The sequence below is a fragment of the Juglans regia genome, chromosome 6 (genome assembly GCF_001411555.2).
Source record: "Juglans regia cultivar Chandler chromosome 6, Walnut 2.0, whole genome shotgun sequence".
Lineage (NCBI taxonomy): Eukaryota > Viridiplantae > Streptophyta > Magnoliopsida > Fagales > Juglandaceae > Juglans > Juglans regia.
This window is the reverse complement of record NC_049906.1, coordinates 35,066,941-35,137,547: the sequence shown is the minus strand read 5'-3', so window position 1 is coordinate 35,137,547 and position 70,607 is coordinate 35,066,941. Positions and strand designations below refer to the sequence as shown.

Below are 70,607 nucleotides of genomic sequence, written 5' to 3'. Positions count from 1 at the left end.
TATATGTATATTGAAATTTTACCTAATCTTAGATAACATATGGAAATAAGGAAATTATAAATTTTTTTAAGGGGGCCAATTTCTATATACATGAAATTATGAATAAGATTTAGTAGCTATTTTGAATTTTGAAAAAATTTTGGGGGGGCCATGACAAAATTCTTCCCAATTTGCTCCTCAAGTCCAAGAGTCAAGACCATGAAAATCCATTCCAACCAAAACTTCCGCATACGTTTCCCCATCTATTGACACAACCAACCACTTCATTATCATTCTCCACAAATGAATTATACAAATTAAGGTAATCGTACAAATTGATGTAACATAATGTGGTTTATCAAATTATAAAATTATTTTTATTGTAAAGTAAATCTAATGAACTATATGAAATTATGTCAGTTTGTAAAATTACTTTTATGCAATCTTTTTGTAGCTATAACAGTATTCAATGAAAAATGTTTGTAAAATGTCTGAGACACGGGCTATACAGTGCAGTGAATGTTATAAAATTGGCATTGATTCGTGTCCACTCCAAAAAAAACAGTCCCTCGTTCTAGCTAATTGTATCGCTTGTCTTTATTATTTTCCCTCTAAACTAATTCTAAGAAATGATCATGCATGCTTGTTCTTAATTAAGATTCAACAACACAAAACAATTATGTCATGCCACATCTATATTTTTATTTACTTCTTTTACTAAATTTTTTTAGCATTTTTTCTAATTAATTCTTAAATTTCTTTCCAATTTTTTTATTGTTTATACTGAATTTCAAATTTTACACAATCATCCTCTATTTAAAAAAAAAGTGTTATAAAATATATTTAGCAAGAAATGATATATCCACAATTAAGAGATCTAAAAAAAACCTATAAATTGGCGTAACTTCATATGATACATCAAATATACTTTATATAAAAAGTAACTTTACAATTATTTGATATATCATATCAAGTTATGTTAAGTTTGTGAGTTTATTTTTATGAAATCTTTTGTACATGGATGAAGCATTTCTCTTTTCAATTGTGATTAGAATTATTTTATTGATCATGGCCCTAGCTCGTAGATATTGTTAATAACCACCCAAAATGCTTGAGAAATATCTTAGGATCATATTAAATTGTTCATGTGCTTTGTGTTGGAATCAAGTCGTACAGTTTTCTTAAATTCTCATATAAAATAAAATAAACAATTCAACATTTTCAAATTCTTAAATAAAAATAATATTAAAAAATATATATTCTAACAATATTTTATTCAACTTTCATCTCATCTCATCTGTAAAAATAAACAAGGCATTATTTTTCACAAGCTAGGGCATTCCATCTCACTAATTGATATGAAAATCTCACAGCTTAGGAAGGAGAACCCATGTGGGCCAATTCCACCACCAGTCCAAGTGAAAGGAACTGAGGTGATTACAGAGGAAGCAGTCATCACAACATTGAGAAGATCCCTAACCTTCTATTCATCCATTCAGGCCCACGATGGCCACTGGCCTGCTGAATCTGCCGGCCCCCTGTTTTTCCTCCAACCCTTTGTATGTAGTTTTTGCACCATTCTTTTATATATATATATATATATATATATATATATATATCAATCTTTTAACTTCTCTCTCCCTAAAATATAATTTCATATTTTTACAATATGCAGGTAATGGCATTATACATCACTGGAGCTCTGAATGCCATTTTTTCACCAGCACACCAGAAAGAAATTATTCGATACTTGTATAATCATCAGGTACAATTTTTTTGGTTTTTTAATAGAAATTAACACAAGTTTTTTTCAAATAACCAGTATTTAAACAGCCAAAAATGCCCCCAAGAACTAAAAATTTGGCTAAATTTAACCTTATGTACAAACAAATATACTTATCTATATGTAAATATGTATATTGACTATTTATTTGTTGGACAGAATGAAGATGGAGGTTGGGGCTTCCACATAGAGGGTCACAGCACAATGTTTGGTTCAGCTTTGAGCTATATTGCCTTGAGGATACTTGGAGAGGGTCCTGAAGATGGTGAGGACAAGGCTATGGCCAGAGGACGGAAATGGATCCTTGACCATGGTGGTTTAGTGGCAATTCCATCTTGGGGAAAGTTTTGGGTCACGGTATGTATAACCGATTGAAATATGAAATATATTCATTTTCGTTGCCAGGAATTGTTGGTAATATTACATGTATATGCCAAAATATATATATATATATATATATATATATATATAAAGTAGCATATTCTAGTGTCTAACTAGAAGTATCACCATATTGAAGTGTCTATACCTGAGTTTGAGAGGTTAGATTGTAGCCCAAAAGTCCATTTGCCTTAAAAAATGATGAATGCATTTTAATTTCTCATTCAACCCTATAAATCTTTACTATATTCTAAAAACTCAGAGGCTTCCTAACATGGATAGGTACTGGGATTATATGAGTGGTCTGGCTGCAATCCATTGCCCCCAGAGTTCTGGCTTCTTCCACAAATCTCTCCAATTCATCCAGGTTCTTTCCTTTCACACTTTTTTGTTGAAAAGCACAGTTTGTAATTTATATGAGATGTGGGCAAAATGCAATGATATTGTCTCATACTTGAGGTTGTTATTTATATGAGATGCAGGCAAAATGTTGTGCTATTGTCGCTTGGTTTATATGCCAATGTCATATTTATATGGGAAAAGGTTTGTTGGTCCAATCACTGAGTTGATTCAATCACTAAGGCAAGAGTTGTACAACGAGCCTTACCATCAAATTAACTGGAACAAAGCCCGGAATACAGTTGCAAAGGTTGGTTAAATACTTGGTCTCTATATCTTGCATTTGCTTTTCATGTCATAAACCTCCATCTTAGATCCCACTTAAGCAAATATAAAGATTTCTGACGAAATAATGTATACATGAAACTTACACAATGTGCTAATTTAGGAGGATCTCTACTATCCACATCCTCTTATACAAGATATGCTATGGGGATTTCTTCACCATGCAGTAGAACCTCTTCTGACCCGCTGGCCCTTTTCATTGTTGAGAGAGAAGGCACTTAAAGTTGCAATTGGTCATGTTCATTATGAGGACGAGAACACCAGATACCTTTGCATTGGAAGCGTGGAAAAGGTTGTCACTAATTAGTGTTACAACTATAATCAAAACGCAATCATATAGATCATACTAGTTGATGTGTGCTCTATGAACTAATTTTTCAAGGTCATCTGTATTACAGGTGCTATGTTTGATTGCTTGTTGGGCCGAAGATCCGAATGGGGAAGCATACAAGCTTCATCTATCTAGGATTCCTGACAACTATTGGGTTGCTGAAGATGGGTTAAAAATTCAGGTGATATGAGCATGTCAGTGCAAATCACATATACCTAAAGCATGTACTCGAGCCTAAAGAATTGCACAGTTTCAATCCATTTGAAATCTTATCTTTTGTCTAGAAATGTACCAATGATTCCAACCTTATGTCATGCAGAGTTTTGGCTGTCAGATGTGGGATGCGGGTTTCGCAATCCAAGCGATTCTCTCATGTAATTTGAATGAAGAGTATGGACTAACACTGCGTAAATCACACGACTTTGTGAAAGCTTCACAGGTCAGAATATATGTCAAAAATGCCCCTTACAAGGTTTGATGGTAGATAATGCTTGAACATAATCATGATATTTGGCTTTAACAAAATTGTGTCATTTTCTAGGTTCGAGAAAACCCTTCAGGTGACTTCAAAGCTATGTACCGACACATAAGTAAAGGAGCATGGACATTCTCAATGCAGGATCATGGTTGGCAAGTCTCTGACTGCACAGCAGAAGGGTTGAAGGTAATGCCTCGCCTCTAAAGAAATATGTGCATTCCAAAATCATAAATTCTTAAGGTTCGTTTAAAGGAAAAAAGTTAGCAAAACATTTGCTTTTGTAGGTTGCTCTGTTGTTCTCACAAATGTCACCGGACTTAGTTGGGGAAAAGATAGAGACAGGGAGATTTTATGATGCTGTTAATGTCATTCTCTCTCTACAAGTATGGATTCAACAATACATATTCTATTTTTGAATTAGTTAACAAAGAACATAACTTGTTTCAAGTCAGATTGTCCAATTCACTTCTTTTAATTTATTATGCAGCTTGACTTGATTAATTGACCTTCTTCTATTTTCCAATGCAGAGTATAAATGGTGGTTTCCCAGCTTGGGAGCCTCAAAGAGCATTTGGTTGGTTGGAGGTAACTTATCCAACAAGCCAATTGATTTGGTCTACTCGTGGTCATCACGAGAAAACATTAATGTTTCAACCCAATACTCACTACTATAAATTTGTATACATTTGCAGAAGTTCAACCCCACGGAGTTTTTTGAAGATACTCTTATTGAGCGAGAGTAAGATATCTTCATAATGAAAAAAATTGCCACTGAATTGGTCATACTTTGCTTCCTAACAGCAAAATTGTGTCACCTTGTAATAGGTATGTAGAGTGCACTTCATCAGCTGTTCAAGGGTTGGCGCTCTTTCGGAAATTCTATCCCAAACACCGTAGAATAGAGATAGACAGCACCATTTGCAGGGCAATTCAATACATTGAAGATGTACAAGAACCTGATGGATCATGGTAGTATGTCTTTCCACATGACATTCCTGAAAACAGAGAAAACAAAAAACAAAAAAAACAAAAACAAAAAAAAAAAACAAAAAAAAAATTTAAAAAAAAAAAACAAAACTGCTCTACATATTCCTACAGATTGTACTTTTTTTTTTTACTTTTCTTTTGGCTGATGCTCTTGTTATTGAAGGAGATAACATAAAAAGATCTAAGCAAGTTTAGCACTAATGCAGGTATGGGCATTGGGGGATTTGCTACACCTATGGTACATGGTTTGCTGTAGGGGGACTGGCAGCCTGTGGCAGAAACTACAAAAATTGTCCAGCATTGCGCAAAGCTTGTGAATTTCTGCTATCAAAGCAGCTACCCAATGGTGGATGGGGAGAGAGTTACCTTTCAAGCCAAAACAAGGTACATAGGCAATTGGTTTTCCAATTTGAATCTGAATTACTAAGCAAACAAGAGAAAAGATAAAGAAAATGAGGGTGGAGTGAAAAGGGTTAACTAAAGTAACTTGCTCTTTGAAACAGGTGTGGACAAATATTGAGGGAAACCGTGCAAATTTGGTTCAAACTGCATGGGCTGTGTTATCCCTCATTGAAGCTGGGCAGGTTGTCCATCCATCATTGTCTCTTAAGTTATTCTGTATATTAGCATGAGTGCATTACATCATGAAAATTATTCATGTCACCATGGGTGTAGAAATGGTTAAAAAAACTCAAGAATCCAGCAAACAGTGGATGCAATGGAATATATTAAAAAAATATAAAGCAGAAAATATACACATTGATGTCATTTTGGAGCTTAAAAAAATGAATAGAACCCAAGTTGAGTTGGAGTAATATATGCATATGAATAGAAAAAATAGGACTTAAAACAAATTTTACAGAGATGAAAGTTGGCAACTACTTTATTAGGAAGTATCAATATGCTGATTCTGAATGTTTCTATAAATTATTAGGCCAGGATAGACCCAACACCAATCCATCGTGGGGTAAGGGTGCTAATCAATTCGCAAATGGAAGATGGTGACTTCCCTCAGCAGGTAATTCACGTTTATTCATAATGCAACGCTTTCAGTTATTTTTTGTGTGATCTTAATTGTGTGCTTTTCTTCTTCTTTCTCTCTTTCATTGCTTCGATTCTTTTCTAATATCATCTTTCTGCATACCAAATTATAATTTCAAAGATAACATAATCAATGGTTATTGGCAACAGGAAATCACTGGAGTATTTATGAGGAATTGTTCATTAAACTACTCATCGTACAGAAACATATTCCCCATATGGGCTATTGGAGAATATCGGAAGCAAGTTCTGTTTGCATAATATCCGAATGCTTAAGCAAGCACTTTGCAAGATGTAATATATATGTGTGTAATGGTGTACGTACGGAGTTTCTTAGTGTAAGCATCTCCTTGAAAAAAAAGATTCCTACAACTCAATAATGTACTATAATATATATATGAGAAAATTAAATTTTACGTACTGAATGGAATATTGGATTTCAATCTATAATTCCTTTGTGAGAACCAGAACTATATATCTATAATTAATGGATAATAGTTATATAAGCCTTCCAGTTTTTTCTTTTAATTCCTTTTGAGGGAGTACTGTTTGTAATTTTTCCGCATTGAATACGCTTTGCCAAATCTCCGTGAGTTTTCAGGCTCATCTCGAGAAACTTCCCAACGTATCAAGATGTTATTGTGATACATAGAGAGAGTATCTACCTCCGATCTCTTCCTCATGTTAATCTATAAGTTCTTTTCCCTCTCAAAATGGTCTTCTTGTTAATCTATACTCTATTAATCCAACACAAGAATCTCCTTTAAGTTTTTTCCCTTTGCCATATATTAGATTCTGAACCTATTCATTTTGCCAAATTAGAATTGTGTTCATTGGTCCTTTGCCAAATTAGTCATTCCATCTACTTTCTTTTTTTCTTTTTTTTAAGAAGAGGACGGTTTGGGTATCTACTTAACCATGCTGAATTTAATGGCATGGGTATCTAAGAGTCTACTTTTTCACGTCAAGTCAAGCCACTACAAGAAAAATGATCATTTGTGACGGATTATTTTATGACGAGAATGACTATTTGTGACGAAGACAAACTCATTTTAGCAGGAAATAATTAGGGGTGTAACCGGTCCAGTCCGGTACGGTTTTGGATAAAATCTAGGACCGAACCGGTATGTATCGGTTTTGTATTTTTCAAAACCGATTACGCACCGGTTACCCTCCTAAACCGGTACTTCCGGTTTTACCAGTTTTCAGTACGGTCCGGTCCGGTTTTTCAATTTTTTTAAAATGTAAATTTCACAATTTGTCATTAAAAATTTGTTTAAAAAAAAAATTGATTTAAAAAAAACTATTTTATACTTTTATTAATATATTAGACTATATAATAGTATTAATATTAGACTATTAGTATAGTTATAAGTTATATATTAGTATTAGTTATAAACTTTTAGTGATTTAGTATTAACATTTTATGTAATAATTTATAAATTATAATAAGAAATTATTTCATATATGAATATATATGTTATATATAAAATTTCACATAAAAATTTATAATTATACATTATATATAAAACTTATATATATTAATATTTAATATATATAAAATATTTTGTATAAAACTTATATATAAAAATATTATTTTTTATTTTTTTTAATCAACCGGTCTGGTCCGGTTCGGTCCGGTCCAAAAAATCCCGGAACCGGCCGGTTTTTACATTTTAAAAACCGGTTCCGGACCGAACCGGTTCAAAATCGGTAAAATCGGTCCGGTCCGGTCAGGTTTTCCGGTTTTCCGGTTTGAGTTTACACCCTTAGAAATAATCATTTTTGCAGGAAGTAGTTGGTCACAAATAAATAGTTTTCTTATAGTGAGCATAAATTAAAAGCCAGTGTCCAAAAACAGCAAGAAAACCCTACAAATTGAAATTAAAAAATCAACCAAAAGAAGTAAAAAAATCTAAAAGTAAACTAAGCAAAGAGAAGGAAAAAAAAAAAAAAACCTTTGTACAAATTTAAGTGGACCATTTGAAGGGATCCATTGCCCCCACATTGGAGGTGAGGTCGCTACTTAGCTTTAAAACAACCCAAAATCAAATTAAAACATATGAATAGATGGGAAATGCATGGCATCTCAAGGGATTTCAAGTCATCAGTGTTAGGTTTATATAATGATCTGATCATAGCAAGAAAATGTTTAGATTGCAAACTATAGTAATTATAGTAATCATAATTAATATTGTAGTTATCACAATAAATGTCAATTTGTAACACCCTGGTCCCAGATGGAGTCGGAGAGTTACTAGCTTTCACTTAAAATCATATATCACAGTACATATATAGACTTCAATCTCTCAATTACACATAGACGGCCTCAATGTTGTAAACGAACTATTTAAAATATTTAACTAATTAACACCACAAAGTCTTAATATAAATGTAACCCTCTCAACATACCACGTCATCAGAACACAACGAATTTACTGAATAACATTATGCAATAACCATGACATCCTTTTTTTCTTTTTTTTTTTGCTTAATCCACTAATACTTAAACAATATCATCCATGCTCCATAATCTTGATCCTCAACTGAACATTTAAGTCATCTGAAAAATATTGTAGAAATAATAAGTGAGTTATCAACAATTCAGTAAGTAGAGAATATATACTAGTATGTAAACATGAGCATTTACAGAATTTAGAATGCAGAACAAAATATTTTTATTTTCAAAATGCAGAATCATAACATATTATCAAAATATTTGAGCGAAAGTTCAGAAATATTCTTATTCAAAAATATCATTTGGCATAGCATAATTGAGCATCATCATCTTATTGTATCATATCATATCAGAACATCCTATCAGAACAGTGACCATGTTTAACCCCTTGGTAGGGTTGTGCATTCTGCGAAAAGTCAAGTAGAATATAAATCACCATGATATCAAAGCAATTGCACTTAGAACAGAGACCACTATTATATCCCGTGGCGGGGCCAAATGCCACTATTATCTCCTGTAGTAGGGCCAGAGGTCACTATTATATCCCGTGACAAGCCAGAGGTTGCTATTATATCTCGTGACAGGGTCAGAAGTCATTATTATATCCCATGACAGGTCCAGACGCCACTATTATCTCTAGTGGCAAAGCTATATATCAGAGCAAAACAGAATCAAAATCATCGGATCATGACCAGAAACAAAATCAGAATATCATGCCAAAGGCTTTTCAGATGCCACATCTTATCAAAATAGAGTACTGAGCAGATTTATATCATTTTCACATAATCAAAGTAGATTCAAAGCATTTTCACGTAATCAAAACAAATTCAAAGCATCTTCTTATAATATGCACAAATTTTCAAATTTCATATTCGCTCTTTTTGTGTAGTTCGATAACAAAATGCCAAAATATTACTCATGTTTATACCAATCATGTCAGAAAATGATTTCCTCTTTTATACAGATTTCATGAGTAATGCAAAACAAATAATTGAGATGGTTTACGGTTAGATGTGTGAGTGGTGGCGGATTTTGCATCTCACGGTGTTGATGTATGGCATTAGTGAGGCTAGCTAGGGTGGTTCACGGTGGAGGAGAGGTTGTTGCTCTAGTGGCTTGGACGTGTGGTGGTGAGGCTCACGGTGGCGTTGCCGTGAGGAGTCTAACGAGATTGGGCATGGGCTTTGGTGGAGAAACCGAAGGGTTAAGGCGGTGGGGTAATCGATTTGGTGGTGCAGGTCACTATACTTGGGTCTTCAGCATGAGAGAGAGAGAGAGAGAGAGAGAGAGATATAGAAGTGAAAATAAATGTGGCGTGAATGAGTGGGGAAAGAAAATATCGGAAAGGAGAGGTGACAGGGTGGAGATGGAATGTGAATGAGTGGGTAGAAAAAGTATCGGAAAAGAGAGGTGACGGGGTGGAGATGGAATCGCGAGGGAGAAACTATGAGGGAGTGGGGAAGAAGAGGGAAAACAGAGGGGTACTGACCTCTAAGAAACGACGTTGTTTCTTTCTCCAACGGGTTGAGCTTCGCATAGCTTGGGCCTGGGCTTAGGTATTGGCCTGGGTGTTAAACAATTAGCTTGAGTCATGGGATTCCCACTAGTATTTAAATGTCGATCGTAAATTTGCTACCATTTCCTATTATGCAGTAGTCAATACCTTTCCACATGAATCATGCAAATACTGTGTATAATTAGTTGTATGATCTTGTCATTTTTAATTTTTGAAACTCTCTTTGAAGCATTTATATATATATATATATATATATATAAATGTATCCAGACATATTTTTCTTTTACGCGTAAACAAAAGCACTTCGTACAGTGTGTTTTTATATAGAATCTGTTTCAGTCAAAGAAAATTACATAAACGATGTTTATGCTCATTTTTTTTTTTAATAACATCAAATGCTTCGTTCACAATGGAAAAGTATACATACATATAAATAACACATTTACATAGTAACATCTAACAAGATTCTAGAAAGGAGAAAATCTAGACATTGATGCCGCTTAGTGTCATCTACGAATCTAGCATATGGAGACAACAAATGAGCTGCCTCATTTTCTTGTCGTCCAACATAAGTCGTCACTTCATAAGCCGTGAACTTATAAAGGAGAAGCTGAATTTGCACAATCAACGAATTCTGACTTGATAAAGTAGAACCCCTTGCATCAATAACCACTAATAAATCCCCTTCTAAAATCAAATTAGAAAAATCAATATTCAAAACCATCTGTAAACCTCATAAGGTAGCCATAGCTTCTATATCATCAAGTTCAAGCACACCAACTTCCTTACGACACATAGCCAATAAAACCTCACATTTATCATCACGGACAATTACCTCAAGTCCCACATTACCAAAAGATTAAAACAACAAACCATTAAAATTAAGTTTAACCTTATAACCTTGTGGTGGTGGAATCCATGAGAGTGCACGTTCTTTATTTGCTAGCAAAGGAGGAGACTTAACAGTTACATAACTATCAACATAAGCAACACAGTTACCCACCATGTCCATAACCCACAAACATGTTGTTGAAATAAACAAGAATTCATATATTTCCAAAGACCCCAAGCGATGGTAAAAAAAAATTGGAGCACTACATACCCAAATTAGCTAACATCAATTCTCATACCAAATTTTGAAAATCAGAAAGAGTATCCAACATAGCCATAACCTTAGGGAATCAAGTAAACCAAACTATATGCCTTATTAGGTGATGTTAACTTCCAAAATTTCCTCCAAAAAGTAGACCTTCTTAGGGAATTTGAAGTATCAGCATCAAGACTTGCATATGATAAGTTTAACAATAAATGATAGCCAAACCTCACAAAATAAATACCATGTTTGATATCTTTCCAAAGGAATTGATCTTCACAAATCCGGGGGAGTAGAGAAACATTTAAAATCTTATCAGCTTCGAAGGGTGAAAAAACTGCATGCACTAAGGTTTGGTTCCAAGTCCTAGATTGCTGATTCAACAAGCAACTAGCATTAGCTTTAGATGGTAAAAGCTTATGGCAAGGCAAAAACTGATGCAACGAAGAAATTGGGAGCCAATTATCTTGTCAAACTCGGATTTTATCCCCCAGTCCAATGCGCCACCAACACCCATATTACAAATGGTGTTTCGCTGCAAAGATTATTTTTCATACATAAGAAGGGCAATGTTCTAAACTAGAACTCAAAAAATATGATTTGGGGAAGTATTTATTAGCATTAAACACTTCATAGAACAAAGAATGAGTAGCATGCAATAACCTCCAGTCTTATTTTGCAAGTAAGGAAATATTGAACGACCCTAAATCCTTGAAACTCACCCCACCATGAAATTTTGAAGTACACAGCTTATTGCAACTCACACAATGAACTTTGCGTTCATTACCACATTGACCCCACTATAACCTCGCAAACATCCCTTAGAGTTCCTTGCAAAATGATTTATGTAATTTTAAAAAGCTCGTAGTGTATGTTAGCAATGCATGAGTAACTGCTTTAATCAAAATCTCTCTACCAACCTGGGATAACAATTTTTCCTTCCAACCTTGCAACTTCTTCCAAACTCGTTCTTTGAGCTTCTTAAAAGTACTATTATGAGATTTGCCAATAAAAGACGGAAGGCCCAGATAGCGATCATGAAGTTGCAATGAATTAACATTCCAAAGTTCCTTAATATCATTAACCACCAGATATTCAACATTTATACTCATTAACAACTCAGTTTTGTCCAAATTAATTTTCTGCCTAGATGCTGACTCATAAAGCTGAAGTAAACACTCATTTGCAGCATATGTTGTTTGACAAAAAAATTAAATTATCATTTGCAAAGAATAAATGAGTGACAGGAGGAGCAGGAGCACATGAACACATCTTGACACCCATAAGAAACCCACAACGTTCAGCATGCCGAAGAATGGTAGATAATCCTTCCACACATAACACAAATAGATAAGGAGATAAAGGTCACCTTGTCACAGACCTCTAGATGCACCAAAAGATGAAGTAGGAATCTCATTAAGAAGAACTTTGTAAGTAGCAGAAGTTAAACAAGACATAACCAACGCCACCCATTTTTAGTTGAAACCCAATTTAAACAAAACTTGCTGAAGAAAAACTCATTTCACTCTATCATAGGGTTTGCCCGTATATATCAAGTTATACCAACATAACACCCCTTTTTCCTCTCATTTTCTTCCAAACAGTTTAATAGTCTCAAAAGCAATGAAGATACTATCAGTAATGAGTCACCTCGACATGAAAGTACATTGATTATCATAAATCACAAATGGCGAAATAGATTTAAGTCTATTAGCAATGACCTTGGAAATAATCTTATAAATTACATTGCATAAACCGATGGGTCGGTATTCAATTATTCTCTCAAGATGATTCTTTTTGGAATAAGAACCAAAAAAGTATCATTTAATTCAGGAAAAACAACCCAATGATGCAGAGAATGTAGAGCAACACTTGTAACTTCATCCCTCACAATGTGCTAATATTTCTGAAATAAACTTGGAGGCATACCATATGGACCAGGGGCTTTCAAGTGTTGCATTTGAAACGAGGCTTCCCTAACTTCCTACCAAGTATATGGGTTTAAAAGATCAACATTCATAGTTGTGGTAACCTTTGATTGCATAAGATCAAGAATGTAATCCATAGAAGTCATATTAGAGGTAGTAAACAGGTCTGAAAAATAGGAACAAACCACTAATTCCAACTCCCTACCCTCCCTCTAAAGTCCCAAGTTATCCTTCAATCTAGAAATAAAATTTCTAATATTTTGGTGTGAAGCTTTCTGATAAAAAAACTTAGGCTTCGTTTGGATAGTCATATGAGATGAGATGAAAAATTTGTGAATAGTAGTAAGATGATTTGTAAATAGTAGTGAAATAGTTTGAGTTAAGATTTTATTAGATTTTGAGAAATGAAAGAGAAAAAGTTGAATAAAAATATTATAAAATTAAGATATTTTTATAATATTATTTTTATTTTAAGATTTGAAAAAGTTGAATTATTTTTTATATTTTATATAGAAGTTTGGAAAAATTATAATAATTAGTAATTATTAGATGAAAAAGTATGAATGAGAAATTGAAAAATATTTGTGTTTGAGTAATATTTAGATGTTAAGATGAGATGAGACCATCTGCTTATCCAAACATGGCCTTAGAGTTTTGATCCCCGAGTTTAACCACAATACTGTAGAATTTTGTTTCCACATCAACTCATCTCTTTCCAATAATAAATTAATTCCATGCCTAAGAGATTGGATGACATGAGTACTCATAGAAGTAGAATTAGGATTAGTCATCAAACTGCACAAAGCGTGTCTTTTTGCTTCCAGCTGTACTCGAATATTTTCAAATTGGTCAAACTTAATTCCACCTTTCCAAGTCACGGCTACCTTGAAAAATCGCATGTGACAAATTTTCATCATTTAAATAATTCTTCCAACCTGCATGGCTTCAAATCTGAAAGGTTTTTCCTTCTCCATTATACACCCACAACACCAATATATGGTATCAATAGTTAAACAGCTACGATCAGAATAAGACACAGGTAAATTGATAAGTACTTTATAGTACTGCTGATCATACAAACTCAACCACCCAAGATTAGCTAAGAATCTCTCCAACTTCTCTTAAATAGAAGCCTCTCTGACGCATATTAGACCATGTGGAAAGAGAGCCGATCCCTTAAATTGACAAAAAAGTTCAACATTCCAAGAAAGTTAGACATCTACCATTCAAGAAAATTGATTTTTCTATCACTCATATTTTTAGAAAAGAAAATAAAGTGGCTGATGAATTGGCTAGAGCTGAGGCTTTGGTGGAGGAGTTACTCATGTTAGAGGCAGTGGATTTACCACATGAGGTGCGAGGCTTGTACAGGTTAGATTTAATAGGTACGGCTAATATTCGACGTCGATTTTAATCTCTGGCGTGTCTTTTGGTTGTAAGGTTTTGTTTGTCAATGTTGATAGTTGTTGAGTGGATTGGGACTTTTTGTTACAGTATTCATCCGTCATACGTGATGGTTTTTCAATAAATATGGGGAGGGATCACTCGTGAACTTGTGGCCCTGACTCTTAAAAAAAAAAAAAAAAGGTCGTGCACGACCACCACATGTCTCAGAACTTGAATCCACCTCATTGAAGTCTCCATATCCGTAACAGTCAATGATTTCAATAAATTTCAAATATCTCTCATCCTCTGATCATCTGGATGTCCATACACAACCATAATCCTCCATTGACAACTCCAATCAACATCCGTAACCTGAGCATAAAAGTGATGCTTAGAGTAGGAGAGAAGATGTAAATCAATATATATTAATCCTATGCCAAAATAAAGCATGAATTCCCCCACTTCTACCCTCAAGTTCAATCATCATTAAACAGTCACCAAGAAACTAAAACGATTTAATCCTGTTTTTGTAATAATTGTACTAGGTATATCCTATTTTCTAATTTTTTATTTATAAAATTATTGAAAGAATATTATATATAAAATAGATTAATTATAAATAATATTTTTCCTTTGTACACAATATATATATGGTCATCGTGCCCTGGACCACAGTAGTTAATTTGCATCGGCATCCAAGTTGGCCGAATGAGACCATGCATGATGTCAAAGGACCATTTATGGCAAAAACAATAATGCACAGAATTCCATCCTGGATAGCTATAGTTCAAACCCGTGCTGAGATATTTCTCGACCTTTGAAACCATGCAATATATTTAGTACTTTATAGTTTTTAGCACTAACCCAAAATTAATATGATTATCCTGAAAAGGAGTTAATTTTAACTCTCTTGTTCCTCTCTCTAGCTTCAAACCATTAATCTGGGGCTTACTCTTGAATAGTACCCTTCAAACAAGGAATGCTCTTGCAAGCAAGCATGAGTAATTTGCAGAATGTGCACAGCAAAGACTTCCCTTTAAATATATATATATATATATATATATATATATTTCAATCCAGTTAGAGCACTCAAAAACTGTACTTTGCAAGAAGTTAGGCGCCACTTTGAGAGAGTATGATGCCAGATAGAATAGAGATTAATTCTAACGACTAGTTCCAATAGATAATCAACATAGAGAAGACAAGAGATTCTCTCAAAATACAGAAAAAAACAACTCTGAATAATATTGATAAATAACAAAATTTAAAATTATTTTATGAAGTCCACAAGCCGAACTTAAATAGCTGCAAAATTCAAAATTATGATAATTCAATCTAAATTATTATATGAGAAATAAACACATATGACAGGTGAAAGCTGCATTAATTAAGGAACTAATTAAAATGGATCCTTGCAATAACGGATACACAAAATCATCTCATCTAATCTCATAATTATAATTTTTTCAAACTCTTACACAAAATATAAAAAATAATTCAATTTTTTCAAATTATAAAATAAAAATAATATGAAAAATTATATTTTAACAATATATATTTTATTTAATTTTTAACAAAACATCTCATCTCATCTCATCTGAATTGCTAATCAATCGAGACCCCAAAGTACTGATATTATAGCTAGGCTATTACTTGAGTAAAATGAGTGATAGGTGGGTCATAATTTTCATCCTCAAAAGTTAAGAAAATAACGTAAGGTAAAGTACTACTGACGATAATCTATCTTGTAAATCATAAAAATGCTGCTCTTTTTATCAAATCTTGCATGCACATCAGAATTTGCACTGCGAGAATGAGATAATAATTAGTATTTCAGTCGGTACATTTTGTGATGATGTGTGCATGCAATCTGTTAGTAGTACTACTCATGAGTCCGACTTGTGTGGCTAAGGGCTTAATTTGTAGATGATTTCGGGGTCTTTTTTTTAGTTTTTAATACATGCATGGTGGTGGTACTGCAAAGTCGCAATAGAACTACTCTGCATGATGCATCCGTCGATCGAGATAGGCAGGGATGCAGCACACCAGGCCGAGGATCGCTCGTCAAAACAATTATAATTTGGCTGCGAAAATCATTTAGCTTTGGTCTCTAGTGACAACTTACAAGAAAGCAAATAGGGTCTCCACCTTTGTTCATCAACATATATACAAAACCATATCTCTAGTTTATGTTTCTCACTCTCATCAGCACTCTCTGATCTGTTACAAAATTTTTCTTTCAAATTCTCTCTCTGATAATTAGAAAATAGTACTGTTTGCTTCAAGATAATTATTAATTACTTTGTGTTTGGGAAGAAAAAGAAAAGAAAAAACTTGAGAGGGATTCCAAAAGCTGGTCGAGCTCTCGACTTCACCAAGTCCGTCCTCAACCAAAAGGGTACGTACGTATGCGCCCATTTCCAGTAGTACTTTTCGAATAAATCTGAATGATTAGAGTCTGATGATCATCATGATCAATATTCAACCTTTCTTCACTCAAAAACTTCAATTCCATGACAGAATTGCATCACTTAGTACTCACTCTCAATGTGCGTGTGTGTGTGTGTGTGTATATATATATAGATTAAGTTCAATTAGCTGATGATCATAAAGAGTATTTGATTCATATAATTGGTTGGTCCAATTCAGTTTGAATTGATGAGAACCTGAACTGATTTTATTACATATAAGTTTTTTAATTTCATAATTATATTTCTTATTTTTAGAGATTTTTTTATATTTTATTCTTATTGAAGAATTGAGTATTGATGAAATTTTAAGGCGGATAAGAAAATCGTATTTTTTTTTTAAATGTGATAACCTAGTACCCGACATGATTTGCTCGATCGATATATAGATGAATAGTATTTCTCATCTTATAAAGATATGTATTACATATTAATACATAGATCAATATATATCGTCAAGTTGATCATATCATATAAATTTACATATTAAGTACTACTTTATATATAGATGAACCCAACAAGTAGGCCTAAAACGGCTGAACAACACTAAATATTCCTAGTATTTTCTTCTTCACATGAGTGCTTTTGCATGTGTTTTTCTTCACTTTATTTTGCATTTTATCATAATTTGTATGTACGTAATTGTTTTATGATATGCTTCAATATCGATGATTGGAGTAGTGATCATGATTTTTGGCCGGAAATAGGTTATTTTTTTGCATAGAGGATGTGGAAACTGAAGATAGCAGAAGGAGGGAAAGGATTGGTGAGTGTAAACAATTTCATCGGACGGGAACACTGGGAATTCGATCCTGATGCCGGTACTCTTGAAGAACGTGCTGAAGTTGAAAGAGCCCGTGAAGAGTATAAGAAAAACCGATTTACGAAGAAACAAAGTTCTGATCTTTTGATGAGAATGCAGGTTTCTCTTTCTTCTCACCTCAGTGTATTTTTTATAATTTAAAGAAGAGAAAATATCTATCTATAAGTAAAAATAAATATTTATGACATATTATTTGCAATGAAAATGGCTAGTTATTTACGATAAAAACAGACTTATCTTAAAAAAAAATAAAACAATTTTCTTGTAATACCTTATTTTTCACACTCCCAACACAGTACTACTGATGATGTGGAAGTTTTACAAATTAAGTGTGCTAGAAATTAATTAGTAAGTGTTTTGATTTTTTTTTTTTTTAAATTATAATGGATCTCATTATAAGTCGTGTTAACACACCGATTTATGTATAGAAAAACTCGTAAAGAAATTAAGATCTAACAGGTAAATGATACACCGACAAGGCTTTAACAAATATTTTTTATATATCTAACCTACAATCAACAAATGCAAGCATACCCCTTCATTAAAAATGAATCTCAACTTTACAAAATAAAGTTGTTATAATTTTATCATTTTCCATTAGGTATATAATTATTATTCTAAAATGGTCACTCACATCAGATATTAATTAGTATATCACTTCATTAAAAATGAATCTCAATTTTGCAAAACAAAGTTGTAACTTGATCATTTTCCATTAGTTACATAATTATTCTAAATTGGTCACGGACACCCCGATTATTTTAATTAGATTTTTCTTTTTTATATTTGCAAATGCAATCATTTTAGACAAAGTTAAAAGATTATTTTCACGTTCTTGGTTTATAGATAATAAGTAAAACAACTCAATTAGTTTAATAAGAATAAAATAAAATAAAAAATAATTTTAAAATATGTAAAGTGTGTGGTGTGGGATGATGAGTAGCATTCCTCAATTTTTTGAGAGGAGAGACAAATATATATTCTTTTTTTCCTTTTTTTGTTGCTTGGAGCTAAGGAGTTCTATTATTTTCTTTTCTTTTTGGGGGTTCTTGAGTGTAGCAAAGACAATTAGGAACAATAAAGGAAATTATCATAATATTAATTAATCTTGAAGGTGGCTTACATTTTCACTTTTTTTTTTTTTTTTTTTTTTGGTATCCTTTCCCTATGATAATTTCCACAACCAACATATTTAAATGCATTACAAATTATTATGAGAGTGGTCTTGAGAAATGACAGATCAGCGCCAGGAGAGACATCCATGACATAAATTCATTTTCATAATTAAGACATTAAATTCTTCCCATCCCTTATCATCAAGTCATGACAAAAATTTATCAACAAATTTATTGATGGTAGTGCTTCTGCTTGTCACTTTCAAAATTATTTATTATCCATTACATCATGTAGACTTTGTTTCACATATACAACTTATTAAATTGGGATAAAGGTTTTTTTTTGTTTTTAAGTTATTACCAGAACTTGAGTGTATCAAGTGAGCCTTATATTATTTATTTTTCATTTAATATTGTTCAATATATATATATATATATATATAGATTATATATGTGTGTCTGGCAGTAATAAATGTTGTAGGGTCTACTTGATATGTCTTTTCTCTCTTACTTGAATTGATAATTATTCATGAAATTGAGATTTGAGACTACAGCAGCATAGGGACCTTACATTCAAACTTAAAAATGAATTGAATATATGATGGTTGTAATCATTGAGTTTTTATTTGTTTCATGATAACTTTCTCAACTCATCTCATCTAATTATTATAATTTTTCTAAACATCCACATAAAATATAATAAATAATTCAAATTTTTTAAATTTTAAAACAAAAATAATATTCTAATAATATTTTTTTCAATTTTTATCTCATCTCAATTCACCATCCAAACCTCTCCGTTCCTAAGTTATTGTTGAACTTAAAGATTTCAAATAAAAGAAAAATAGACACATTTAAGTGAGTCATACATCATTCATTGATATCTGTATAAATATTTTAAGCAGTATTAAATGGTAACAAATATCGTAAAACTCACTTTATGTGTCTACCACTTGAAACCCCCTAAGTTTAGACAACAACTTAGAAAATCTTCTTTCATAGGAATACTCTTATATGTATACCATTTCATTAATGCTATTGAACAGTCCAAAATTAAGGGTTTGTTTGGAAAGTGAAATGATCTCATAATTTCTTATAATTTCCTTTTCAAATAATACTCAAACACAAATATTTTTTAATTTCAAATATTTAACTTTTTATCTAATAATTGTTTAATCATTACAACTTTTTCAAACTTCCAAACAAAACTTAAAAAATAATACTAATATATTTTAACTTTAGAATATTTTTATTCAACTTTTTCTGATTTTTCTTTTCTCAAAACTCAATAAAACAGCTTAATTCAAACTATTTCACTAATACTCACAAATCATTTCACTTGTATTCACAGAATTCTCATTCCATCTCACTTCCGAGCCTTAATCTTCTTTATGTTGATATTCTTACATAATTTCATCTAATTTAAAAGCCTTTCATTTCTTTCATTTTAATTTGGAGTTATCTACGTTTGGTGCGTCTAATACATCATTATTTGAGATCCATTATAATTACAAAAAAAAAAATTAAAATTAAAACACCAACAATTCTTCGTCAGTGGTACATTGGGTGTGCCAAAATATAAAGAAAAAAATACCATGAAGGAACAGGGGAGATTTAAATAGTTAGTGAGACGACTGTGATCAAATTTCTGCCAAAAACATATTGGGATCAAATGACTCATGTGCTTTGTGTTGGAATCTTACAAAATGAAATTGTTTTTTTACTTTATTTTTTGCATGAACTCTCTCAGCTTAGAAAGGAGAATCCATGCGGGGCAATTCCACCAGCAGTGAAAGTGCAAGAAACAGAGGAGATAACAGAGGAAGCAGTGACAATTACACTGAGAAGAGCACTAAGCTCCCTTTCCTCCCTTCAGGCCCATGATGGCCACTGGCCTGCTGAATTTGGTGGACCCTTGTTTTATCTTCCACCCTTGGTACTTTTTTTTCCCGCCATTACTTCAATACAATGTTTGTTTATTCCTTGTTTTCTTCCCTCATTTCGGTTAGGATAAGTATATGAATGCATAAACTCGATCTTAAACTATTTAAATACAAGACATATGCTTTCTTTATATAATTATTACATACTTTCGAAATAGAAGTTAACTGATACTCACATAGGAATGTTATGCATCAGTCACTATTCATTCCTATAACCCACACCTATAGTTTTTATCATAGAGTGTGAGGGTGTTTTTTATAGGGTATAGGGTGGTAAATAGTAACTGATGTATAGAATTTTTCGATCCTCGCATCTTATCATAAAATGTTATGTTATATAAAGACCATTTTTTTAAGGCTATGACATCGTGATTGGACGAGAGTAACATGTTCTATATCCCCTTTACCTATGTTAAAACATCTTGCATGGTAAACCGAAAAAGAAAAGAAAAAAGGGGACAAAAAAGTTTTTATTATTTGTTAAGAAATAAGCTTATACACAGATGCAAATACACCTGTATATTTTTAGAGTTATTTTTCTTATATGTTGCTTGACATACAAATCAACCCGCTGAATTATTTGTAATGCCTAACTTTAGATTCAACTTATTACAATATGTAGGTATTTGCTCTGTACATTACTGGAGATCTCAGCCATATTTGGTCTTCAGAACACCGGAAGGAAATTATTCGATACTTTTATAATACTCAGGTGTTGTTTCATTTTTATTTTTATTTTTTTAATATTGAAAAATGCTTTGTGTTGAAATATTCAGCCAACCAAGATGGCCTAGGAAACTGAAATTGTGGCTGGAAAATCAATATACATGATTTTTGCTTGTTTGTTTGTTGGACAGAATGAAGATGGAGGATGGAGTTTCCATATAGTAAGTAGAAGCACAATGTTTGGCTCAGCTTTGTGCTATATTGCCTTGAGAATACTTGGAGAGGGACCTGAAGATGGTGAAGATATGGCCATGGCTAGAGCCCGAAAATGGATCCTTGACCATGGTGGTTTAGTGGCTATGCCATCATGGGGAAAGTTTTGGGTCTCGGTATGTACAATTTCTGGGTGTTCCCATAAATTCTTAGGAGCTAAATCTGATACATCAGTATTAAATAAGAATTATTTTCAATGATTTTAGCAAATTAAATCAGATTCTAACTTATTTGTAAATCAAAATAAGTTTCCATCATTTTAGCACATTGAAATCTTGATTCTTGAGATCTCATGATAACATGCATATGTGGCTAGCAATACAAAAGTATGACAGCTTTGGGTTGTGAAAGTATACATTGAAAGGAATTATTTTACTGTCTGATCTTTAATGGAAATAAACTGATGACATTTAATAAGATTTTTACATTGATATATCTACATCAGTCTTTATTGTTCTTTCTGTGTAGTGAGAACTCAAATGTCTCTCATGTATAGGTACTAGGAGCATATGAGTGGTCAGGCTGCCATCCATTACCCCCAGAGTTCTGGCTTATTCCTAAATCCGTCCCTCTTAATCCAGGTTTTTGTCCTTACAACATCATTTTGGTTTAAGAAAGTGTGTCATAATGAACATTACTCAAACATTTATGCAGCAGTTGGTCTTGTGAATCTGTTGTATATACTCATGGCCTTTCATTATATGAAATGCAGGTATAATGTTATGCTACTCTCGCTTGGTTTACATGCCAATGTCTTATATATATGGAAAGAGGTTTGTCGGTCCGATCACTGAGTTGGTTCTATCAATAAGAGAAGAGCTTTACAACGAGCCTTACTCTCTGGTTAATTGGAATAAAGCCAGGGATATAATTGCAAAGGTGGGCTCAGAATCTTCATCTTTTTCCCTTTCTTTTCCATTATGTTCAGCTCAGATAATTTCACAGTGCTAACTTAATGAATAGGAGGATCTATACTATCCGCATCCTCTCATACAAGATCTGCTGTGGGGATTTCTTTACCGTGTAGCAGAGCCTTTCCTGGCACGTTGGCCCTTTTCAATGTTGAGAGAGAGAGCACTAAAAGCTGCTATTGGTCATGTACGTTATGAGGACGAGACCAGCAGATATCTATGCCTTGGATGCGTAGAAAAGGTTAGTAACTATTCCTGCATTTAAATCATAATGAAAGAAAAATATATAATTCAATAATGTCCTCAAAGAAATAAATTTGTAGGTGTTATGCATGATGGCTCGTTGGGTTGAAGATCCAAATTCGGAGGCGTACAAGCTTCATTTAGCCAGACTTCCAGACTACTACTGGGTTGCTGAAGATGGCTTAAAATTTCAGGTTGTATGATCATCCCTATCCTCTTTTAGGTACTGATCCTTTGTGAAACAAGAACTGCAAAAGCATAAATCAGCACCACTTCCATAAATAAGGGTCTATGTTCATGCAATCATGAATACTCAATTGTCAAGCCTAAAGAACTGCAAAATCTTGGTACATTTGAAAATTTCATCTTTTTTTGAAAATTCACTTAACAATGCCTGATATATTTGATATAGAGTTTGGGCTGTCAGACATGGATTGCAGTCTTTGCTATTCAAGCGATTCTAGCTTGTAATCTAAATGAAGATTACGGGCCAACTCTACGTAAAGCGCATGATTTTATGAAGACTTCACAGGTAAGAATATATGTCAAATATCCCTCGCATGGAATGTGGAAGATATGCTTCTAACCTGATCATGTTATTTTCTAGGTCAAAGAAAACCCTTCTGGGGACTTCAGAGCTATGTTTCGGCACATATCTAAAGGATCATGGACATTCTCAATGGAGGACTACGGCTGGCAAGTCTCTGATGTCACAGGAGAGGGGTTGAAGGTAATGCTTCAATTCTGTCATGATACATGTACATACTAAAATCCCACATTCTCAAGGTTTGTTCCGAAGGAAGAATCAACTTTTGCCTAAACCTTCTCTTCTGCAGGTTACACTCTTGCTCTCACAAATATCAGCGGACCTAGTTGGGGAAAAACTTGAGACTGAGAGGTTTTATGATGCTGTCAATATCATTCTTTCTCTACAGGTAAGAATTCATCTTACCAATACCCATGCTTCTCTTTTGATGCAGTTAGAATGTTATATATAGTCGTGAAGTGCGTATGCGCCGTGCAGTCGCTTTGAAAAAGAGTGGAGTCCACTATTAAAAAATTAATTTTTTTTATGTGGGTCCTGTATATATTCACTTTTTTCAAAGTGATTGTACGGCACTTGCGCATTCACGACTGTAACTATCATTTCTCAAAACTAAAAGATCAATTATACTCCACATCTTTGATTTTATCATCTTTAATCGCACTTGCTAATAATATGACACATATTAAGTGGCTTCATAGGAAATGAAAAGGCACTAAAAACATGATACACTAGCTGATGTGATTGAGGGTAACAAAATTGAGAATGAAGAACAATATTTCTCAAACTAAAAACCTGTTTCTAGTTAGATAATTCATCTCACTTCTGTAACTTCATTGTGTTGCATTTCTAAAATGGTTCACCAAAATAATTGAATTTCTTTCAATTGCCAATGTAGAGTAGCAATGGTGGTTTCCCAGCATGGGAGCCTCGGAGAGCATCCCCATGGATGCAGGTAACTTCTGCAACAATTATAATTAACTGCTCTCCATAACTCATTTCAACATCTCAAATTTTGCATAAGGAGAGAGGTTAGTTCATACTTATTTTTAGCAGTACTCGTTAACATAAATTTTATACATATTTTACTTGCAGAAGTTCAACCCCACGGAGGTCTTTGAGGATCCTCTGTTTGAGAGAGAGTAAGATAACTTCAGCACAACAGCAATCGCCATGTTAGTGTTCTGTTTGCTTCCTAACAGGAAAAAATGTGTCACCTTATAGGTACATAGAGTGCACTTCGTCAGCAGTACAAGGCCTTGCACTCTTTAGGAAATTCTACCCTGAACACCGAAGGAAGGAGATAGACAGTGGCATTTCCAAGGCAATTCAATTCATTGAGAACATACAACAACTTGATGGATCATGGTAATATGTTATTTTCACACATTGCATTCTTGAAATCAATATTGCTCTATAAATTACTGTGAACTTTTCTCTCTAATCTCACTCTATCTAGACACTGAAATAAAAGAAGCCTATTATGGTTATAACAGTAGAAGGCTGCATAAGATGTTACTGTCTTTCTTTTGGTTAGAGTTAGGATTATAGGATTATTAAAGGTGGAAACATGAGTATTTACAGAGACTGTCATTTATACAGGTATGGTGATTGGGGTATTTGCTACACCTATGGTACATGGTTTGGTGTAGGGGCATTGGCAGCCTGTGGAAGAAACTACCAAAATTGTCCTGCTTTGCGCAAAGCTTGCGAGTTTTTGCTATCAAAGCAGCTACCCAATGGTGGATGGGGAGAGAGTTACCTTTCAAGCCACAACAAGGTATTTGTTATTTTTTTCAATTTGAACATGAAAAGAGATAGAGGAATGTGAAAAGAGAGAAATGAAGTGAGTTTCTTTGGGAAGCAGGTGTGGACAAATCTAGAAGGTAACCGAGCAAATGTAGTCCAAACTGCATGGGCTGTGTTATCCCTCATTGAGGCAGGACAGGTGATTCTATCATTTTCTTCTCGATTATTCGAGTGGTTGCATGTTAAATTTGCTGCATTTACAACATTGTTAAGATTGAGGATACCAATGTGTCATCAATAGTGTAGAGTTGGCTATATATAAGTTGGGGAAGTATCATGACAAGGTCAGGTATCCAGCAACAATATTGGATGACAGTGGAATTAATACATTCTAGAATAATGCATGTCAATGGAGAAAATAAAAACTTAGTTTCCATTTTAGAGCTTGAAAAACGAGTGATTCAAAAGTTTTATTCATGAATTACTTTATACTTACAAGTCATTGCGACTTAAACAGTAAGAATCAAGTTAAACAGAAGCCAAAAGCCATTGGCATGCCAACCTTCTTGTTCTGCATAATTCTGCATGTACTCTAATTGTGGATGAACTTTTGCGACTTTGTGTAGATAGATCATATAAACAAAAAAAATATATATGATTTAAAACCATCAAACTAAGTCAAGGAAGTCAGAATTTAATTGCATTGTCTCAAATTTTTAAGTTCTGAATGTTTTTCCTAATTTAGGCTAAGATAGATCCAACACCAATTCATCGCGGAGTAAGGGTATTGATCAATTCACAAATGAAAGATGGTGACTTCCCTCAAGAGGTAATTCATGTTTATTCAAAACCCAGCACACTTCAGTTAACTTTAAGTGTTCATCTTAGTTATTTTCTTCCATTTCTCCATATAAAAAATAGTTTTCTACACACAAAGGTATCATTTTCAAGCATAAAATGACGAGTGGTTACTGTCAACAGGAAATCACAGGGATGTTTTTTAGGTACTGTGGACTAAACTACGCAGCATATAGAGACATTTTTCCCTTGTGGGCTCTTGGTGAATATCGAAATCGAGTTCTGCTTCCTTAATACGTACCTCAGTCTGCACTTGCAGAGGCTTGCATATTGAAGTTCGCCAACCCAAATATATATTTACAGCTTGAAAGAACATGCTATTGCTACCTCTCTTCAATACACATATATATAAAATCAAACACCAGCAAGAAACATAGATAATACTTGCCAAAAATAATATTTAATGCTTGAAAGATGTAAAATGTTTTGTTTCAGCAAGACGTAAAATCATGTCATGATGCCGTTTCTTGTGTAAGCAACTCTTATAAACTTCCTCTACTCAATAACGTAAAAGTAATCGAGTTAAATGGAATAAAGATAAATAATACTATTTTATTTTCTAATTTTGTGAATTATTTTTTGTTTCTAGTTTTATGTCAATATATAAATGTTTTAGTTAATTTAGTGTGTTTTAGTTTATTTTCTAAATTTAGTTTTTACATTTCTTGTTTTTTAAATTTATTTTTTGTTTTTTAGTTTCCAAATTTAGGTCTTGATGATTTAGGTGTTCTTCTGATGCTAATTTACTTTTCATTTTTAAGTATTTTTTTTTTTTAATTTGAGTTGATTCTTAATGTTGTAAATAGTGGCTCGGTTCAAATCAAGCGAAAGCAAAGGCATTTGTTATCTTTTAATCTTAATTTTCTATTTTTAGATTTTGTGTTGCATGACAACTGATTTTTTTAAGAGAAATACTTTAGCCATTGTAGAAACCCTAGAATAAGAAAAGTATTTTGGGAAAGTCTTCCTCTCTTGTTCACAAACTCTTATTTTACGATGATAATGAACAGTAGCAATTACAATGAGAAATTGACTTTATATACATGTCCAAAATAGTTATAAGCTAACTAACTTAACGTAACTAAGGGACAAAAGAGTAACTTTTGCCAACTAAACTTATTAGCTCTAATACTCCCCCTCAAGATGGAGCATGAAGATTATGAATGCCCATCTTGGATAAGAGAAAATGAAACTGAACTTTGCCAAGAGCCTTGGTGAAGATGTCGGCCAATTGATGAGCTGAAATGACATAGAAAGTTTTGATAACACCTTTTACTTGTTCTTCCTGTATGAAGTAGCAATCGATTTCAACATGCTTTGTGTGAACATGATGAATTGTATTGGCTGCTAGAGATAAAGCAGATTTACTGTCACAATATAAGGCTGCAGGTGAGTGATGAGAAATATGTAAGTCATGAAAAATTTGTAATATCCAAATCACTTCACAACTAGCTGATGCTAAGGCACAATACTCTGCTTCAGCTAAACTTCTAGACATTGTGGTTTGTTTCTTAGATCCCCAAAAAACCAATAAGTCACCAGGAAAAAGACAAAACCCGGTAATAGATCTCCTGCTATCAACACATGCAGCCCAATCAGAGTTAGAAAAACCTCTAATTTGTGTAGAAGATGAAGCAGGAAAATATAACCCTTGAGCAGGAGTCCCTTTGACATACCTAAGGACTCAATAGGTAGCATCTAAATGCGATTTGCAAGGCTTGTCAATGAATTATGCTAGGGAATGAACTGAATATGACAAGTCTGGCCAGGTTATTGTGAGATACAATAATCGAACAATGAGCCTCCGATACTGAGATGGATCTTCTAAAAGATTGACATCTGATTTTGTCAATTTAAGTTTTGAATCCATAGGAAGGAGAGCAGGTTTACAACCAAGATAACCACTGTCTTCCAAAACTTCAAGAGCATATTTATGTTGAGAAACATAAATTCCAGCAGTATTGCGAGCTATTTCTAAACCCAAGAAATACTTAAACTAACCCAAGTCTTTGATCTTGAATTTATCATGAAGATAAGACTTCACTTGAGTTACACATGACATGTCATTGGAAGCAATTATGATATCATCAACGCAAATCAGAAGTGCTATAAAAGAGGAACATTGTACCTTAGTGAACAAACTATAATCAGCTTTAGATTGTTCATAGCCCAAAGATAATAGCGCAATAGTCAATTTCTAAAACCATTGGCGATTGGCCTGCTTCAATCCATATAAAGATTTCATTAATCGACATACTTTGTGCTGCCTTTCTTGTGCAAAACCTGGTGGTATCACCATATAGACTTCCTCATTTAAATCCCCATGCAAAAAAGCATTATTCACGTCAAGTTGTTCTAAAAACCAGTTTTGACTTGCAGCCAAGGCCAAAAACTAATGAATTGTTGTCATTTTGGCAACAGGAGAGAATGTTTCAGCATAGTCAATTCCTTCCTTTTGTGTGAAACCTTTCACCACAAGGCGTGCTTTATATCAACACTACCATCAGCCTTATATTTCACTCTATATACCCACTTGCAACCAATCGCTTTCTTACCAAGAGACAAGTCAGTAACTATCCAGGTTTTGTTATTTTCAAGAGCTAAGATTTCGGCATTCATAGCTTCCCGCCAATTAGGATCTTTGGCAACTTGTTTGTAAGTTTTGGGTTTAGGATGAGTTGAAATAGAAAGGCTGAAAGCTTTATGAGCAGGAGAAAAACAAGTATAGGAAAGATACCTTGAAATGTCAAAAGCTTTATTAGAAGCCTGCTGTGTAGAACTCGAAGGGAGTGAAGACAAATCAAAAGTTTGAGCCATTTTGCCATGATACTCCTGCAAATAAGATGGTGATTGTCTGACCCAAGAAGATCTCCTAGGAATAACATCAACCAGATCATGATGGTCTGGACTAATGTCATTAGAAGGAGGAATATCAACTAATAGAGAGGAATTAAAGTCATTGACACAGACAGGAAGGACAATATCAGATTAAGAATCACAATTATGATTTTGATTTTTGAAAGGAAATGAATTCTCATGAAAAATGACATCACGAGAAACAAAAATGGATTTAGTATCAAGATCTAAGAGTTTATAACCCTTGGTACCATATGGATAACCAAGAAATACACATTTCTTAGCTTGAGTATCAAATTTGGCTTTATGAGGAGAGACATGAGTAGCAAAATATAAGTAGCCGAATACCTTCAAATGAGAATAAGAAGGTTTATTTGAAAACAAAAGCTCATAAGGAGACTTGTTGTTTAACAAAGGAGTAGGAGATCTATTTATTAAGTATGTGGATGTGATGATACAATCACCCCAATAGGATAGAGGAATATTGGATTAAAGTTTGAGGGCCCTTGCAACACTTAATAGGTGCTAGTGTTTCCTTTCAGGGACCCCATTCTGTTGTGGAGTATATGGACAGCTATGTTGATGTATAATGCCTTTGGACGACAAGAGAGTGGACAAATTGAATTCTACTCCATTATTAGAACGAAGAGTCTTGACTTTAGATGCAAATTGTGTTTCAACCATTATCAAGAAAGACTCAATTGTGCTGCCAGTTTGAGACGTGAATTTTAACAAATATATCCAAGTACAATGAGTGAAATCATCAACTATTGTTAAAAAATAATGATGACCATTATTAGTAGAAACAACAAATGGACCCCAAAGATCACAATGGATAAGCTCAGAAGGAATAGTGGATTTAATTGAGCTAATAGGAAAAGAGGTCTATGTTGTTTGGCTAATGGACAGATTTCGCATTGATCATTATTATGATGAAATTTTACATCAAGAATTACATCATGTAATAAATGCATTTAGGACAAAGACATATGTCCTAATCTATTATGCCACAAGGCCAGTTTATTTGCAGAAATTGAAGATGAAATTGAATTGAAAGACAGAGAAGGTAAAGATTGAGAAGCAGAACATGAAAAAGAACTGGAATTCAACAAATATAGTCCATTCTTTTGATCAGCCACTCCAATCATTTTCCAGGTAAGCAGGTCCTGAATTAAGCATTGGTCAATCAAAATATCATGACAAGATTTGAAGTTGAGGTAAGTTTGTACACATAAATCAAATTGAAAGTGAATTAAGGAACATATAGAACATGATGTAAGGTTAATTTTGTCGAAAGCATAACTAAGTCTATATGAGACACAGATACAGAATGATCATTTGGTAGGCTAACAGTGGCATTAACAGCCTAACAGGTGTAGCAGGTGAAGTAAAAAGAGCCAGAGAACAGACCATATGGTCTGTAGCTCCTCTGTCAACAATCCAATTTTGTGAGGAAAGGGAACTAAGTATAGCAGAACTAACAGAACAAAAATGAGAGGAAATACATGTCATGTTTACACAACTGGTAGGTGGAGAGGGATCAAGTTGTGGAGAAATGCCAAGAGGTGAACTGATTTAATTTGAAGTTGGAGAAAATTGAGAAGCTATTGAAGTTGCTCTTGAGAAAAAACTTGGCCAGAATTGGAAACTGTATTTGCCTCTAGGGAAGTAGACACTTGATTAGCAAAGTATCGATGAGAACCAGATTTAGAATCACTAGGATTCTTCTTCTTTGCCAGCCAGCCTGGGGGATAACCATGGAGTTCAAAACACTTGTCTCGAATGTGACCTTTGCAGTTACAATGTGTGCAATGAGGAGGTTCCCTCTGACTAGTAGAATTAAAATTCTTCCTTGGTACAGCAGCAACAATCGGTTCAGAAGACTTGTGAATGTGAGAGGTTGAGATTGCAATATTGTCTTGATTCAGAGAAGTAGTACGAGAGAATCCACGTTGTCGCTCTTCTTGAATGATTAAAAAGTAAATTTCATCCAACGAAGGGAATGGCTTCATAAGGAGAATATTACCTCTGGTAGTGAGATAATTCTCATTCAGTCCCATGAGAAAAAGCATTGTAAGATTTTTCTCTTCACAAGCAGCAATGGAATCAAGAACTTTACAAATTCAAGCAGTACAATTTCCACATGTACAAACATGAATAGACGAAAATTGATGCCATTCATTCCACAAAGATTCAAGACGAGTGAAATAATCACTCACAGATGATTGATCCTGAGTGATGTTGTTAAGAGCTTGTTGTATTTCAAAAATTCGAGCTTCATTGCTCTGTTAAAATTGATGTTTCAACAAATTCCATATTTTCTCAGCAGTTTCAATGTAAAAAATTACCTGTGCAATTTTTGGAGTCACTGAGGAACAAATCCAAAAAGAAACCTTGAGATTACAGCGAAACCAAGCATTGTACTTAGGTTTATCTATTTTTGGAAGTCAAAGACTGCCGGCAATGAATCCGATCTTGTTCCGAGAGCCAATCGCCATAAGCATAGCATGACTCCAAGAATAATAATTCTTGTCGTTAAGCTTAGGAGAGACGATTGCAGTACTATAAACATCTGCCGGAGTAATCGCAAATTGACTATCAACATTACTTGACGAAGAAGAAGATGAACTCGACATATTGTAAGATCAAGATGAAATTAGAGTGTGAAGGCAAGAGAAATAGATGTTTTCTCTAATACCATGTAGAAACCCTAGAATAAGAAAAGTATTTTGGGAAAGTCTTCCTCTCTTGTTCACAAACTCTTATTTCACGACGATAATGAGCAGCAGCAATTACAATGAGAAACTGACTTTATATACATGTCCAAAATAGTTATAAGTAGGGGTGGGCGGCAGGGTCCCGCTCCCCGCCCCCGCATGGGCGGGCGGGCTACCCCACACCGCCCATGCGGGGGCGGGAGGCGGATTGACCCCTGCAGGGCCCCGCCCCACCCCCCGCTCAGCACTCTTCCTATTTTTAGTGTAAAAATTTTTAATTTATAATATTTATATAAGTAATTTATATAAATATATATAATTTGTTAAAAACTTGAATTTAACTTCAAGTTAATGGGATTACCTTGGCCTAGGAGGCTAAGACAATCTAAAATATAACTCTAATGAGTTTGTATTTTTTTAATGTATAAATTTCAATTTATACTTTAAATTATATTATAATTTGAGTCTAAAAATATTTTTAGACTAAAAAAAAAAAAATTAAACAATAGGTTGAGCTGGGGGGCAAGGCGGGGTGAGGTTTCTACCCCACCCCTCGGTAACGGGACAGGGGGCCCCGCCCCTGCCACCCGGGGGCGGGGGGCAGGGTATGAAACCCCTCCACCCGCATGGTGCGGGGCGGGGAGGGGGTGCCCCCGCCCCACACCATGCATGTAGCACCCCTAGTTATAAGCTAACTAACTTAACGTAACTAAGGGACAAAAAAGTAACTTTTGCCAACTAAACTTATTAGCTCTAATAGCCACAAAGAGATTATATAAAAACAATCCCACAAACTGATATGCCTTAATGTGGTTCATCATTATTAAATATGTTGACTCCGACAGTGCCATGTAATTGGTACACTTGGGGTACAGGATTTAGGCAACTAAGCAATAATTCTATCCAAATTTGAAATATAAAACATTGATAGTTTTTTTAGGGTTTTTTTCTAGAAAGTATCCTAAATTATCATTTGAAATCAGACAAAGCTAATCTAATGAATGACGGATGAAATTATCAATTTTTCATATGTAATGATATAAAAAGAAAAATAATATTTGTAAAAGGGCTTGGCCCGATAAAATCGAAAGGCCCTACATGGGCCCACCCGACCAAAATCGGGTTCAACAAGTCAAAACCCATAATGGGTTCATTTCATCCATTATCGATCGAAACCGATCAGATGGTGGTGCTGCTGGTGCATGCTTGTGGAACTTGTTGTGGAGCTTGTGGAAGTACTATGTCCGGTGCTCACGTGTCCACGCTTCTTCCTATTCTTTTTGAACCGGGTCGTCATTTTCGATCTCTTTCTCTGTGATTGTGCGGTAGGGTTCGGCGGCTAAGAGACAAGTAGTGAAAGGAAAGTGGAGTTTGGGATTTATTGGGTGGACGATTCAGAAATGAGGGATGGGTTTTTATGGTTGACGATTCAGAATCTCCCACGGGTCGTGGCAATCTTACATGGATGAGCATCTGATGTGCGATATTGATGGGCAGGGCTAGGGCCAGCACCTCACTGTCGCTGCTATCATTGGCCATGATGGCTCTGTCTTGCCTTAGAACTCTTCATTCCCCCAGTTTAAGCCTCAGGAGATTATTGATAACTTGAAGGATTTTGATGAACCGGGTCATCTTGCTCCCACGGGCTTACACCTTGGGGACACTACATACATGGCAATCCAGGGAGAGCCTGGAGGCTGGAGCTATCATCCGTGGAAAGAAGGGATCTAGAGGTATCACCATAAAAATAACTGGCCAAGCTCTAATTTTCAGCATCTATGAAGAACCTGTGACACCAGGACAGTGCAACATGGTTGTTAAGAGGATGGGGGATTACCTTATTGAGCAGGGTTGTAGTGTTAGGGACCCCGGTCTTATTCCTAAACATTAAGTCCACGAGCTCGCCTTGGTGAAGATGGTGACCGAATGATCTTTCCACTTGCTTGGCCTTCAACAAAGGGTAGGTGTTTAGGAGGTGGAATGATGGAGATGGTGGTGGAATTGGGTAGGCTAAGTGTTTTAGATTTGCAATTCACTATGGACGACGGCTAGGATTTGTCCCTTGAGGATGGCGCCAAGTGATAGGGTTAGGGTTGATGAGAGATGGTGAGGCTAGGGTTTCGGGTAGGTGGCAATTAGGGTTGCCAAAGTTACTAAGGGAAATTAGGGTTGGCGCCAAGATGGATGGAGGCTAGGGTTTTGGATTGTAAGGCAACTAGGGTTGCCGAAATTGGTGAGTAGAAGTACTTTTGGAAATATTCCTAAGTGGTAGGAATCATTGGGAAATTGGGATTTGGCTAGGAAGGAAAGTCAATGGTTGACTTGAGTGATTTTACGGATGAGAGATTTAAGGGATTGAAAGCAATGTTTTGAATACCGTACCAGATGTCGTACCAGTCAAGGCACTGGAACGAAATATTTCGATACCAGTACTGTTTCATGTACCATTTCGGGATAGTCGATATATGAATAAATTATATATATAAATATATATATATAAATTATATTCCAAAATAATAATCTATATATGAATAAATTATATATAAGTACATATATATATAAATTATAAATAGCCTAATCTGAATTAGGGGTCAAAAAATAAGCTTGTAGTTTGAAAAAATGAAAAAAAAAATTATTGAAGGCCGAAATATCAGCCGATACAGGCTGAAATACAGATCGGTACAACCGGTATTTGAGCTGGTTCGAAATGTATATGATACCTGTACTGACCCAATGGCCGGTATGAAAAATTTTGATCTTACCGGCCTGTACGGTACGAGTTTAAAAACACTGATTGAAAGGTATTATTGATTCCTTAAATTGAGGGATTTGATTTAGAAGGAGTCAAGACTCCTAGAAGGAAAGAGTTTCCTTATGGAGACTTGCGGGTTTTAGCTATGACACTTGGGTTGGAGGAAGGGCAATTAGGGAATGGCCGAATATGGAAGTGAGGATTAGGGTTAGGGTTTTATGGAAGTGGCGGCAAGTATATTATGGAAAGTGGACTAGGGAAAACACTCCAAGGGGCGACACTTAAGAGATTAGATGGATCAAATGAGGCTATATGGTGGTCACAACAATGAGCGTAAGATGAACACAAAGCAATCTCAAGAACAATTCAAGAACACTTCAATATCAATGCTCACAAATTAATAAGAACAATGAAGAGAAAATGAAAGACAAGATAATGAATGAATAATACTCATAAGATTGATAAACCGAATCACACTTATTCACGAATTGTAAAGTGTGATTCTCTTCTTAGAGATTCACGAATTGCACCCCAAAGAACCCAAGTGCTAAGCACCGAAATTGTTGATCTCAAGAACAAAGCCGTCCAAAAGGAATTTGTCAAAAGATGTAAAAGAAAAGACTAAGGGTCCTATTTACAAGAGTTACAAATTGAAAACCTCCAATAGGTCCCTTGGAAATGAATAATAATAAAATAAATAAAAAAGAAATAAGATAGTGGTATGGACCAAGCTTGGTCGTGGCATGCATGAGCCCATGATAGGCTAGAATGGTGCATGGTGGTCTTCGGATTGGTCCATGGCTAGATGGCACAACATGGCTTGCTGATAGGCATGGCATGGTGCCATGCACGGGCCTGCTGATGGTCATGGCCTGGTGCCATGCAAGGCCTGCTGATGGTGAGCCATGTGTGCGTGCTGCATGGCCCAGGCTAGTGGCCTAGGCGTTGGGCTGGATGGCATGCTTGATGGGCATGCCACTGGCCTAGCCTGCAAGGCACGGGCTGGAGTCGTGCGCTAGATGGCATGCCTGCAAAGGCATGCCACTAACCTCATTGGCGTGCGGCATGGGGCACATGCAGGGGCCGTGCGCTCAAGAGCTTGCGCGTGGCTGTGCGCAGGCGCACACGCAGGGCTAAGTGTGGGCGCGTGCACAGTGCAGGGCTGTGCGCCTGGGCATGCGCATGCCAGGCCGCGCACTGTGCGGCGCGCAGTTACTAACTTCGCTAGCCTACATGCTGGGCGCCCTGTGCGTGTCACGACACGGGCCAAGTCATGCGTGTAGGCTGACCATGGTGCTGCCCTTGCCTTTCAATGGCAGTGTCGAGGCTTGTCCCGATGCCACTTTTCTAAGGATTTTAACATGTAGGCCAAGGTCAATCATCATTTGAGTGCTTTTTTTGGAATTCACATTATTTTCTATTTTCTTTTCTTCCCTTTTGATTTTGGTTCCGGGTTTGCATCTTCATTGAAATCCTAAAATTGGCGGTGACGTCATTGCAGACAATAACCATGTTAAGGTTGTTCTAACTGCACTGCCTTTATATTCTATAGAAAAAAAACAAACAAACAAAAAGAAATTAAGGTTCTTTTCTATTTGCTAAAACTAAAAAATAAAAATAAAAAAGGAACTTCAATGGCCGTTTTCGGCTGGCTTATTACCGGGTCGGGTCGGACCCAAAATAATTTCGGCCAGATCAGGTTGCAGGCTTAGTTTTAGGGTATGTTAGTCTCACGCACTCATTTTATAAAAAGTAAATAAATTTGAGATTTAAATGAAAATTCTTTTTTTAAAACTTTTTTTTTAAAAGAAAGTGTGCAAGACTTGCACATCCTAAGACTATATCTAGTTACTCTAAAATAAATCTATTTTTAATTTAGCAATGTTAGATACATTTTTAGGGTATGTAAGTCCAGCACACTCCTTTTGAAAAAGAGTAGAATCTATTATTAAAGAAATAGTTTTTTCATGTAGATTTCAAATTTATCTACTTTTTTCAAAGAGAATATGCTGAACTTACACACCCTAAAACAACAAATATCATTTTTCTTTGTAATATTTTTATTGACACGCCAACTGCACTGCTGACTGGAGGGCTGTGACATCAACTTACGTAAAAAAGTATTGACACTTCGATTCTTTTTATGAAGTATATAATAAGGCTTACAGTAAATGATTTATTATACACCATGCTTATAAATAACACAAGTCATCATCTTATTCCAAACAAGAGCATATAGACATAGCACGGAATTAGCAACATCACATTACCAGCACCTACACAACACAGATTTCACACTGCAGCAGAAAAATTCATGATACAGAGTATACCCATGTTATCAGTAGTTGTTGGCATATTCTGGCTGGAGTTAAGTTTGAATTTGAGACTATCCGAATCTCCCTGTAAACATGTAACAGCATCCCATACTTGCCACCATATATTCCAAGAAATTTACGAAGGAGAAACTACTTGGAAATATGAGAAATGCTCACTGGGAACCCTTCTGCTGGGGTGGGAACCAACTCTACTTTTATTTTCTCACTGGGAAGAATTGGTTCCCACTTGAACATTTTCATTACATGATGGAGAAAGACAAGGATAGTTACTCTAGCATACTCTTTTCCAGGGCACATAAGAGGTCCTGCCCCAAAGGGAACATATGTGTAAGGAGAAGGTCCATTTTGTTCGAATCTAATAGGATTAAACCTTTCTGGCTCTGAGAAGTATTTAGAGTTCTTTTGGGTTGAACCCACGCTCCAATATATCTGAAAAGAAATAAACAACCTCAATGGACTGATAAAATCAGAATTTTTTAGTTCGAATGAATAAGATTAATTTACCATGGTGTTAGAATATTGTTTTAAGCGACTAATTCACATTACTATCAACATAAGCACCAAGGAATAAGAGCATTCTCAATGAATTACGTGTAGTTGTATAAAACAATAGTTAACTAAAAGCTACTAATTTACCTAGCTAATAGGATGCATTTTGCATTTGCTATTTTAGATTCATATGCAGTTTGCTCGTAATTCATTGGGAGTGCGCTAAGGAAACCCGATAATTTGATAATTTAACATGGTATCAGAATAGCTGATAATATACCTTCCACCCCTTTGGAATGAGGTAGCCTTTATAGATGATATCCGTCTTGGCTTCTCTAAAAGAACCTTGAATAATTGTTCTATGCCTCATCACCTCGTTCACAAAGTTCCAAGTGTATCTCATTTTTTTGATGTCATCCCAACATAGCACGTCTCTTGGCTTCATTAGCTCGGTTATCTCTCTTTGCTCTATCAAGCAAAAGAAGTTTAAAGGAGCTATTTTGTTATAGATATAGGCATGAATTTAATAACAAATAAAATTTCATGTGTGATGAATAAAATAAAACAATGTCTAGAATAAGTAAAATAAATAAAGTGAGACAATCCTTACATGAAAGATTAAAAGATTACAACAAAACCGAATTAATCAAATACCTCTTAGAACCTCATTGTAGTGGTGAGGCATCTCTGCAAGATATTTCATAGCGAAAGTGATAGTAGCAGTAGTAGTATCATGGCCTCCAATAAGAAATGCCAAGATCTTATCTGCAATCTCCAACTCTGTCATGAACCCATCTTCTCCCCAGGGCACAGCAATCATTTGCGTCAGGACGTCCTGTGTTGGAGAGGCCAAATTCTTTGCTAATGCTTCCCTCCTCTCCTTGATAATCGAATAAATCTCTTTCCTAAGAGCTTCTGCAGCTTTAATTGCATGATAAAATGGTGTCCCCGGTATGTTCAAATGTAGGGATAGAATTCCTCTATTTAGTGTATTGAAATGATACAGAAACTTGGACACTTTTTCACTATCATTTATGCCCAAAAACAAATGGCAAGCTAATGTAAACGTGTAGAGTTGTGCCATAGAATGAACCTTAACTTCATCTTTGTTCTCCCAGTGATTCTGCAAATGGGTTCTTGAGATAGAGTCGATTGACGTCACCAACTTCTGAGTCTCATTGAATTTGAAGAACAAAGACATGAACTTTCGGGCCTTTGCAGCATCATGTTCAATGGGCACAAAAGCAATGGAGGGGAAGAGCTTTTGAACCGAGGGAGGGCGCCACCGTATCAACGACTTGCTGTTATGGAAGAAGATGAATTTGTTTGCTGCAGCGCCTGAAAATACGATGAACTTCTCCCCAAGAATGGAAGTTTTGAATACTTTGCAGGAGTACTTGCTTGTTCTCTTTGACACAAAGCTTTCTGCTGCTCCTTGTTGGATTGCAGCCAAGAATTGCAGGGTTTCACCCATAATCGGCCAGCCAAAACTTCCCGGAGGGAGTGTTGGTTTGGTGCCAGGAACATCTTCTTTCGTTTTATAAGCGAAGGAATAAAAAACCAGAGAAACAGCACAAACGAGGGAGACTATGAAGAAGGAGAAGATGGAGAAGACTTCCATGGTTGAGCTGCGACAAAATTGTCTTTGAGTGTAGCATTTCTTTTCAATTCTGCTAGGTAGAAGCGGGTTGGTGCGCCGACTCCGTACCGATTAATATTTTAAAGTTGTTGTCAGTTGTATTAAAAATAAAAGGAAAATGTTAGATGCCTCGAGACTCCCGCTGGAAGTTCTGTATTTTTTTAATTTTTTTTGTAAATATTTTTAATAATTTTAAATATTTTTAAAAAATAAAATAAAACTTATAATATTATTAAAAAATATTTTCTTAATCATGAAATGATAAGTTAGGAAACAATGACAAAATAATTGACCTACTGATACCAAAAGAACGGAAGGAAGAGGGGACTGAAGAAGAAGAGAAGGAAAGAGAAGATAATAATCAGAGAATAAATATGCACAATTAAAGACAGATGGTTAAACCGACCATATGCATAAATGCTATGCAAAATAAAGTAATCGTAAAAGAAAAAATATTCGTAAACATAATTTTAAACATAAACTTTATTATCAACAAGTTTATGTCACAAGGATAGAAGATAATGCGGATATTTGCACTTACAAATATGAGAGAAGGTAGGCAGAAATTTCAAAGGGTTTCTAGTCAAATGAGCTCTGCCTTAAAATGAAAGAAAGTTCTCCTTATTTATTCTACTTCGTGATTAAGAAATTATTTTTTAATGAACTTTTTTTACTTTCTGATTAAAGAAATAATTTTTAATGATATTTTAAATTTATTTTACTTTTTAAAAATATTTTAAAGTGTAAAAAAAATTTATATAAAAAATAAATTAAAAAAATACACATAAAAAATATATGTTAAGCCCAATAGGAACTCCCAATGGGGCCGTAGCATAACTATTTTAAATATTTTTAAAAAAAATCATAATATTATTAAGAAAGTATTTTTTAATATATATTTTTTTTTACTTTCTAGTTAAGAAAGTATTTTCTTAATGATGTTTTAAATTTATTTTATTTTTTTAAAATATTAAAAATTTTATATAAAAAATTATTTAAATAAAACACATGTAAAATAATACTACACTCCAGCGGGGCTGTAGAGATCGCCCAATATAAAAATAAAAATAAAAAAGAGCAAAACACGATACAAGTAAAGTTGACAGAAACAAAAAGAAAGCTACTGACACACTTATCTTGGAAAAATGAAGAAAACAAAAATGAAAACTTGACTGAGCGTGATGACATCGATTCCCACTTTCGTCTGTAAAAAATGTTACCTCATAAACAAGCAGATGAGGTCATGGTCTTGAGCTGAGGCTTCGTTTGGAATCACAATTCTTCTCAATTCATCTCAATTTATCATTATAATTTTTTTAAATCTAAACATAAAATATAATAAACAATTCAACTTTTTTAAATTTTAAAATAATAATAATAATAATAATAAATAATATTCTAATAATATTTTATTATCTCAACTCAACTCATTTCAACGTGCAAACGCAACCTCAATTTGACTTAACGTGATGACAGAGAGAAAGATGAGGCAGACGAGTAGAGTTTTTCTCTAGCATGGTGGGTCTGTCTATGATTCATGGTTCAGCCACACTGCATCCAACCAGGCAAAAAATAAAAAAATTCAAGTCATAAGTTGGATTCATAAAAATATTTTTTCAAACAAATTTATTTAAGAAAGATATTACCGATATTGGGTTTTGCTTTTGGTTTTACAACTGGCCCAAGGTTCTGTTAACGCTGCCATACTCTTTCTCTCAAATCGGTATGCTTCCAGGAATTATACTGCATGTCTTTTATGGTCTACTTGGAGAAGGGATTTGTAATAGGACAAGCAGATCAGTAAGCTTGGGGAGGGGATTATACTGAGGTCTTTTATGGTCTCTTGGGGCTTGATTTCTGGGCTTTAAGAGTCGAGATTTGACAAAAAATGAGGAACTTTTGCAAGATAGGGACCTCTGTCTCGTGAAAGGAAAGCATTTCCGTCTTCTTCGCACCAACTGGGTTGAGTAGCTGCTGGAGAGAAGTTTGAGCTGGGATTGGAGATCAGCCGACACTTAGATCTTCTCGGTAGTGTCTTAGTTGCAACAAGCACAAAGTGAAAAACTAAACTAGTTCTTCTTGGTAGCTTCACCGCCAACAATGGCATACGAGCTCCTCTCTTCAATCAAGGCATTCAAATCAGAGTATGGAGAGAGAGAAAGAGAGAGAGAGAGAGAGAGAAGAAACACGGAGAAGTGAATTGAAATGAACCGTTTTATTAAAGAAAAACTCTATGTCAGCTGATCGGTGCACTTTGACGCGCAGAAAGGCCTGTAAAAAGACTTTTCCTTTTCTTTTTTCCTTGGTGATACTGGTCAGAGATCTCTCACATCTTTGACTTTACATTTAAAAAACGTTTTGTCAAAACTGCACCAACACTTCATCAATATAGACACACCAACAAAGCCGTTTGAAAGGGGAAAATAGGAGTAAACAAGTAAGAACACAATCAGAGCAACGTGAAACCATCAGCATCACAGCCTATTACTATTAAAAATATAATATAAATAATTAAATTTATGTTTTATATATATTTAAACTTTTAAAATAAGATAGTTGTTTTATCATAATTTTTTATCTAAAATTATAAATAAAAATCTATATCTTGAGAATAAAAAAGATGTAACTTTTATCTCCATCATTTTCTCTTCCCTATCTCTTTTTTTTTCATGTTTTATATTTTCTTGCAAATACTATAGCAGGCAGCAGCATTAATATTTCAGCCCTTTCTCTCTCTCTCTTTGCCTCTTAAAAAAAAAACAGAAAAACAAGAAAAGAAAACCAAACAACAAGAAAGTAAAAAAATAAATCCTGAAACATAAGCGCAAAACAGAAAGAAATTAGGGTTTGAAAAATCCTTGGTCAATTACTTGCAGGGTAATGCTTACAATCATGCACAACTACGGCAAGAAAAATTATTTATTTCTGATCAATTATTTTTTATTAAAATGAATCTATTTTTATCATAAATAATAATTTTTATAATGATATCTCTCAAAAACAAGTTTCTGTTTGTTCATGAGCGATATCACCACTTGGATTTCACAACAAAAAATAAAGAATAATAATAATTGGGAAATAATAATAATTGGGAAATAATTTATACAATCCTTGTGTGCAAACTCACGTACTCTTTTAAGAAAAATAGATAAATTTGAGATTCACATGAAAATATTCAATTTTTAATAACGAGTCCCACCTTTTTTAAATGAAGTATGAGAGGTTTTGCATACATACTCACAACTATATTTATCATTATTTAATAATAATTTTAAAATTATTTTATAGCTGATTAATGTTATAGCTGTCAACTGCACTTAAAATATTAAGATTTTTTTAATTTAAACTTAAAAAGAATCCTTTCTTTGTCTTTGATTTTGACGTCCTAAGTCACATCAGCTGCTATGTGAAATACTTTTTTAGGAGTTTTATTTGTCATCACTTAAATAAATAATCACTTAAAAATATTACCTAAAAAAATATGACTGAAAATAATAAAATATTAAGAACGTTAAGAATGAAAATTAATAGTTTTAGAAAATTTCCATCACCGGAAAATTGAAATTTAATAGCCCAACGAGAAACTCCGGAGAAAATTCGGATCCAGTTGCAAGCATGGAAAGCCCAAAAGAGTAGCCCAACTAACAGATTGGATGCAGTGATTTGGTTGGCGATTTCCGCGCCTATTCCTCCAAACCATTGGAACAAAACCATATCATATTCTCCGTTCTCTTCCTGTCTCTCTGTCCCTCACGCGCACGGACGCACACGCTCTCTCTCTCCCTTGTCTTCTTTCATTTTCAAGTCTCAAGGCTTGTTCTTCGTGACAAAACTGAGTTTTTCCTGGAGACCTGAATCGTAATCGGGGAAAGCCACAGAAATCCCAGTTACCCATTTCGAGTTTGGACCCACCAGATCGAGTCCGGACCCGTTGGTGGGGGAAACATTGAAGCCCACATTGAGATTTCCAATGTTCTTAAGATATAACCCGAAAGAATCTTGAGTTGGAGTTTGGGTGTCGTAGAATTGTAACGGCAAGATGAAATGTGAAAGTGGTGGTTTGGGTTGAGATTCATGGGGAATTGTTACAGTATGGAAGAACAAAAATTATACCAACAACGACGACTGCAGCAGCACAAGCAAGAACGTCAGCAACTGCATTTTGTTAAGAGGAATCAAGGTATTCCTTCTTGGTTTATCAAATCAACAACTGTTTTCTTTTTGACATGTATGGCTAACTAATTTGATTTGATATATTTTTATTTTTATTATATTATTGGCTATCTATTTCTTTCCATCTAAATGCAATTTTGTTTTATGGGATCCATAAATGCAATAATTGGTGGGGGAAGAGAGAGAGAGAGACTGTCAAAATGGGTTTTTTTTGGTACATCATACATGGTGTTTTGAATCCACTCTAAACTTCCTGCATTAGGTTAAATTATCCTTAATATTACTGAGTTATAATATTAGTTTTTTAGTATATTCTTGATGTATACTTGGGGAAGCAGAAGTAGAGGTGTATACAATTAATCTTGCATGCTAGTGTTGTTGTCCTTAAGAAAAAGTTGATGTAAGCTAGTAAAAACAGTTGTTAATTGATCTAATTTTCAATGTTAAGCTTAATACTCCATTGTCATGTAAAATTTCAGTGGAAGTAAGACATGAATCAGCTAAATCTCTGAATATGCCAGAAAATAGTGCAAGTAGCGCTCCCCAGGCTCCCAGAAATGTCAAAGATCTCCGCAAAAGTCCTGGATATAGTAATGTTGACATCTTCACATATGAGGAAATGACATTGGCAACAAAGCATTTCCGTCCAGACCTAATTATTGGAGAGGGTGGGTTTGGTATTGTTTACAAAGGAGTTATTGATGAGAATGTGAGACCAGGTTACAAGACTGTTGAAGTAGCCATTAAGGAGCTTAATCGAGAAGGGTTCCAAGGAGACCGGGAATGGCTGGTATTGGACTTACTTTATTCGTTCAGTTTATCTATTGCCTTTCACCATAAGGTTTTGCATGGAAATTTTGAATTGTGTATTATTTTTGTTTGAAAAGAGAAATAAAAATAATTACATTGAACAAAACTTAAAGTAGATGGAAGAAGTATCTATGAACGAGAAGGGAATACAATCTCTGTGTATGCAAAAGATAGTGTGTAAAGAACAAATGCTAATCCCCCATTAAAATGTTTTTAAACTGCGGTGCAAGTCATTTCAACTTTTGAAGGAAGCTTTTTAAATCAGAATTGCTTAGAAGGGTGGAGATCTCCTCACATTTTGGAAATGACAGTTTGGTCCCCATCATAATTTAATTGCTTGTATTCATCATATCTTTGTTTGTTTTGCACAGGCGGAAGTTAACTATTTAGGGCAGCTCCGTCACTCTAATCTCTTGAAGCTCATTGGGTACTGCTGTGAGGATGAGCACAGGCTGTTAGTTTATGAGTACATGGTGAGTGGAAACCTGGAAAGACATCTTTTTCGGAGTAAGTATCCAATGAAATACTTAATGACTTGAGAATTACTGCATAAATTGATATAAAGATGTATGTGAAAAACTGAGCACTTGTTAGTTATTGTCTCATTTTATTTGTTTCTGGCGGTAGGAGTGGGCTCTACTCTAAATTGGTCAAGAAGGATGAAGATTGCATTAGATGCTGCAAAAGGACTTGCTTTTCTTCACGGTGCAGAAAGACCTGTCATTTACCGTGACTTCAAGACGTCAAACATTTTGATGGATGCAGTTAGTATTCTTTTCTTTGATAAATTTACATTTCTTTTATATAAATGATGCACGTCTTGTCTTGATTGAAACTTGGGAGATTAGGAAGACTAACCTCCTGAGCATGAGCTTGGTGAAAATTCAATTTAACTCCGCTAGTGAAGACAGAAGATGAAAGGGCCACATACTGAAGTTATCCTTTACTTGTCATTAAGTTTTTCTCTTCTTCTTTCTTTTTTGGGCAAATAAAAACTAGTGTTTATCTTATCAAACAAAGATAAGCATTCATGTGCATGCACATACGTAACAAATTATTTTTCCTGGGGAAGTTTGGTTGGCTTACACTCATGAATAAGTTTTAAACAAAAACCTGCAGGATTTTAATGCGAAGCTTTCAGATTTTGGCCTGGCGAAAGATGGGCCAATGGGAGACCAAACCCATGTTTCAACACGAGTGATGGGTACTTATGGATATGCTGCTCCTGAGTATGTAATGACTGGTGAGTCATGTTTTATTATTAAAGGGAAAACTGCTGAATTATTTTCTCACGTAGTAGTTTTTCTATCTTGTTTTAGGATTCTGAATTTGTCACCATTGCCAGTTAATGAAGATTTGTTTTACTTTAGTTATGACTTTAGAGTCCTCACATGTTGTAACTGAATTGAATTACTGCCATTAGAAGATTGCAAAAAATTTTGGACCCTTACAGTTTGTAATCAAGTTGAATCTTCTGATTTCTTTCATTGCTAAGTTGGAAGGAAAGAGTTAGAAGTATCTTGGTGTTTATGTACGTTTTGCTCCCTTGAGGGTAAAAAACTGTAGAGGATCTGTGAGAAGCAAAAGTTTCAAGCGATTCTGATATTTCTTTTTGGCTTGTTTTCTCTCCTTTTTTATCCTTATTTTTTCCTTGCTTCCTCAAGTTTATTCACAGAGCCAAACATCAAGATATTAATATCTCCGTACTTTCTGAGCAATTGCCTCCCCTCTCAAATAAAACATACTGTGGGTACCCTATTTGCAGTAAATATTTGATCATTATACCTATATAAAAAAGGCAATTATATGATCATTATTAATCAAATAGTTAGAGGATGCAAAAAGAGTATTTTTCGCCAATGTTAAAGAATTATAGATTGATGATAGGAACTATTTTCTTCAATGAGCTAAGTTTTTAATTGTTTAATTAGGTCATTTAACATCTCGAAGCGATGTTTATGGATTTGGGGTAGTACTGCTTGAGCTGCTCGTTGGAAGAACAGCATTGGACAAGAGCAGACCCAGCCGAGAGCACAACTTAGTTGAGTGGGCCCGCCCACTCTTGAACCATAATAAGAAGCTCTTCAGGATCTTAGACCCTAGAATGGAGGGACAGTACTCAGTTAAAACAGCAATGAAGGTGGCCCATTTGGCATATCAATGCCTTAGCCAAAACCCAAAAGGGAGGCCTCTCATGAGCAATGTTGTTGACATCCTCGAAAATTTGCAGTCAACAGAAAACCCTGAGGCAATACTTCAAAGTGGAGGCAGTGGTCTAACCCTTTATAAGGTTCCAAGGGATACCCCTGTCACTAAGTCAGAGAAGAGACTCCCATCCAGCAGCGAGAGGGAGCACAATGTGCAGCGGAGTAAACCAGGAAAAGGGAGGAGCAAAAGCGAGCCTCCCACGGATTGTATTCTGTATAGCCCTTCTCCAGATTTTCGATGAGAAATTAACCTATTCCAGAAGTTGAACTTTCACCAAATATGGATGAAAGTTGAACTTGTAAAGGATATAGCAGCTGGTGTGTCCATTTTGTGTTTTGAGTTTATCATTCTATCCCCATTAAGGAAACTGTAGAGTTCTTGCTTGTTCTAGTTCATGTATTATCAGGGAGAAAAGTCAAACCCTTTTGAAATTATTACTGATGTATACATTTGGTGTTCTGAGATGATTACAAGAGTCGTGCCCTCTTTATATGATACCTTACCCATCCATCTCAGTTCTTTTTTCTTTATTTTTTACCCATCTCAGTTCAACAATGGTCCTTTACCATAATGAAATTTATCTGACCGATGAACATCCAAACAAACTCCCACTAGAAAGTGATGGAATTAGCTCGACACTGCTCTTGTATTAGGCTTCATTTGAATGTCCAATTAATGCAAAGCACACGTCTAGCCGAACAACCAATGTAAATCACCTATAATGTCTTCTATTTCAAATGACTATCCCATTTTTTTTCCTTTGTTCTTCTCAAAGGTTAGGCTTTTTTCTTACCATTCTAGGCCAAAGATACTCCTCATGTCTTATTTTCACGGTTGTTTCTTCCATTGAAGTGGACAAAAACAAAAGGAGAGAGAAAAGAAACCAATTATAACACTTTTAAGTACATGAAGGCAATGTACCACTGCCAGGCAGCACGTCTATTTTATGATGGTGATCATATCCCTAGGTGGTGCTAGAACATTAGATTGAAAAGTTCAATCTTCAAAGCAATCTTGGAGGGCTTCCCTTGCTTATATTGTTATTCCACTACAAGCCAGAAATCACCATTAGAATTATTTGGTGAAAGAAACTCACCAAATAATCAAGCACAAAAGCTAATCACAGATACAGGTCAGAGTTTGACTTTAAAACCCCACACGTCATATTTTCTTTTTTGATAATTAATTTAGAGAAATTATAATTGCAATCGTGAGTGTGCAAATACCACACAATCACTTTAAAAAAAAATGAATAAATACGAGATCTACAATTAATTTTTTTAATAGTGAATCTTACTCTTTTTCAAAACGACTGTACGGCCCTTACACACTCCATGATTATACGTAAAATTACTCATTAATTTAATCTCATCAAAGAGTGGGGCGCAGCCCAATACACAGGTAATAACTGATAACAAATGATTTGTCATTACAGAATGATGGCATTGCACACAAGCATGTTTTGGCTCCAGAAAAGTAGTCATTTGAACCATGATTGGGACAACCACACTACATTCCTTCGCCACAATTCTACAAAATTCACTACTTTTGCAGCACATAGACAACGATTTCCTACCCAGAATCTGTGCATATCCTCCAACATTGTAACAATGCTTTTGACAATGTAACAATCACGAGCATTTTCCTACAGAAACAGAATTTCCATCATTAGTCACTCCCTTGGAGTACATCACTCTTGCATTGTGCACTGCCATGAGTATAGCGGGATTCATTTAACAAGGGGGAATGTGCATTTCTGGATATAGAGGCAGATTTCACATCATATAAATCAACCATAAAGAATAATGGTTAGGTCTGTTTTCAATGTGCAAAGGTATGATCCAAAACCGGATCGTGCTTCTTTTGTAAGAAGAATAAACTAACTATACTCCAAAAGTGGAACAGGTTAAACCTCTCACTAGAAAAATGGATATAAGAAAAACTCTGGGGACAAAACATCTGCTGCATTTGGGAGAAAACCTTAAAATAGTACCATAGTAATTGGAAACAAACTTCTGAAATGCCAGAGAAGGTACTTGAAAAGCAACACACGGTCTAGTCACAGCCAAAATGCAAAATGTTGCAACAAATTGAGGGTGTTTCAATCATCAGAGAATGTAATAATGGCTTAACTGTCTGCAAGGACATTATTAGGGCAAATATACCGCAAACCCTCGTTAACTTTTCCAGTATTCAATTTGGCAAAGTTAATACAAACATCAAAAGTTTTTCTCAGGAATAAAAGTAAGAAAACAGCAACTACACAGCTATTATGTATTCCAAACACAATTACGTAAAAGAGCAATGATACAATGACAACCTATCTACCATTCATTTACGACTTATTAATAAAATAATATTTTTTTGATAATTTAAATACATCAAATCAAAATCAAAATTAAAATATATATTTTAAAAAATATTATTTTATTCTAAGATTGTAGACAAATAGTAAAGTAGTAGGTGTTTTATCATTTCTCTATGTAAAATCTTCTTCATAATTTAAGCCTACACAACAAAAACAGGCACGCAAAAAATAAGATGTCAAATTCCTGGCATGAATATCACTCAATAGATCTTTAGGTTGGCAAACTTGGACAACACGGGGCAAAGAAACTAAATTCGCAATTCAAGTCAGTAGGCAAAACAAAAAAATGTAAAACATTCTAATGAGAAAAATGGAACAGGTAATAAATCCCATGATATCTACAAAACCATGCCCCATTTTGCCTAGATATAAAGTCAAAGGTTAAATCAACGAAACTTATGTTGGTGCACATTCAATCATGAATTCATATAAAGTGAATTATAGTTAATACCAGCCATTGGCCCATTTCTTTTTCTCAAAGAGGGAGAGGATTAGTTTTTCAGGGTGGTATGCCTCTACGCCCCACATGGTTTTTTTTACATAAATTACCTACTACTGGAAAAAATCAGCAAATGTAAATTTTATGCCAAATGTGGATGTACAAGTCATTAAGAGTAGTTTACCCCATATATGGTGCAATTTCATTGCAAGTTGAGTTACAGTTCTTCTCTCCACGGGATTAGAAAATTCCATGTTCATAGCCTCCTGAATCGCAGACAAGAATTCTCGCCTTGCTTTTGTAGAAAGAACAAGATAACTCGGTCCATGAATAATGCTCAAGTCCACAACCTAAAATGAAAAACAAAAAAAACAAGGACGAGAAACTACTCCCATTAGTTTTTTCCTGATAATTTTACTATATTAATGATCAAAAGACATGTTCAAAACTGCAATAAGTGGCATCATAATGCATGGAGTTTCATTAGTGCAATCAGAACTCAATCGATTTTCATTGCTGTATTTATATGGTGCATTGGAGCAAACAATACCACTCAAAGGGCTTGGTTTGTACTTAATGAACCCTAATGAAAACGTTGCCGTCATAATCTCCAATTAGAGTATAACTATTGAAACTGGGAAAGCAAGCTATTAAAACCACGTTTTGATGGCTACAGGTCCCAGCACAATTGGTGGGGGAGTTTAGTTCAGCCCATAAATGACATGGTATAGATATCCAGTACCACATCATTATTAAATAGATGCTTAATAAATGTGTATAAGAACTTGCCTGCTGCAACCAAGGGATAATGGAGTTCATGCATCTTTGTTCCAGGAGATACGATGCCAAAGTTCTGAGAACATCACTCACAGTCTTGGGTGACAGACTTTCCAGAACAGGACCAGTTCTATCAAGTAGCTCAACCATTATAAGTTCATCACGGGAACAGAGAGCTTCCATATATGCAGAGTCTAGATCCCCTTCACATAGGAAACCTTGCACACATTTCCAAAGGTTATTCTGACTTTCAAAACCATTTTGCCTGACATTTGCGCTAGAGCCTGAGGCAAAAATAGCATTAGCATTTTTTATTTGACCACACCCAACATTTTGCATTCCCTGACCTGAACATTTCTGCATGTCTTTCCCTCTAGGATTTCCATCAATCTTTACCTTAGTATTTGTCCACATATCCTTCGACCTGAACCTAGCAACTGCACTTACCTCCCGAACATCATTACTCTTTGCAGACAACAATGAAGGCTGTCTATTGTGAATATCAACAGATGGCCGTGGAGTGCAAGTAGAGATTCGGGGAGAATGCACACTTTGACTCTGCTTCACAAGTTTGGAGCTTGCTAAATCAGAATATTTCCCTCCATGCACAAGATCCTGTGCAAGTCTATCTACGACATGTTCTAAACCTACCACCCTTGATTGAATCGAGGTCAAGCTATCCATTATGCCAGTTGTAAACACCTGCAAATGAGATTAATACGTAAGACAAATTATACAATTGCCTGTGCTCATGGCTAAATGGTATTATGAAAGAATGGCATGTATGACAAGAAGCATCAAAGATGGAATATGAGGCTTCTTAAATTAAAAGAACAACTAAAAACCAAGGATTCAGGAATCCCAGAAATCAACTAGTTGTTTTTAGTTAATTGTACATGTTCGTATTAAGAACATTCAAATTGGAGGGCTTTACAAAAAGTAAAAAGTCTGTATTTTATGCTCATTATGGATAGAACAGTGGTCAAAGTAAATAATGTTCACTTCATATCTCATTGAGGAGCTCTGAACCAACAGTTAAGGTCCACATTTAAATCCTACACTATTTTACCTGTAAGAGATCCATTAGGTTTGACTGTTTGTTTTCAATCTCCAAAAGCTGTTTTCGAATGCAAACCATTTCATTTGCCATTTGTGAGCAACATCCATGGGCAGTTTGAGAACAAGACTCTGTAACAGTAGAATCGAGACTTCTACGATCTTGCATCTTTGATGAATACATCGGTTCGTCAATAATTTCTTCAGCTGCAAACCGCTGAGTTCTTCGAATTGGCTTTACTGAGCTACCCTCCTCAAGACAATCATGAGAAACTGTCACAAACTTGGTCTCAAAGTTATCAGTAGTAAGATTACTCACAGAAGAACACTCTTGTTTGTCATCCATTGGCACATATTCATACCCAATATCCTGTGGGTTTGTAACATCAGTGCTCATTCTTTCTAATGTCTTGGTAACAGAACTACCCTCTGATTCTTCGATATGAGATTCTGCTAAAGAAGCATTATGGACTTTTGGAACTGCAATTTCAATATGCCAATCATCTCCTTTAGGAAGTTTAGTTTCCACATAATTTTGACTTGCTTTTCTGCTAGACAAAGGAATCGTGCCTTTATTTGAGCTTCTACCAGTTTTCTTGAGGTTGACATCCTTCCACCCAGATTCACAGGTGCTGGTGATATCACTGTAGTCACCTCCATAGAAATTTTCTGTAAAAATTATATGATGAAGATATGGTATCAAAGGAAGCAAGGAGAGAATGTAAACACATGCCCACATCATAATTCCAAGAACTTGTTTGGTTGAACAAATGAAAGATTCAGTGTGATGGAGTACAGCAAGAGCATAAAATGAAAGGTCTCCACTTCTGTCAACGGATTGACTAGAAAATTCGCGAACAAGATTTGCCTGACCAACCGAATAAAGGTCAAGTTCACTCAGATAATTGAAACCTGAACAAAATTGCAAAGGAATGCATTGACATGAGTGGGTACACTTTGAACGTGTACCAATTCATTAATAAAGAGACATGTTGCACACAAAACATAACCTTGGCAAATGCAAAGCATGTACTCACTTCAAGTGATGTTTGATGATGCAAAACCATCATGCATCAATCTTTGCGAGCTCTTATTCAATCCTTCTCAATCATCAAAAATCAGATGAAACATATCAAACATCACATTTATATGTGCTTGTGTTTAATTGTCCAAATTCCTCAATCCATATGAATGACCTCAGGTGCATATTTTATTTTAAGCATAGCATGTATAAATTGTCCTAATTCTGAACTTTCACTTCTTGAGTTACTGCCTTAAATTGTCTAAGCTCAGTCTTATGGCCATACTGTACTCGAAATACGTTAACTTGTCCCGATAGGATGCTTTTACTTTCTGATTCTTCTTAATCAAATTTTCATGTCTTAAAAAAACATGAACAAACTCAGAAAACCTATGAGCAAAACAATGCAATGAACCAAAACTATATGACTGACCTTAAAAAGGAAACACCAAACATAAAACCTATCTGGACAAACATGCCAAATCAATGGTTATCAACCACTAAACCTTTTATGGAAGATCCAGCCTCCGAGGGTTCAGGAGTATCTGGCCCTGGAAGACCTCTCCAGTACTGCAGGGCCTGCAGAACTGCATCCCTAACAGGTTTAACCTGCAAGAAGCACATATGGTACAATCTAAAATGCAGTTAACGCTTAGTAAGAAGAGAAACGTCTCCGAGTTAGACTGCAAGAAACACAAACCTTATCAAAACGACAAGATTCAAGAGTGCGGATGGAGGAAGACCTAAAGGAGCCCAAGAAGGATCCACCAGTTGCAGCAATGTCCCCTAATGCTACAGACGCAGCTTTACGTGTCGTCCAATCACTGTTTTTAAGAGCTTCTTGGATGCCAGACATTGCACCTAATAGAATATTTTGTGTGGGAGCACCGCCAACCTGAAGAAGAAATTGCAAAGTTTTATTTTTCTTTAATTAGAAAGTGGAAAGAAAACCAGTGATATAAAATTATATAATTTTAAATACCAATCCTAAAGATCATGGATAAATTTGGGATTACGTATCCCAATCACTTCAACCCCTTAAAAGGCCAGATAAATACACCAGAGCTTCTTTATCTACAAATTTGAAATACAAACAAAGAAAGAAATCCTCAATTGCAAGGTCCCCCATACTACATATCATGCCAGACCCACCCTTCTACAATCTCCAGCCAGAGAAACAATACAGAACCCTAGAAACCTCTCCCCAACCCGCATTTATGCTATGCCAAGTACCACACCCATAAGGTCTCCTTACTAAGTCTGAAGGGCACTAAATCCGAGTTTCCTCAAATATTACTCAAATTAGAGTCTCCATAAATGATTTCCTTAGTCACCACATCATCACAAGTTCACAACCATTTGCCCAGGATAGCTTGGTTTGAAGGTAATAAATTTTCACAACCCAGCCCACCATATTGTAGAGTACCAACTTGATTTCAGTTCACAAGTGAAACATAAATCCCTCACATTCTTCTCGATAAAAATTCCAGCTGGAACTTCTCTATGCAGTTTGATATATTAGTCAGGATGGTGAATAACAATAGAAAATAAGTGGGCGAGCTAGAGAGTGTACTCTTGATAAGAGTATGACTACCATCTGCAGACAATAAAGTTTCTTCCAACCTGCCAACCCAAACGCATAACATGTAAATTCATAGGTAAAGAACCCACTTCACAGCACAACAGACTGGCCAGCTCCTTCACAATACCAACTTCACCTATGGGAACTCACTCTTTCCCAAACATGTCAAAACTCAAACCCCAAAAAAACTCATAGGCAGGGCATTATGTTTGTTAATATATCTGCGAACCAGCCCACATAATTAAAGATTATAACAGCTCGTTTGGACAGTGAGATGAGATGAGATGGTTTTAGATGACTTGAATAAAATATTGTTAGAGTATTATTTTTTAATATTATTATTACTTTGGGATTTGAAAAGGTTGAATTGTTTATTATATTTTGTGTGAGAATTTAGAAAAGTTGTAATGATAAAATGAGATGATTTCTTTATCCAAACCAGCCCAAATGATAAGCTAGCTTGGAATTCATATATTTAAAGAACCAAAACTCCAAGATACTAACAACTTGATAAGAGAAGTAAAAAGTATATAACGATAAGGAATGCAGAAATTTATGGAAATTGAATTTCACAGATGCATATACACAAGTACAAAAATTTGACTGTTGCATCAAGTTTTTTCGTCAATGTAGTAATTCAAATTTATAGTTTTCTTCTATTGCCGAATGGTCAGCAACCATTCATGTCATCTCTTGTTTTTGGCAATTGCAAGTACTATAGGCGCACACATAGCATACCCTAAACAAAGAACGAAATAGTTTTAGCCCTAAAAAATCAGTATATAATTTATGGCCTTGGGCAAAGATATAGTAACAAAATTTTGAATCCAGTATAGTTCAAAATCATAATTCATAAAGAAAAATCAATTGAAATTAGAAGCAAATCAATTTATGTGGAAGAGTTCAAACTGACCTGAATAATACTCCTATTCAACTCAATCACCGCTGGTTTAGCCATAAAATGTGGATTCTTTAGAAATTTTGTGGTCCGAGTCAACATCTTCTGCAAAAGTGAGATGGGCGGATCATGTGTGTTATCAACGATCCTCGCCAAACACAATGCCGAACCTGATTGAACCTGCCTGTTCTGTTCACCCAAAGCTTCAAAAAGCGGTTTCACTAACACAACAAAGACACCATCAGTCTCACCCCCACGATTGCTCAATTTCGAAGCCAATACACCTACTGTTTCCACACATGCATCCCTCACAACTGAGTCTGGGTCCTTGAGCCGCTTAACAATGCTAGCAACCATCTTACCAAGATGCGGCCCAACAAGACCTTCATGAACTCTTGCTAATGTACCCATCAGTCGAATACATTCCTTTCTCACTGCACTCTTTTGCTCCGAATCAGTATCCAATATACATGACAGAAATGGTGCAATTCTGTCTGGGGTTAAACATTCAGCAGTTTTCTCAAGCTCTTCAACCCCTATCTGGTAGGTATCTCTATCTGCAAGCTTGTTTAGTGCAAGAACCACTTTATGTTTTAGCTCAAAAATCACCTGTTGCACATTCACCCTAGTGGGTCCTCGCGCTTTCAGTTGCTGCAGTGTCTTCATCTTGATATGTAAATCGAGGCCAAACCTCTAAAGATGCATAGATTGTGCTTTCAAAACTTCAATGGTAGACGGGTCAAAATATCAGAGAAAGCTAGACTTAAGCCATCAATCCTTGGTACTAGGAACAATTTGTAGAATACGGCCAACATTTTGTACTCCACCTATATCAAAGCCCCATGTTGTCACAAAAAAAAAAAAACAGGGCGGGGTCATGGAACGCAAACTAGAAATTATACATTCACATCAACGCTCCGTTTAAGCGGTGAGAAATGTAGCAAAATAAAGTAACTTTGTCGAGGGAAAAAAAACTAGAACAGAAGTGAAGATAGTAAATTGGAGATCTAAAAGGTCTTAGAGTTATTGGGAACTTAGCAAAAGCATTTTTTTTTATCAGTAGGAACGTAGGAAAAGCATTAGGATTCACTGAATTCAAAAATCTCCACTTTCTTTTTAATCTTCTTCTCTCCTTTTTCTATCTTTTCCTAATAAATACAGATGATCGACGAAATGATAAGAAAAGTAAAAGCATTTTCATTAAACCAATTCATGCTGACCATACGTGAGGTGATATTCAAAAAACAGGGGGGAAATCTAAGCATAAAACAATGCAGAACGCAAATCATTCATAAATCCACAGGAAAAAAAAAAAAGATTTTCACTTAATTTTGTTCACATTACCCTCAGTTTTCTCGGCAAAACAAAACAGAACCGGAAATGGAAGAAGAAAATAGAAAATAAACAGAAGCAACCGTACCAGAGAGTGAAAGAGAGAAGGAAATAAGACGAAAATGAAATAGAATTTGCAGTTCTGATTGTGATTCAGCGATGAAATTAAAGCGAGAGTTCGGAGACAAAAAATTTCAAAAATATAATGAATAAACTAATGGGCAAGGATCGAATCTCCGTACCTTTTCCGCAGAGCTCAATGCCACAGAGAGAGAGAGAGACACACACACACAGTTCGCGACAACACAATACTCCCCCTTTAAGCATTCAAACTCGCTCACGGAGACACAGACTGAGGCAGAGGCTCTTTTTCGCGCTTTCTTCTGGGTTTCGAATTTGGGGGAGCGTGTAATCACGTGACGACCACTTCCATTGTACTGTTGGATTATCGCCACGTGGTTTACTTACGGTGTTCTCAACCTTCGATTTTATATGCGGTTTTTTTTTTTTTACGTTTCCTGGCCCCGAGAGAGTTTCAAAAACTTTTAAATTTTGACGGGATAATAGATAGTATTTGGATCAATTACTATCATAAACTTTTTAAAAAAAAAATTACTATCCTAAACCTTTCGTTTGAATATTTAGAATATTTTAAAATTCTGTAAATAATAATAAAATAGTTTAAATTAATTTATTTTATTAAATTTTAGAAAATTATAGAAAAAAATAATAAAAATATTATATTACGTAAGAGATAGAGTCGAGAAATTATAATTACAGTCGTGAGTGTGTAAGCGGCACGTAATTATTTTGAAAAAAATGAATAAATACCGTACCCACATAAAAAGAAAATTATTTTTTTAATAATATACTTCACTTTTTTTTCTAAACGACTGTAACGCACTTGTATACTCCACGACTATACGTAGCATTATCCGTTAAAGTCACTCTCGCTAGAGATCCAAGTATAAATATAATTATAGAACATGCAACAATAAATTTTCCTTTTAACTTAATCATCGAGGTTGTAATCGAACCATCTAATGGTAAGTTGTGTTGACAAATTGGGTTATTAGATTTAAGTTGCGTTTAGATGTTGAGTTAAGCTGAGCTCTTTATAAATAGTAATGAATTGAGTAGTAAATAAAGTTATGTGAAACCTATTTAAACTGAGTTTAAAATATATTTGCATGTTAAGATGCATTTAATATTTTTTATGAGAAGTTAAAAAATATTATAGGTCTCACATATAAAGATGCATTAAGTTAAAAAAAATTATAGATCCCGCGTGTAAGGAGGTTTTTAATTTAGATAAGTTTAGTAATTCAAAGAGTTGGATGTTTAGATGTTAGAATCGACTTAAAATTAGACTAAACTCAGCTGAATCTTGTAACCAAACGCAACCTTGTTGAGTTACTTCTATTTTATATGCAATTCATTTAGAATAATGTTACGTGCAGTTCTTGAATGAGTAAAACTCGTGCATTTCTTTTTATTTATACACCTTCAAACTGACAAATCATACTTCTTCCATTTATGCTAAGTTTTAAGAGAATTGAAGAATTACGATGCTCTAGAGTTCCTAAAAAAATATTATATTGTATTGTCATTTGTGCCATGATTTATCAGTTAAGAGGAACCCTTAAATTAAATAAATCTAACCAAGAAGGGTAAATAATAAAGGAGTGATAAGAAACCCCAGGTTGAGTGATGGTGGTGGGGAGAGGGAAGCATGTAGGTCTCATGCTCTAATTCTTTTGAGTGCTCGTGATAAATACTAGGTCCATAATATAAGATGGCTAAGTTAATCTATCTTCATTTTAATTAGTTGTATCTAGTAGAGATTAAGGCTAAGCAAAAATTCAAAAATTCGACTCCGCTCCGGCTCTAAAAAAAATGGAATCGAAGTATGATTTTTTTTTTTAATTTTTTAGTTGGAATCAAATGTGTCGTTAGACCAACTCTGATCTAATCTGATCCGATCCAACTTTATCCTCTTACTTTGACTCCGACTTTGCTCTCCAAATCTGACTCCAACTCTAAATCTAACTTCGATATTGTACATATATTATAAAAATATATATTTATATATATACTTATCATATATACTAATATAGTTATATAATTAGAACTTATATAATTAAATTCAATAACATACTAGTATGAACTAATTATTATATGTGCGAAACTGGATTATACATTTTGTCTTTATATATTTAAAATTAGAAAGTCCCGACTTTCTAATTCTAATTAGGTCACGAAAGAGCCAAATAGCCTAATGCAACTATGCTTGCATCATGAATATTGATTCTTATTTGATTACTTGCTTGTTATCTTTCTTTCATCGAAAACTATCTACTAGTCATCGTTGTTACTGGACAACTAATCAATTCCTACTAACAATCAAAATTTCTTTGAATATGTCCTTGAATTCTTCGAGACGTGAGCAAAACTCAGATTGGAGAAGAATACGATCCATGGGTTTCCTTTATTGGAACTTTGTTTCTATTTATTTTTGTTTTAAATTGGTCAGGTGCTCTTTTATCTTAGATAGAGCACCTTCGATAAATCATACAACTACCTCATGGGAAATTAACCGCACCTACAAATGATATAAATACTACCGTTACTTTAGCTTTACTCACGTCAGTAGCATATTTCTATGCGGGTCATACCCAAAAAAATTAGGTTATTTCGATAAATACATTCAACCAACTCCAATCATTTTACCCATTAATATCTTAGAAGATTTTACAAAACCCTTTCACTTAGTTTTCAACTTTTCGAAAATATATTAACTGATGAATTAGTAGTTGTTGTTCTTGTTCTTTAGTACCTTCAGTGGTTCTTATACCTGTCATGTTACTTGGATTATTTACAAGCAGTATTCAAGCTCTTATTTTTGCAACTTTAGTTGCAACTTATATAGGCAAATATACTTATACTATAATATAAATAGACATATGATAGTTTAGTATATGTAAGCATCATAGTATTATTATCATATATAATCAAATATAGATATAAGTTGACACTAGTATTTAAATAAGTTTAGTATAATAAATTAATAACACATATACTAATTTAATAAAGTATAATGACATGTAATTAGATACTAGAAAGTCTAGTATATAATTAAGTTAGAAATAAGTTAGACATTAGTATAATAACATGTAATTAGACACCATAGTATAAATCTTGTATAGAAATAAATTAGACACTAGTATATAAATAACTAATAAGTCTAGTATAATAAATTAATAACACATAATACAAATTTACTAAAGCATTATAACATGTAATTAGACACTAAAAACAAGTATAGTATAGAAATAAGTTATAAATAAGTTAGACATTAGTATAATATAATAACATGTAATACTATAATATAATAACAAGCAATTAGACACTAAAAATAACATGTAATACTATAGTATGATAACTTGTAATTAGATACTATAGTATAAATCTAGTATACCAACCATGAGCTTTTTGTAATTATCATTCAAACTTGTTTTCTTTTCTTTCTTTCTTCCATCTGAGTTTTTGAAAGGCCATGACGAAGACGGCAACGGTTCCAAGTCTCGAGTCCAAACATGGAGCAACATCATAGAAAACAAAAACAAGAATTTAAGGATGCCGTCTGGCTTAAAATAATTAGGAGCTAAGTGATATCATCCAGTAGCTTTTAAAATAGATCAAGATTTTCCTCGCTTCAAGTTAATGGCAAATGTTAGTTTAGGGAGCCTGCAGTACCCGACTGCGGTATTCGCCCAATGCCCAAATAGGAAAAATGTTCCGGTAGGCGGCATAGGTGATCATACAATTCCTGTTGAAGACCCCCATGATTTCCTGTGATAAGAAAGGTATAAAAGTGGGCATTGGACAGGAACTTGGCACCGGAAAATATATGTATGTTTTCACTAGCATTTGATTTTATCCATCCAAATAATAATCCAAAACAATTAAACTTGCTATATGGAATACATTATTGAGTTACCTCTTGAGGAAAGTCTCCATTCTCCATTTGAGAATTTATCAAAACCCTAGCTCCGCGGTGCAGCGGTGTTGGGTCTCTCTCATCCTGGTACAACAAAACAATTTCACACGCAAGAAATAAGACTAATCAAGATGTGTTTATGAGCAGACAGATAAAAATCATAGTCATTGAATTCTCACAAGGAATTCCAAGTTGTTGGAAACCAATGATTTTCACACGGAGTTAAAGAGGTCGAAGAAGTTGAATGATTCCATACAATAAATCGAGAACAGCCATTAAATCACAAGCTGCCTAATACAATGTCAATATAGAAAAGGTGACCATGTAAAACTAGATGGATTGATACCTGTCCAGCATCTATAAGTGCCAACATAGCCCATCCGGTATTTACAACATGAGATCGGTTGCCCTCTAAATTCGTATACACCTGCAAAAGAAAAGCACTTAGAATAATGGTGGATATGAACTAGAAAGAAATATGAGCATCAACCATTAACTTTAGCTCTGACCCAAGAATAGTGGGATTTTATGCAGATTCGACTTGTAGAGAACAATTTCAATCAAGTTAAAGTCCATATTCCACATTTTGAAAAAGAAAAACGCATTTTATATAACATCTTCAAATTTGGTTAACAACTTGTTCTCCATCATCTTGAAAGGCTTAAATAGGTGGAACTATTCAGTTAACTTTATTAACTTATTCTTTTGCCTTAAGATGATATCTTCAGTTTAACTCCAGAAATTTGTTTAAACTTGCAGTTGTTTTACACACTCCAGAGAAACCTTTACTAGTTAAAAATCGAAGTTGAAAGAATTAAAGATCAATTAAATCAAATCATGCATGCCTTTGACAAGAAAAGTTATTTGATGTAGCCATAAACTTAACCTTGTTTTGACATGAAAGATAACTCTCTCCCCAGCCACCTGAAGGAAGCTGCTTAGACAGAAGAAAATCACAAGCTTTACGAATGCTGGAGCAATTATTGAAGTTTTTTCCAGCAGCTACCAGCCCTTTCACTCCAAACCATGTACCATAGGTGAAGCAAACACCCCAAGAACCATACCTGCTCAGATATTAGAATTATGTACCCGATAAAGTAAATAACAGAAACATGGGATGAGATCTTTAACAAGGTTGGACTTGCATGGGTGAGGCCTAGGAGGGTGGTGGATTTCCTAGCTTGTTGGAGAGGTCCACATGGTAGTCCCCAAATTACTGCTGTGTGAAAAATGATTACTCTCTGTCTTATGTGGTGTGCATTTGGCTTGGAAGGAATGGTCGAAGTTTAAGATTCCTCTTTGGATGAACTTTTTTTTATTTTTTATTAGTGTTTGGATGAACTTAGATGCTTCTATTATCATACTTTATTTCGTTGGGCCTCTGCTATTGTTTTTTTCTGGGGCTAGTTTTCATGATTTTTTGTATCTACATCAAGCTCCTAATTTGTAACTAGGTGTTCTCAGTTGTATACTCCCTGTATACTTGGCCTATGCCTTGTTACATGCATCAATAAGTTAAGTAAGAAAATCTTGCATGCATTGAAAGCAAATCCATATTTCTACTTGAAAGATTGCATGGCATTGAAAGCAATCTCAAAGCTGATAAACCAAAAGGGAATTAAGACAAAGGCTATGGATTAATAGATGCGGGAGCAAACCATGAACCATCTGATGCTTGTATCTTTTCAAGGAACGTAACAGCCTTTTTGATACACAGCTCTATTTCTTCTTGCCGATGCTTGGGATATGATTTCTTAAATGATACCAAAGCTTGAATTGCTGCCGAGGTACACTCCACATATCTAAACAGCCATTAAAGTCGTTAATGAAAATAAAATTTAGCTTAACGAGGGTATATAACAACTAATATAAGTCAAGGCACGGAGATCTTACGGATAATCAATTACAATGTCCCCAAAGGTCTCTGCGGGGTTGATCAACTGACAATACAAAGAAACAATGAAATAGGCTCATGTTTCCATGATCTACAGCATGGTAAAAGATAGAGCACATATTTTGTTGCAATGTATTCTACAAAATGACTAATAAGGTAAGCTAATGACACTTTATGGAATGATGTTGACATATAACCTTTTCCTGATTCCTCCAGTATGATTATGCTAGGTGATTTATAATATGCTCTTCTAATATCTGCATATCATAACAGGTTCCATGAACTGTTTGCATGCCTGTCAGTGCCATAGATCATAATGAAAGTGTCTTCACTTAAAAAAAAAAGGGTCTCAATGAAACTGTCTTCACTAGAAATCTTACTTATATAAAAAAAGAGAGTATTTAGTCCCATCTTCACATTATAATGTGTAATTTTTGTGAAAAGCTAGGTTCATTTCTTTCATAGACGATTGTGTCTGGCATCTCTCACAAAAGTCATAAACTCAATAACAAATACAAAAAAGAAAGACACAGAAAAACAGGTGTATCATGGGAAAAGGTAAGTACTTTCACCTCTAGAAAGTAAGCATATTCTGAAACACTCCCAAAAATAAAGCAACACATTTTAAATGGAAAGGAGGGAGTACAAGATTTCAGGACTCCTCCATGAAGCTACTCAACAGTGAAGCACAAAAAGGACAGTAATCAACAATTGTCCACCGACCACAAGTATGATCATATCTAATTTCACTTAATGTTTCAGCTCTCAAGACTTGAAACCATGCAAATAAACTTGAAAGCTTGAGACTTGGACACAAAGGGAGAAAGTATGGATAAGCATTAACTCGCGTTTTTCATCCATATATATATATACACACACACACACTGACATATTTCAACGACCACCTAGTGTTTGAAAATAAGATGTAGTTTACCATTATCATGCTTGAAAAAATGGAGAAGATGGCAGAAAACAGGGATCTTAGTCAAGCACATTATTGTGGAAGTGGCAGAGGAGATATCCAAGAACCCGAAAAAGTAAATTAAATGAATATGCCAGAGGATGTCAACATGACGACGACCACAACTTCTAGATGTGTAAGAAGAACAAAACGAAGGCCTTTCATGTATTGCTTACAGTAAACATATCCTAACATTATGCTGTTTAAGGGGACATCTGAAGGCAAACTTGTTATAGGGCACATTCCCTGCAACGGAGTAAAATACAGTACTGTGCAATAAGGAAACTGAAACTTTACTAAACAACATTAAAAGGAGGCTACCTCTAACCAACTATAGGATCTTGTGAGCTCATACGTCGCAAAGCCACCATCCGCATTCTGTGTTGTTATTAAAGAAAAAGTCTATCAGAAATTATCTCTAACACAATGATTGACACTGTCACAGATGGAAACAAGTATTAAAATTTGCAAACCAGTGTAATTGCAAAGAAGGGAGTATTAATTTTTTTAATAGAAATTTGCGAACCGGTGTAATTGTTTAGCTAGATTATCAGGACCCAAATTACCTGTAATGAGAGAATGACGTTTACAGCATCATAAAATTGCTTTGCATCTAATGGTTCACCAACAATGGCTGGGGAGATTTTAGATAATAAAAGAGCAGCCTGAAATATAAAAAGAAAAAAAGTTATAAACAAATATGTAAACTGCATAGTTTTGAGTTTAATAGACTATTACTTTCAATCCTTCTGCTGTGCAGTCTGAGATGGGCCATCCATGATCAGCTGATGAGAAAGGCCAAGCGCCTTTGGATATATGGCGATACCAAAAATCAAGATCACCTGGACAATCTTCTAGAACCTTCAAACCAGAGAATAACCAAGCAACAAAGAAGGGGAAGACTTGAATTATTGACAGTTCTTAGAAGCCCATAGCAACAAAAAGAAACAATTCAACAAATGAAAAAAAAGGAATTACCTGCGATTTTTTTATGTACATATGTGCTTTTTCAAGAGCTTTACCATACTCTTCAAAAAGGTTGGTTGAAATAATTGCTTGAACAGCAAAAGCAGTATCCCACAATTGACTTCCATTATAACCCTGCAACAAAGTCATCGAGTCTAGTTTAGCTTCATCATGCACTTTCATTTGGATTTTGTCTATCAGCTGAGTCAAATACGAGACATTCAAATATTAACTTCAGAGCAATTAAAAATTTTGTATAAGGGCACAATATGGACCTGTATTTTCATGCCATCTTCAGCTATCCAAAAATAGTCGTATAGTCTTGGAAGATGCATCTTAAAAGCCTCTGAATTTGGATCTTCCACCCAACAACAGAGCATATTTAACACCTGTAAATCAGAGAAACCTTGAACTATGCCTCTCAAATTGAAATAAGCAAGAGGAGAAAGAAACCCAATGGGTAGAGAGTACTGACCAATAACACCACAATCATTGAAGAAAAATGGGAGAATTAGAAAAACAGGGGACAGCGTAGAGTCATCCATAATAGGACGGGAGAGTAAATGGGCACAGAGAAGGCATTAAAAGAATTTAATGATCAAATTATGAATTAGAACCAACAGAATTGGTATAATTTCACAATAGCAATTGTCTCTTCATAGTTTCTAGATAACTTTTTTTACGAGTATAGTTGCTAGATAACTGCTAGCATTTATAGCAATAAACTTACCCTCCTGTTTAACAGATATAAAGTTCAATGCGGAAAGAGTGCTCTCGAGGCAAAATACCTTATTTACAGGTCCTATGCAAAGATAACGAGTATTCTCATCTTCGTAGTGTATGTGCTCGATCGCGGTGCAAAGAGCCTTTTCTCTCAATTTTTTTCCAGGCCAGTGCAATAAAACTGGTTCCACAAGCTTGTGAAGAGATGCCCAGAGTATATCCTGCACCAGCGGATGTGGGTAGTACAAATCTTCCTGGGGGGAAAAAAAGGCAATGCATCCTTTTGTCAGCATAGCACTATCGGAATGAAATTATATATTGGTAGCTGTTAATACCAGCAAAATTAGCAACAGGCATGTTTTTTTTATTTTCTTTTGAATTTTGTTAGAACCAAAGCATGAAGTCTCCGCTGTATCTAATTTGCTTGGTGTTCAGGATACCCAAAACCATAAAGCTTAGGTCATCGCAGTACCTGAAATCTGTAACAATAAAACAGGATACAGAACCTCGATATTAACATAGTAGTTCTCATGGTACAAAGAAAGGACCACCAAAGATATTAAATGATCATTGAGTTAATGATTTTCAAAATCACTGGCAATTTTATGAACAGAATGTTCAAGACTTTAGTATCAACAGCATTGCACCATCTTAAAATTAGGAACTCAAGCTAAAAGTGAAAAGGAATGGTCGTCGAGTTACTCCTAATATTTTGCTCCTCTAACTTAAGTACCAAAAAAAAGCAAAAAAGGTACATAAAAATGAAAGAGGTGAAATTCTATTGATTCAACGTGTTAAAGTACCAATTGTTCTAAAGCTTAAACTTGAAGAGAGAAGATAAATTTAATCATTTAATTAATATTTTAATGCTTCACTCATAAATGGGATCGAACACGTGGGATATATAACTGATTAGGTGTTATAATATGGAGTCCAAATTCAAACATAGTACATCTGTGCTGATACCATAATAAACCACTCATTATCCTAAAACCTTAATAATTGGATATTAAACACATCAAAATTTAGGCTTTCCATTCTATTAGCGAGAAGTATTAGCTTCAATTCAAAGAAAGAATTGCTGTGGAACCCATAGTCAAAAACTCAGATTCCATGGGAGAATCACAATAGGGTTGGGGTTGAAATTGAAAAATGTCTATAGTATTAGCTTCAATTCACAATTTGATGCTGTTCTATAAGGACTTCTCAAGGAACATAAAATTGAAAAATGTCTTGTCTTTCATTAAAGCTTTTTCCCAGTTTTCTCAATGAAAGTTGAAGAGCAAAGTCCAAAGACATGACACGTTTGGGTCTGATAAGACCAACACAACAATTTGACCAACCTTTGCACATAGATTGCGCGCTTGATTCCAATCTATTTCATGATATGGAACGGTATAAAGCTCCTTCCTCAAGGACAAAACAGTTGGCGTGATTGGACCAACAAATCTCTTCCCATATAGGTAAGACATTGGCAAATAGACCATCCTACAGTGACACCACATCCTTCCTGCAGAGGGGAGAGAAAATTAATTGCCTCCCTTTCACATAATTTGGTGCAAAATATTAAACAGTTTATATATGGCACTCATAAACCAAGTTTCACATTAGAAATTTGTACACAATAGAATCACTGTATGATGCAAAAGCAAATGATAACCATACAGGTTAAGGACAGTCACATATATTCTGTGACAAATAAGAAAGTGCATGTCATATCACTAAGAATTTGCTAAAACAGAATCCAGTATTTAAAAAGGAAAAAGAGAAAGAGAATCAATCAATAGATAATTCAGACATTGTTCACTTTAAAATTATCATTTTCATTGCTCAATTCACTTGATAAATTCTCATCATTTTCATAACTAACAAACACTGGCCATCATCATCATTGTTGCGATATCGTTAAAATATAATCAAGGACATTTTCTTTACAGCCATTAAACTTCTTTTTTTTTTTTTCAATAACGGGGGAATCAGCCCACAGCAGAGCCCTTAGGACTCACCCATGGAACCTAAACCCCCGGGGAGACTAGCACACCAAACAGCCATAAAACTTACTCGACTCCAAATGAAAATTCCAAATATGAACCTGAGCAACAACAATATGTCAAATTAATGGTGATCCAAACATTCATAACCTTAATCAGCGTGACTTTCAGAAGTAAAACGCTAGTAATCAATTGTTTGTTGGAGAGAAGTGTAGGACCCACTTATTTTCTTTGATCAATGTAGCGAAATTTATGTGGCAATCACATGCAATTTAAAAAATGGGAACATACCTGGATGGAGAGGAAGCATGTAAGGAAGAAGCCAAATCTCTGGGGGAAGGGGATTATTGCCAGACCATTCAAATGCTCCAAGCACCTATTACCAAGACTACAGGAATTAAACTAAACGCCCCAGAGTACCAGCAAACATCAAGTTCACTGTTTAAACTAATGGGATAAAGGACTAAGATCTCAACTGAAAGCCACATCTTTCCCCACGATGTTATTGCAGTAGCACCACCATGGTCCAGAATCCATTTACGTCCTCTCTCAATCGTTCCTTCTCCATCATTAGGTCCTTCACCAAGCAACCTTAATGTAACATAGTTTAAGACAGTGCCAAACATGGTACTTGGTCCCTCGATGTGTAATCCCCACCCACCATCTCTGTTCTGCAAATACATAACTTTACATTAAGAAATTTGTTGACCTAAGTGCAAGACTATAAAAGGATACAATCCAACAAAAAACTGAAAATAAGTAATAAACTGCTTACAAAATATAGCGAAAAGGTATGATAAGCTGTTCTTTAACACTGTATAAATGATCCTTACCTGATGATTGTAGAGGTAACGACACATTTCCTTTTTATGTTCTGCAGATAAAACTGCATTTAGCGCTCCAGTGATGGACAGAGTGATTACCTGATCCATTAAATGAGTAGAAAATATGTCAAGACTAACATGATCGTGTCCCCTATAACAAATTGTAAAAAGAATATATGTACTTTGAGGCCCCTCACAAATTTCCTGAAGGCAAATCCAATTATAATTGTACAATTCACTGGCCATATAATTTATAAGATGGCCAAAATATCTTCCACGACAAACAAGGCACCATTAGCAAGATTAGCACTTACCAAGCCAGGCATAAGAAACATAGGACCACCATAGTCACCTGGCCAATGTCCATCGTGGGCTTGGATTGTTGAATGGAAACTTACAGCCCTTCTTAATGTCCTTGTCACCATTTCCTCCGTAATATCTTCTATTTCTTTTACCTTGACTTGGGGTAGAATGGCACCATGTGGGTTCTCTTTGGCAAGCTAAATTTTAGGAAGGAAAAAAGGCCCAAAAATTAAAATTAAACGATAAAATTAAAAAATCAATACATGACTTTTCATGTCATGCTGGTTATCTGATTCAGTTGATAGCTATTTGAGAATAATGCGCATTAAATTTAGTTATATCATTAAACAGATTAATTCACTGGATTTGAATAATTAATAAATAATCCAGTCCCCAAAGACTGAACGATTAACAACCTTCTTGTACACAGCCCCATGGATGTTACTTGGTTTTTGTCTTCCCACAATCCCTGAGAATAAAAACAAAGAATGTTCTTCCCTTTTCTCACAAAACCTAAACTGTGAAGGAAATAACATTCAATCCAAGTAATTACATGGCGACAGCCATCACATTTCTTAGATCTTACTCATAGGTTGCAGTTTGAAGATATCCTTTTGTACCCTTACAATACGTTTGCGCTGTACCTCCACCTACACTGGGTCCTTTACTCTTGCCTTCCTTTTTCTAGTAAATTTACTCCTTGTTCTACAAAATACAATGATCACCTTCTTATCTGTTGATTATTTAATTTGTGGTATGACATAGAGCAGGCCAAAATGTGTACATCACTGCTTAGAGTAAATTTACTTTTTGCTACATTCTAAAGGTCCACACTGTACTGGGTAATACTCACCTGCATGATTAGCCTACAAGAATTGATCTTGGGCACCTTGTCCCATTACATTTAAAACCAAAATTTTTTTCTTATCATTAACAACTTGGGAAGATTACATATTAAAAACAACTAGGGAAAGAAAAAATAAAATCTCTGCTAAATATTTTTAATTTCTCTAGTCTTTAATTAGATTAGCATGTCCGATTCATTTTGAGAAAATGAACTTTCAATGGATAACAGGCGATTAATCTGGTTGAATGTGGACACATACTAGGGCATATTGACAGACCTGGTTTTCATACTAGTATAATTACAAACAACAATTTAGAGTTCTGGATTATGAAGTGACAGTTTTTCTAAAAAAAAAATAAAGGAATGAAGAAATTCTTCTGAATTATTTCAAAAGTAAAAAATAAAAAAGAGTTGGAAATGGATGTTAGAACTTAAAGTTTTTAGAATAATGCTAAGAACAACTGCAACAGATTATGAGAAATAAAAAAACACAATCAAGAAGACTGAATCGTAATGGTATTGTACAACTAGTCGTTGTTGACTCTAATAAATATTGTCAAATAGCTTTCATGCAAACTCATCTAACCAAGACGACACAATTAATTCCTCTTCTGGAATCAACTGACTTACTTGTCACGCCATTTGGACAGCCAAATCCAACAGCAACACAATTCTTTATCATATTAAAAAAATAAAAATAAATAAGAAAGCTACTAGTAATCAATTAACCACCAAGTACCTCATATTGTCTCTCAACCTTGAAGCCCGTTTTTTTTTTTTTTTGGCAACCTTGAAGCCCGAAATAGGTCTCAATCAGGTCTCAATCAAACCCCAGACACAAACAGAAACCACTCACTTCACTTATTGATTAAAAGAAAATCTCTATAAGTTATCGGAAAAAAGGAAAACATTCATACTTCAGTATTTAAAATAAACGACATTTCTTAATTATAAAAAAAAATATTTAAAATGTTATTATAATGATATAGCGCAAATTTATATTCACTTCAAGTTATGAAAATGCAAAACTTCCAAAAGGAATACATTTCAAGCAGTCACAGTATCGATATACATCTAACCCAATCAAACTCAACGACACTAATACCTAAACATGCACAAATATATGTATATGGATACCTGAATACGCATGAGTAGATCTGAGCTGTGCTTTTTCTCGAAACGATTCCGGAAGAAGTTTTCACGAGCTCTCTCGATCTCGGCCAGATCCTCGGGCGATCCGAGCTTAGGATCGAACTCCCAAACCTGTCGACCGACATGATCGTTCACCGTCCGCAGCCACGGACTCCCTCCCTCCGCGACCTTCAGCTTCCACATTATGTTTTTATCGCTCAATGATCCCAAATCAACAACGCAACTGAGGGAAATTCAATTTTCTAGTATTTCAGAGAAAATAAATGACAAACAAAAATTGAAAAAAAAAAACGATGATGAGAGAACATCAGAACGTTTTTTTCTCAGTAATTAAAAGTAGAATGTGTACGCGTGTGGAGAGAGAGACGGAGTTTCATGACATTATTTCTCAGAATTGCGAAAAAGAAAGCAAGTGAGAAATTTTAACAGTTTGGCTCTCGTGAAAGTCAAGAAAGAGGATGAGGTGGAGCAAAGTAGAGAATTTCATGACATTACTGGCGGCGCTAAGAATCAAAAACAAAAAATGAAAATAAATAAAGGAAAGAAAATTAGAGAGAGAGAGAGAGAGACAAATGCTTAGAAATGGTGAAGTATAACAATCAAAGTATAACCATACAGTATCATTCAGTCCAACTTTTCCAAGAAACAAAGGGAAAATCTAAGGATTCGGAACAACAAAGAGGTGGGAAAGTACCTTTAGCAGATGCTAATTTGCTTACTTTGTTGAGCGAGATTTGAAAAGTGATGCTCGTTAATGATGAGAAAATGCATAAAAGATGTCAATCTTCTAATAAAAACAGAGAATCGAACGAGGACGGAGAATCTAATTTATAGAGCATTGCCAGCGACGAAGTCGAGGGGGAGAGAGAGAGAGACAGAGAGAGAGAGCGAGGCGAAGCATGCAGAAAGCCTGAACCAGAAGTGAATGAATCTGTGACAAATTTCGAAACTAGCTGAACAACATCAGAATTACAATTTGACCCCTGAATTTGACTTTTTATGAGCTTTCCAAAGTTTAATTTTGTAAATATAAATTGTTTTGAATTAATAAAATATATTTTAAATTGTTTTTTATTTAAATTGGTGACAAAAACATGACAACACATGATGCGAATGAATATATTATACGTTAAAATTGTCATTTTGTGCCGATTTGAAATAGTTATTCACAACTTTTGATGCAACGATTAATCTACCATTTTTTTTAGATAATTATATTTTAAATTAAGGATATTTTTATAAAATTATATTATTTTTATAATTTATATAATTTATCTCTTGGTTAAATAAGTTTATCTAAAGGATTGTGAAAATGGATCTATGTGTACCATTTTCTTTTATAAAAATAATGATATATATTAGAGATTAAAGTGTAGTATGACATGTTCTTACAATTTTAAGCACAACACTACTCGTATTAAGTAAAAGATTAATTTTATTATTATTTTTTAATTCAAATTTAGAATTTAAAATTTTATAATTTTTAACCTATCAATAATTGAGACCTCGGCAAGTATTATGATGTGAGTAAAAATTGTAACTATAAATAACATTTCTCAATTAAATAATAAAATATTATAACTTTTTTTTAAAAAGTTATTATAATTTTCTATATTATAATTTTATATAAAACCTACTTTTCTTTAAAAAGAGTATACGGAATTTGTATACTTAGGGACTGTATTCAGTATTACTCTATTGAAAGAGTTCCTTTACAATAAGTTCCGTTTGGATAATAAGATGATATGAGATTATTTTAGATAAAAATTTAAAATTGAATAAAATATTATTAGAATATTATTAATATTTTAAAATTTAAAAAAATTAAATTATTTATTATATTTTATGTAAAAATTTA

The 70,607-nt window shown here is 34.6% G+C and overlaps 6 protein-coding genes and 1 pseudogene across 9 annotated transcripts in view; 4 read left to right on the top strand and 3 right to left on the bottom strand.

Moving 5' to 3' along the window:
• LOC118343676 (lupeol synthase) overlaps window positions 1–6,167 on the top strand; it is a 7,837-nt gene extending 1,670 nt beyond the window's left edge. Inside the window, exons 3-19 of one of the 2 annotated variants that reach the window (XM_035691303.1) lie at window positions 1,353–1,538; window positions 1,655–1,744; window positions 1,922–2,119; window positions 2,423–2,507; window positions 2,623–2,789; window positions 2,928–3,116; window positions 3,223–3,336; window positions 3,475–3,594; window positions 3,697–3,819; window positions 3,918–4,016; window positions 4,162–4,218; window positions 4,326–4,372; window positions 4,459–4,602; window positions 4,827–5,004; window positions 5,124–5,204; window positions 5,555–5,638; window positions 5,812–6,167. In XM_035691303.1, coding sequence (XP_035547196.1) covers window positions 1,353–1,538; window positions 1,655–1,744; window positions 1,922–2,119; window positions 2,423–2,507; window positions 2,623–2,789; window positions 2,928–3,116; window positions 3,223–3,336; window positions 3,475–3,594; window positions 3,697–3,819; window positions 3,918–4,016; window positions 4,162–4,218; window positions 4,326–4,372; window positions 4,459–4,602; window positions 4,827–5,004; window positions 5,124–5,204; window positions 5,555–5,638; window positions 5,812–5,922 — 2,073 coding nt within the window. In that variant the 3' untranslated portion in view covers window positions 5,923–6,167. The remainder of the gene's footprint in view (window positions 1–1,352; window positions 1,539–1,654; window positions 1,745–1,921; window positions 2,120–2,422; window positions 2,508–2,622; window positions 2,790–2,927; window positions 3,117–3,222; window positions 3,337–3,474; window positions 3,595–3,696; window positions 3,820–3,917; window positions 4,017–4,161; window positions 4,219–4,325; window positions 4,373–4,458; window positions 4,603–4,826; window positions 5,005–5,123; window positions 5,205–5,554; window positions 5,639–5,811) is intronic. The other variant, XM_018963170.2, reaches the window with a different exon arrangement.
• A 9,862-nt stretch (window positions 6,168–16,029) lies between these two features.
• On the top strand, window positions 16,030–26,207 carry LOC108989535 (lupeol synthase). Its single transcript, XM_018963172.2, has 19 exons — window positions 16,030–16,440; window positions 17,218–17,432; window positions 20,199–20,384; window positions 21,014–21,103; window positions 21,249–21,446; window positions 21,827–21,911; window positions 22,043–22,209; window positions 22,294–22,482; window positions 22,565–22,678; window positions 22,897–23,016; window positions 23,092–23,214; window positions 23,321–23,419; window positions 23,927–23,983; window positions 24,124–24,170; window positions 24,253–24,396; window positions 24,631–24,808; window positions 24,896–24,976; window positions 25,523–25,606; window positions 25,759–26,207. The coding sequence occupies exons 2-19, from the start codon at window positions 17,238–17,240 to the stop codon at window positions 25,867–25,869; spliced, it is 2,268 nt and encodes a 755-aa protein (XP_018818717.1). The 5' UTR covers window positions 16,030–16,440; window positions 17,218–17,237; the 3' UTR covers window positions 25,870–26,207.
• Window positions 26,208–32,306: 6,099 nt separating this feature from the next.
• LOC108989504 lies at window positions 32,307–33,099 on the top strand (annotated as a pseudogene).
• Window positions 33,100–36,161: 3,062 nt separating this feature from the next.
• Window positions 36,162–38,478, bottom strand: LOC108989511 (beta-amyrin 28-monooxygenase-like). Its single transcript, XM_018963137.2, has 3 exons — window positions 37,440–38,478; window positions 37,066–37,253; window positions 36,162–36,725 (listed from the first exon to the last, which is right to left on the bottom strand). The coding sequence occupies exons 1-3, from the start codon at window positions 38,404–38,406 to the stop codon at window positions 36,426–36,428; spliced, it is 1,455 nt and encodes a 484-aa protein (XP_018818682.1). The 5' UTR covers window positions 38,407–38,478; the 3' UTR covers window positions 36,162–36,425.
• A 3,660-nt stretch (window positions 38,479–42,138) lies between these two features.
• Window positions 42,139–46,082, top strand: LOC108989542 (probable serine/threonine-protein kinase PBL17). 2 transcript variants are annotated; one of them, XM_018963179.2, is made up of 6 exons: window positions 42,139–42,604; window positions 43,119–43,387; window positions 43,779–43,914; window positions 44,035–44,171; window positions 44,527–44,650; window positions 45,339–46,082. In XM_018963179.2, the coding sequence occupies exons 1-6, from the start codon at window positions 42,499–42,501 to the stop codon at window positions 45,854–45,856; spliced, it is 1,290 nt and encodes a 429-aa protein (XP_018818724.1). In that variant the 5' UTR covers window positions 42,139–42,498; the 3' UTR covers window positions 45,857–46,082. The 2 variants fall into 2 exon arrangements, with proteins under 2 accessions (XP_018818724.1, XP_018818723.1); XM_018963178.2 differs by having other exon boundaries at window positions 42,140–42,604; window positions 43,077–43,387.
• Window positions 46,083–46,953: 871 nt separating this feature from the next.
• Window positions 46,954–55,435, bottom strand: LOC108989541 (TORTIFOLIA1-like protein 2). Of its 2 annotated transcripts, none has more exons than XM_018963176.2 (8): window positions 55,331–55,435; window positions 53,772–54,583; window positions 51,977–52,171; window positions 51,783–51,885; window positions 50,269–50,924; window positions 49,212–49,901; window positions 48,607–48,772; window positions 46,954–47,260 (listed from the first exon to the last, which is right to left on the bottom strand). In XM_018963176.2, the coding sequence occupies exons 2-8, from the start codon at window positions 54,420–54,422 to the stop codon at window positions 47,247–47,249; spliced, it is 2,475 nt and encodes an 824-aa protein (XP_018818721.1). In that variant the 5' UTR covers window positions 54,423–54,583; window positions 55,331–55,435; the 3' UTR covers window positions 46,954–47,246. The 2 variants fall into 2 exon arrangements, with proteins under 2 accessions (XP_018818721.1, XP_018818722.1); XM_018963177.2 differs by lacking the exon at window positions 55,331–55,435 and adding an exon at window positions 55,177–55,254.
• A 3,389-nt stretch (window positions 55,436–58,824) lies between these two features.
• On the bottom strand, window positions 58,825–69,676 carry LOC108989528 (cycloartenol synthase 2). The gene is made up of 19 exons (XM_018963158.2): window positions 69,444–69,676; window positions 68,735–68,972; window positions 66,762–66,947; window positions 66,457–66,546; window positions 66,100–66,294; window positions 65,915–65,999; window positions 64,976–65,142; window positions 63,698–63,886; window positions 63,185–63,298; window positions 62,922–63,044; window positions 62,682–62,804; window positions 62,510–62,608; window positions 62,265–62,321; window positions 60,982–61,028; window positions 60,747–60,890; window positions 59,975–60,152; window positions 59,435–59,515; window positions 59,089–59,172; window positions 58,825–58,940 (listed from the first exon to the last, which is right to left on the bottom strand). Exons 2-19 carry the CDS (start codon window positions 68,930–68,932, stop codon window positions 58,827–58,829), a joined length of 2,274 nt encoding a protein of 757 aa, XP_018818703.1. The 5' UTR covers window positions 68,933–68,972; window positions 69,444–69,676; the 3' UTR covers window positions 58,825–58,826.
• Window positions 69,677–70,607: the final 931 nt, after the last annotated feature.

Excerpts from the sequence above, each read along its gene's own strand:
- LOC108989535 (XM_018963172.2), top strand. The coding sequence starts at position 17,238 with ATGTGGAAACTGAAGATAGCAGAAGGAGGGAAAGGATTGGTGAGTGTA. Across the intron at positions 17,433-20,198 it reads ATCTTTTGATGAGAATGCAG|CTTAGAAAGGAGAATCCATG; the intron begins GTTTCTCTTTCT and ends GAACTCTCTCAG. Across the intron at positions 25,607-25,758 it reads ATGGTGACTTCCCTCAAGAG|GAAATCACAGGGATGTTTTT; the intron begins GTAATTCATGTT and ends TACTGTCAACAG.
- LOC108989542 (XM_018963178.2), top strand. The coding sequence starts at position 42,499 with ATGGGGAATTGTTACAGTATGGAAGAACAAAAATTATACCAACAACGA. Across the intron at positions 43,388-43,778 it reads AAGGAGACCGGGAATGGCTG|GCGGAAGTTAACTATTTAGG; the intron begins GTATTGGACTTA and ends TGTTTTGCACAG. Across the intron at positions 44,651-45,338 it reads TCCTGAGTATGTAATGACTG|GTCATTTAACATCTCGAAGC; the intron begins GTGAGTCATGTT and ends TTGTTTAATTAG.
- LOC108989541 (XM_018963176.2), bottom strand. The coding sequence starts at position 54,422 with ATGAAGACACTGCAGCAACTGAAAGCGCGAGGACCCACTAGGGTGAAT. Across the intron at positions 50,925-51,782 it reads GGCTGGATCTTCCATAAAAG|AAAATTTCTATGGAGGTGAC; the intron begins GTTTAGTGGTTG and ends TAATTTTTACAG. Across the intron at positions 48,773-49,211 it reads TTATCCCTTGGTTGCAGCAG|GTTGTGGACTTGAGCATTAT; the intron begins GCAAGTTCTTAT and ends TTTTCATTTTAG.
- LOC108989511 (XM_018963137.2), bottom strand. The coding sequence starts at position 38,406 with ATGGAAGTCTTCTCCATCTTCTCCTTCTTCATAGTCTCCCTCGTTTGT. Across the intron at positions 37,254-37,439 it reads CTACAATGAGGTTCTAAGAG|AGCAAAGAGAGATAACCGAG; the intron begins GTATTTGATTAA and ends TTTGCTTGATAG. Across the intron at positions 36,726-37,065 it reads TCATTCCAAAGGGGTGGAAG|ATATATTGGAGCGTGGGTTC; the intron begins GTATATTATCAG and ends ATTTCTTTTCAG.
- LOC108989528 (XM_018963158.2), bottom strand. The coding sequence starts at position 68,932 with ATGTGGAAGCTGAAGGTCGCGGAGGGAGGGAGTCCGTGGCTGCGGACG. Across the intron at positions 66,295-66,456 it reads GTTACCTCTACAATCATCAG|AACAGAGATGGTGGGTGGGG; the intron begins GTAAGGATCATT and ends ATGTATTTGCAG. Across the intron at positions 65,143-65,914 it reads CATGCTTCCTCTCCATCCAG|GAAGGATGTGGTGTCACTGT; the intron begins GTATGTTCCCAT and ends TCCCCTCTGCAG.